This window comes from Lolium perenne, chromosome 7 (genome assembly GCF_019359855.2).
Source record: "Lolium perenne isolate Kyuss_39 chromosome 7, Kyuss_2.0, whole genome shotgun sequence".
In the NCBI taxonomy this organism is placed as follows: Eukaryota; Viridiplantae; Streptophyta; class Magnoliopsida; order Poales; family Poaceae; genus Lolium; species Lolium perenne.
In genome coordinates, this window is record NC_067250.2 from 220,899,243 (window position 1) to 220,971,331 (window position 72,089).

Here is a 72,089-nt window from a genome sequence, read left to right on the forward strand (position 1 = left end):
ATATGTTTGATACATCTCCTTCTAGTAACAATGATGGTAAGGTTTGAAACTTATATCTTCCTTCATGTTGCTTCAAAACCTTCTACTAAGAATCTATTGCTTTATGAGTTAACTCCTATGCAAGTCTTATTGACGCTTGTCTTGAAAGTACTATTCATGAAAAGTCTTTGCTATATGATTCAGTTGTTTAGTCATTATCTTTACCATTGCTTTGAATCACTTCATTCATATCATATGCTTTACAATAGTATGATCAAGATTATGTTAGTAGCATGTCACTTCAGAAATTATTCTTTTTATCGTTTACCTACTCGAGGGCGAGTAGGAACTAAGCTTGGGGATGCTTGATACGTCTCCAACGTATCTGTAATTTATGATGTTCCATGCTAGTTTTATGACAATACCTACATGTTTTGCTCACACTTTATAATGATTTTATGCATTTTCCGGAACTAACCTATTAACAAGATGCCGGAGTGCCAGTTCCTGTTTTCTGCTATTTTTGGTTCCAAAAGGCTGTTCGGGCAATATTCTCGGAATTCAACGAAACAAAAGCCAAACATCTTATTTCACCGAGACGGACCAGAACACCGAAGGGGAGACGGAGAGGAGGCCCAGGGCCCCCACACCACAGGGCGGCGCGGGTGGCCCCCTGGCCGCGCCAGCCTATGGGGAGGCCACCCCCTGGCTCCACCGACATCGCCTCTTCGCCTATAAAATCCCTCGCGACGTGAAAACCCTACACCGATTGAAGAAACTCCAGAAAGACTCCAGGGGCGCCGCCGCCATCGCGAAACTCCAATTCGGGGGACAGAAGTCTCTGTTCCGGCACGCCGCCGGGACGGGGAATTGCCCCCGGAGTCATCTCCATCGACATCACCGCCATCTTCATCGCCGTTGCTGTCTCCCATGATGAGGAGGGAGTAGTTCTCCCCCGAGGCTGAGGGCTCTACCGGTAGCTATGTGGTTCATCTCTCTCTCCCATGGTGTGATCTTTATGTGATCATGAGCTTTGTATCACTGTTAATCTATGTGCTACTCTAGTGATGTTATTAAAGTAGTCTATTCCTCCTCATGTTGACAGTGTGTGCATCATGTAGTACTTGGCGTAGGTTATGATTGTAATCTCTTGTAGATTATGAAGTTAACTATTACTATGATAGTATTGATGCGATTTATTCCCCCTTTCATAGCTATTGTTGACTGTGTGTATGCTATGTTAGTACTCGGTCTAAATTGCAACGGTCTATTATGCACTCTAGAGGTTACTCTAATATGAACTCCGGATGTTGTGGAGCTTTTTTACTCCGGCTTGATGTGTGCTTTTATAGCCCTACACAATGAATGTTGTTTGTTATCCAACAAGAGAGTGTGAGAAAGTAGCATTTATTTATTCAGTTATGTGATCAATGTTGAGAGTGTCCACTAGTGAAAATATGATCCCTAGGCCTTATTTCTAAGCATTGAAACACCGTTTCCAACAAGTTCTGTTACATGTTTGCTTGCTGCCATCTTTATTTCAGATTGCAATTACTACTTACAATCATCCATATTACTTGTATTTCACTATCTCTTCGCCGAACTAGTGCACCTATACATCTGACAAGTGTATTAGGTGTGTTGGGGACACAAGAGACTTTTTGTATCGTAATTGCAGGGTTGCTTGAGAGGGATATCTTTGACCTCTACCTCCCTGAGTTCGATAAACCTTGGGTGATTCACTTAAGGGAAACTTGTTGTTGTTCTACAAACCTCTGCTCTTGGAGGCCCAACACTATCTACAGGAATAGAAGCGTGCGTAGACATCAAGGCTCCGCCTTGAGATAGTGGGGTTGGTGGATGTGCTCGGCGGTGGATGGTAGGTAGCTGGTAGCGGTTTCGCCGCATCTTCTCCGTCTTCTCCCGGCAGTTTGGTCTCGTTTGTTGCGGTTGGTGCTGCGGGCGAAGGTGAAGTCTGTGGATGGCAGCGTGGCGAATCGATTGCACGGAGCCTTCTCCTCTGGCGGAAAGTGTACAAGCACATGCGTGCTCAGGGAGAGCTCTCTACCTTTTGATAGGTGCGGTGCCCTCCGATCCGGGGCGAGAAAACATGGAGCTTTCTTCAGAGGTGGAAACGGATGTCATTGTGGCTTGGGTTGGCCTCTAGAGGTTGGCGAGGGTGAATACCTCAAGGACGTCCTTCTTTGCCAACTCCGTGTCTTCTTCAGCTGGACGGCAAGGCGGGAGAATGGACTCGAAGCTCTAGCTGTTTTTCATTCATTTTCTTTCGTTTGCTGGTTGTTCTTCGGTTTCTGTTAGCTGATCTTCAACACTTTATATCTCTCTGCCGGCAACGGCCTTATTAATTTAAGGCAGTGCTACGGCCTTATGTTTTAAAGAATGTCATGTGTGAACCAAATTTGTTTACAGTAGGTTGATGACCCACAAGTATAGGGGGTGTATCGTAGTATTTTCGATAAGTAAGAATGTCGATCCCAACGAGGAGCAGAAGGTGTTGACAAGCAGTTTCGATGAAGGATTCACTGTAAATGCTCACAGACAAGTATTCAGGCGGTTTTGATGTAGCAGATGAATAAAGTACGAGTAAGTAAAATGCGAGAGTAACAATTGCAGCGAGTGGCCCAATCCTTTTTAGCACAAAGGACAAGCCGGTTTGTTTAATTATAATGACCAAACGTTCTTGAGGACACACAGGAATTTAGTCTAGTGCATTCGCTTCATACAGCTGATTAATCTTCATTGTTTTGATAAGTGTTGTGTTGGTGGAGCTATGCTAATGCACTGCCCTTCCTAGGACTAATACATACTTGTGATTATACCCCTTGCAAGCATCCGCAACTACAAGAAAGTAATTAAGATAAATCTAACCACAGCCTTAAACTCTGAGATCCTGCTATCCCTCCTGCATCGATATACCAACGGGGGTTCAGGTTTCTGTCACTCCGGCAACCCCGCAATTGGCAAACGAGTACAAGATGTATTCCCCTAGGCCCATAAAGGTGAAGTATCATGTAGTCGACGTACACACGACACCACTAGAAGAATAACACCACAACTTAAATATCATAACATTGAATATTACTCAACCATAATTCACTACTAACATTTAGACTTCACCCATGTCCTCAAGAACTAAACGAACTACTCACGAGACATCATATGGAACATGATCAGAGGTGATATGATGATGAATAACAATCTGAATATAAACCTTGGTTCAATGGTTTCACTCAATAGCATCAATAACAAGTAGAAATCAATACCGGGAGAGTTTCCCCTATCAAACAATCAAGATCCAACCCAAATTGTTACAGCGGTGACGAGGTGCAGCGGTGGAGACGGCGGTGATGATGATGGAGATGATGGTGATGATGATGGAGATGATGTCCAGCTCGATGACGGTGACGATGGCATCGATTTCCCCCTCCGGGAGGGAATTTCCCCGGCAGATTTCAGCCTGCCGGAGAGCTCTTTTCTCTCTAGTGTTCTCCGCCCCGCAGAGGCGGCTGTGACTCTTCGCGACTATCCTCTGGAGCTTAAGTTTTCGGGACGAAGATGTACGTGAAGGAGAGGAGGCCAGAGGGAGCTGTGGGCCCCCTCCCCACATGGCGGCGCGGCCAGGGCAGGGCCCGCGCCGGCCTATGAGGGGGGCCCATGGCGGCCCTCCTCGGCTCCTCCTTTTGGCTCCCTTCGTCTTCTGGAAAAATAGGATTTTTCATATAATTTCCGTCAATTGTTGATCTTCCGAAATATTGCATTCTGATGGCGCTTTTTCCAGCAGAATCCTGACTCCGGTGCGCGATCCTCCAATAATCATGAAACATGCAAAATAGATGAAATAACATAAGTATCACCTCTAAATATGAAATATATCAATGAATAACAGCAAATTATGATATAAAATGGTGATGCAAAATGGACGTATCAACTCCCCCCAAGCTTAGACTTCGCTTGTCCCCAAGCGAAACTGAACTCGGTAAACAGGACCACATGTTTATGGAGTGAAGAGTCGATAAATAAAATACGGACAAGAAGCATCATATTCATTCACACAAGACATTCTAGTGAACAACTTCCTCATATAATTCAACTTGAAACAAGTATAAGGTAATCACAATTAAAGGTGCATAAGAAATCATAATTGGTGATGGCAAACATCATTCTTGGTCAGAGAACAATTAACAGATTATGTTAAAGCTTATATGGCACAACTTGCATACTCAATCATAATAATCTCTCGTAATCCTTGATAACTTTCAAAGCTATATTCATTCAGATAAAACTTGTACTAAACAAGGAAGAGTAAAAGACATGATGAAGTAAATCACAATATAAATGGTTTGATCACAGCAACTCAAATGCTTGCTTAAGATGGAGGGAAATAGGTTTACTGACTCAACATAAAGTAAAAGACAGGCCCTTCGCAGAGGGAAGCAGGGATTAAATCATGTGCTAGAGCTTTTTCAGTTTTGAAATCATATAAAGAGCATAAAAGTAACATTTTGAGAGGTGTTTGTTGTTGTCAACGACTGGTAGCGGGTACTCTAACCCCCTTGCCAGACAAACTCTCGAAGAGCGGCTCCCATAAAGTTTTATTTTTAGTTGACACCCCTTCCAACCTTTGCTTTCACAAACCACGGCTAACCGAATCCTCGGGTGCCTTCCAATCATTCTCATACCATGAAGGAGTGTCTTTTTATTTTAGTTTTATTTAGGTGACACTCCTCCCCTCCTTTGCTTTCTCAAGCCATGGCTAACCGAATCCTCGGGTGCAGTCCAGCAATCACATACCATGGAGGAGTGTCTATTTGTAAAATTATGAAAATTAATTAATCGGGTCTGGGAACCCCATTGCCAGCTCTTTTTGCAAAATTATTGGATAAGCGGATGAAGCCACTAGTCCATTGGTGAAAGTTGCCCAACAAGATTGAAAGATAAAACACCACATACTTCCTCATGAGCTATAAAACATTGACACAAATAAGAGATAGTAAATTTTGAATTGTTTAAAGGTAGCACATGAAGTATTTACTTGGAATGGCAGGAAATACCATGTAGTAGGTAGTTATGGTGGACACAAATGGCATAGGTTTGGGTTAAGGTTTGGATGCACGAGAAGCATTCCCTCTCAGTACAGGTTTTTGGCTAGCAAGGTTGATTAGCAAGCATAAGATTGAGGAAAACAAACAAATATACATGTGATAGAAACAATCATGCATCTTCCTTGTAAGCACAAACAATTTTAAATTCAGAATAATAAGCTTAAGAGCTAACAAGAAAGAAAGACAATGAAACAACATATCTACATGTATTTCTCTTTTCTACTTAAACCTCAAAGTGTTGTTGCTATTGATCAATGCTAAGTTTGCCAAAACCAAATAGATTTACTCAATGCTCCCAAAGTGATACCAATACTAATAACAAGATCAATCATATAATAGAGATTGCAAACTAAAATAAGATGTGCAATATGTAAATGATAAGACTTCTCATTAATATTCCATAACGATAACTCACACCAAGGGATACATAGACAACCAACTAAGGAGAGATACTTCCATACTGCAACCCATCTTATATGATAACTTCCCTACTCATGATATGACACTACTTAATAGTAAAAAGTAAAAGATAGTGATGATGTGATACGCGGCACTCCCCCAAGCTTGGAACAAACCAAGGGGATGCCAATACCGATGATGAATTACTCCTTCGGCAGTGGTGATGATGAATTCTTGACAAGCTTCTCAACAAGCTCCTGAAGCTCATCAATCTTGTACATGAGGTTGCGAATAATCTCTGAATTGTGCTCGACACAGTTAAGAAGTATGTCCTATGGTGAGCCCCAACTCTTGGAGTTATTTCCCCACTCTTCAGCTTCAGGCTTCATCCTTCCTGCAGTGTTAGAACGATCTATATCCCAATTGCTAGGCAATGCTGCCTTGGGAGTCCTTTCAATTTGACTATTGTAAATTAGATTGCGGAAGGGATGGTAAGTGCCTGGAGAAGATGTCTTTGGAGCTAAGTAGTGACGTGGAACCCTTCCTCCGGTGCGAATTCATGCGCTCCTTTTGGCACTGAAAGGGTTTTCCACCACCTCGATGCTTGCGATGGCAGCACGCGGGTATGCACGCGAGTCTTCCTCCACTTCTTCTTCATCTTCTTCCTTGACGCTCTCGTCCACCTCTTTCCACTCGGGATCTTGACTATCTTCGTCCGAAAGCCCCTTGCCCTTGTTGTTGGAGACCATGGTGCTTCTAGATCAAAGACAGATCCTGGCAGAAAACAGCTCGAAACAAAACACGTCGAGAAAACGATATACGGACCTCCAGGGGTCCGGGGGATTATATAGCAGGAATTTTTACGACAAAAGGAAAGTACCAGGTCGAACCAGAGTCGGAGAGGGGCAACAAGGGACCCACCTCATAGGGCGGCGCGGCTAGGCTGGGGCCCGCGCCGGCCTATGGGGGCACGCCCTCGTGCGTCTCCTCCACTCTGTTTCGATCTCGTAATTTTTCATATTTTCCAAGAATAGCAAAAACATTGTTCGGAAAGTAAAACGCGAACTTTTTATTACCAGTACTGTTACCTATTCAAAGTCGAATTCTGCGGGACTGTCAATTTGTCCTTTGATGAAAGCTTCCGGGGTTTCCACTCGAATAACATCAACATCTTCATTATAAGAATCACCTGAGATATAATGCTTGAGTCTTTGTCCATTCACCACTTGTGTGGTATCACCTTGGAGAGAACTAATTTTAATTGTTCCCGAATGATACACCTCCTCAACGACATATGGTCCTTCCCATTTTGAGAGTAATTTCCCTGCAAAGAATCTGAGACGAGACCGATACAATAGGACTTTATCCCCAATATTAAATTCTCTTTTGATAATTCTTTTATCATGCCATTTCTTAACTTTCTCTTTAAAGAGTTTAGCATTTTCATAAGCTTCGCTTCTCCATTCATCTAGAGAACTCAATTGTAGCAATCTCTTCTTACCGGCAAGTTTAGGATCTTTATTTAGTTCTCTTACAGCCCAATAAGCTTTGTGCTCTAGTTCTAAAGGTAAATGACAAGCTTTCCCATAAACCATTTTATATGGTGACATACCCATGGGATTTTTATACGCAGTTCTATAAGCCCATAGTGCTTCCTTCAATTTACTAGCCCAATTCTTTCTAGATTTATTAACAGTCTTTTGCAAGATAGATTTAATCTCTCTATTTGATAGTTCTACTTGCCCACTAGTTTGAGGATGATAAGCGGAAGCAATTCTATGATTAATACCATATTTAGCAAGAGTTTTTCTAAAACCACCATGAATAAAATGAGAACCTCCATCAGTCATAATATATCTAGGAACTCCAAATCTAGGAAAAATAATATCTAAAAGCATTCTTAAAGAGGTCTCACCATCAGCACTTTTTGTGGGTATGGCTTCCACCCATTTAGTAACATAATCAACAGCAACAAGTATATGAGTGCTACCTTCTGAAGAGGGGAAAGGTCCCATGAAGTCAAATCCCCAACAATCAAATGGTTCAATAACAAGAGTATAATTCATAGGCATTTCATTGTGTCTGGAGATATTACCAACCCTTTGACATTCATCACAGGATAAAATAAACTTCCTTGCATCCTTGAAGAGAGTTGGCCAATAAAAACCTGATTGTAGAACCTTTTGCGCGGTTCTATCTCCGGCGTGATGTCCTCCATAAGCACTACCATGACATTTACTCAATATCTCTTGTTGTTCATATTCGGGAACACATCTTTGCAGAATACCATCCACTCCTTCTTTATATAAGTGTGGGTCATCCCAAAAATAATGCCTCAAGTCATAAAAGAATTTCCTCCTTTACTGAGCTGAAAAGGTTGGAGGCAAGTACTTGGAAACAATAAAGTTAGCATAATCAGCATACTAAGGGCTATCTCGTGAGCTCGCCTTTATTACAGCCAATTGTTCATTTGGAAAACTATCATTAACAGGAACAGGATCATAAGCAATATTTTCCAATCTAGACAAATTATCAGCAACAGGATTATCAGCACCTTTCCTATCTACAATATGCAAATCAAATTCTTGCAACAGAAGCACCCATCTAATAAGCCTTGGCTTAGCATCTTTCTTTTGCATAAGGTATCTATATGTAGCATGATCGGTATGAATTGTAACTTTTGAATCAACAATATAGGATCTAAACTTTTCACAAGCAAAGACTATAGCTAACAATTCTTTTCAGTAGTAGCATAATTTCTTTGAGCAGCATCAAGAGTTTTACTAGCATAATGAATAACATTCAATTTTTTATCTACTCGCTGTCCAAGAACAGCGCCTACAGCAAAATCACTAGCATCACACATAATTTCAAATGGTAAGTTCCAATCAGGAGGTTCAACTATAGGAGCAGTTGTTATGGCTTTCTTTAGAGTTTCAAAAGCTTCCTTACAATCATCATCAAAAACAAAAGGTACATCTTTTTGAAGAAGATTAGTAAGAGGTTTTGATATCTTGAAGAAATCTTTAATAAATCTCCTATAAAACCCAGCATGACCAAGAACACTACGAATACCTTTAACATCCCTAGGATAGGGCATCTTCTCAATTGCTTCAACTTTAGCTCTATCAACTTCAATACCTCTCTCAGAAATTTTATGTCCCAATACAATTCCTTCATTAACCATAAAGTGGCATTTCTCCCAATTAAGAACAAGGTTAGTTTCTTCACATCTCTGCAAAACTTTATCGAGGTTTCGCAAGCAATTACCAAATGAATTCCCATAGACGGAAAAATCATCCATGAATACCTCCACAATATTCTCACAAAAGCCATGAAAAATAGCAGACATGCATCTTTGAAAAGTAGCAGGAGCATTACATAAACCAAAAGGCATACGTCTATAAGCATAAGTTCCATAGGGACAAGTGAAAGTGGTTTTCTCTTGATCCTTAGTTTTAACAGCAATTTGTGAAAACCCAGAATAACCATCAAGAAAACAAAAATGAGTATTTTTAGATAACCTTTCTAACATTTGATCAATAAAAGGTAAAGGGTAATGATCTTTCTTTCTAACCTTATTAACTTTTCGATAATCAATGCACATTCTATACCCTACAACTACTCTTTGAGGTATGAGCTCATCATTATCATTAGGCACAACAGTCATTCCTCCTTTCTTAGGAACACAATGCACATGACTAACCCATCTACTATCAGCAATAGGATATATAATACCAGCTTCAAGAAGTTTTAATACCTCATTTCTTACCACATCCTTCATCTTAGGAATTAGGCAGCACTGATGTTCAACAACAGGCTTTGCATCATCTTCCATATTAATGGCATGTTGGCAAATAGAGGGAGAAATCCCCTTCAAGTCATCAAGAGTGTAGCCAATAGCTCCTCGGTGTTTCTTCAATATTTCCAATAACCTTTCTTCTTCAATCTCTGAAAGCTTAGAACTAATAATAACAGGATATATTTTCTTATCATCAATATGAGCATATTTAAGATTATCAGGCAATGGTTTTAAATCAAATACAGGATCTTCCTTTGGTGGTGGTGTTGTACCTAGATCTTCTACCGGTAAATCATGCTTAAGAATAGGTTGACGAAGGAAAATTTCATCAAGCTCATTTCTTTCTTCCCTAAAAACTTCACTCTCACTATTCTCCAAATGTTGCTGCAAAGGATTATTAGGAGCAAGAGCAATAGATGCACACTGTTCAACTCTAAAATCATTATTAGGAGAATCAGCTTTATAAGGAGTTTTGGCAAATTTGGAGAAATTAAACTCATAAGATTCACCAGCAAATTTAGTCAAAATTTTCTCTTTCTTGCAATCTATAACAGCTCCACAAGTATTTAGAAAAGGTCTACCAAAAATGAAAGGACAATACTTACTAGCAGCAGAACCAAGTACTAAAAAGTTAGCAGGATATTTAATCTTACCACATAGAACTTCCACATCTCGAACAATACCAATTGGAGAGATAGTTTCTCTATTAGCTAGCCGAATAACCACATCAATATATTTAAGTTCACAAGAACCAATTTCGTGCATAATCTCCGTGTAAAGCTCACAAGGAATAGCATTAATACTTGCACCAATATCACATAAACCATAATAGCAATGATCACCAATTCTAACAGATAGCATAGGAGCACTAGTTTTCCTAGACTTATTAGGATGTGAAACAATATTAGAAGCATCTTCACAGAAAATAATATGACCATCTTCCACATTTTCAGTCACAAGATCTTTAACTATTGCAATAGCAGGTTCAACTTTTATTTGCTCTTCAGGTTCTATAGGTTTCTTTTCACTTTTATTAACCACACTATTTATAACAGAGTACTCCTTCATTTTAGCAGGGAAAGGAGTTTTTTCAATATAAGCTTCAAGAATAACATGATCAACAGTTTCAATTACAACACATCTATTTATAGATGAATCAATTTTATCTTTATACGGTTCATGATACTTATCAAAGTTCTTCTTAGGCAATTCATAATGAGAGGCAAAAGCTTTATAAAGATTTGCAACGACTTGAGAATCAAGACCATAAGTAGCACTAATATTACGAAATTTATCAGTATCCATAAAAGCTTCAATGCATTTATAATCATATTTTATACCTTACTCTCTATCTTTGTCGTTCTCCCATCCTTCGGTATTATCCTGGATCCGATTAAGAAGGTCCCTTTTAAACTCTTCTTTGTTGCGTGTAAATGATCCAGAACAAGAAGTATCCAGCAAGGTCTTGTTCTGAAAAGAAATTCCTGCATAGAAATTATCAATGATAACATTACCAGGAAGCTCATGAATGGGGCATTTGAGCATTAAAGACTTCAATCTCCCCCACGCTTGGGCAATACTCTCTCCATCATGAGGCCGGAAATTATATATGCGGTTCCGATCCTTGTGAATTGATACGTCCAATTTGCATCACTATTTTATATCATAATTTGCTGTTATTCATTGCTATATTTAATATTTGGAGATGATACTTATGTTATTTCATCTATTTTGCATGATTCATGATTATTGGAGGATCGCGCACCTGAGTCAGGATTCTGCTGGAAAAAGCGCCGTCAGAATGCAATATTTCGGAAGATCAACAATTGACGAAAGTTATATGAAAAATCCTATTTTTCCAGAAGATGACGAGAGCCAGAAGGAGGAGCCGAGGAGGGCCACCATGGCCCCCCCTCACAGGCCAGCGCGGGCCCTGCCCTGGCCGCGCCGCCTTGTGGGGAGGGGGCCCACAGCCCCCTCTGGCCTCCTCTCCTTCGCGTATTTCTTCATCCCGAAAACCTATGCTCCAGGAGGAAAGTCGCGAAGAGTCACAGCCGCCTCTGCGGGGCGGAGAACACCAGAGAGAAAAGAGCTCTCCGGCAGGCTGAGATCCGCCGGGGAAATTCCCTCTCGGAGGGGGAAATCGACGCCATCGTCACCGCCATCGAGCTGGACATCATCTCCATCACCATCATCATCATCTCCATCATCATCACCGCCGTCTCCACCGCTGCACATCGTCACCGCTGTAACAATTTGGGTTTGTGTGGGGACCCCGGACTAGCTGTCCGAAATACCCTGTTATGTATACAGTTCACGTTCCCATGATCAGTGTGCCGTGAACACATAACCGAACTGATATCAAATTACATCATCCTTTACAAAACGGAATAAGAAAATTACAATAAAGTCACATGACCCATCTTTACAAGATAGCCTCGAAGGGCCAAATCTAATCATCAGAGTAGCAGAATCACTTCAGCAGCGTAGAGCCCAAGTCATCTGCCTTAACCCTACGAACAGCGGGCGGGAAGACGTTCCTAGCTCGCATAGACGTCGTCAACTCCTTCTTCATCTGTCGAAGTCCTCCAGGTCTGGCCAAGTAAATAGCCAGGGACAAAGCCGTGAGTACATTTGAATTGTACTCGCAAACCATCAAGAAGGTGATAACAATTCTAACTAAAGAAGACAAGAGAGGAAGAATAGTTTCTCTGGTGGATATAGCATGTGAAAGAGAATCAGTTTCTCTTGTGGATATAGCATCCCACATCACAGTTGAAGGGGACACTAAGAAAGTCCTATGACATCTCTATATCTTTGTTAAAGCAGAGTTCCTCTACATGAAACACTAGGAAGGGTCACCCTCTTTTGTTTCATTTTCCTCGACCATCTCCACATGGTCGGCACACCATCTTTCCCGTACCCTTCCGGTACTTCCAACACACATTTCCTTTGGAAATCATTTTCAAAACCAAAACTCAACACAGCTCTGTAACGGCCATCCCAACCGTCCATGACCGCGGACGCGGCTATTCGAATAGTTTTGACTCTGTAGAGTTTGCACACTTTCACCACAACTATCCGGATACCTATCGTGTGGGCATCATCCCCGCATAACGACATATGCCACGACGGATACCCGGACATAACCTTTCGCCCATTCGACTTAACATGAGGTCCTACCCTATGGAGTATGTACCTCCCCGGCACCGTGGCAGCTCACCTCCTCTAGAGCGTGGATCCACCGCCAAGCCAGGAGACCCATAGTGTCTTCCGGACGGGTCAGCCCCGAAGGCCTCCCGTTATACTATTGTCCCAACCATGACAACCCGGACTCGGGGGTAACCGTACCCTTGTATAGTTGTGCGGTGCCTCATGCTAAGAAGAACAAACGTCAAGTTAAGCCCCGTGCCCACGTTGGAGTAGCTATGGTTGCGCTGTTTAGTTGTTCCGGGCGAATACAAAGAACCATGTGTCGTTTTTCTCAAAAACCCAAGTCACACACACCTTCCTCTTTCCAACCATCTTTGTCAAGATCCTTTCCTTTCATAAACCATACGCTTGGGTAAGATTGCCTCACCCAAGGTTTTCATAAACATTTACAACAAGGTAAACCTTGAGGGGTTCCCAATCTAAAGTTTCATGAGTTGAACTAATACAACACTATGGCCGAGATGAGGGTCATCACGCCATTGAGGGTATGAAAAAGAGGTATTGGAGTGGATCATACTTGCTTGAGCTAAGCATGTATTATGACAACACAAGAGGAAATATACTTTCAGATTTGTGGTGCTATCTAACCCAATCAATAGATAGATAGGGATGAGAATTGACCAACACCAACACCATTAAGGGAAAACAGGCATACTCATCACAATTTGAGAATACACCAAAAACATGGTATTGATACATCTACACTAGAAGGGAGTGTAGTATGAATCTTGTCCCGAGGTGGAACATATTCAAGCTAAATATAGCAAGCAAGTTGGATAGCAATGGCCATGATACCATACACCCAACCAATTACCAAGACCTTGACAAGATAAAACTACTAGAGGTACCATGCTTGCATCCAAGCATAGATGACAACAATATGGAGATCATCACACATAGAACCAAGATGCTATTGATAGCACAAGATGACATCCAAAGAGACATCATATCAGAGATCAAAAGATGGCTTGCCTTGGCTTATTTGTCCCTGGACTTCTTCAACTTCATCAATATAAGAATCCCGTCAATATAAATAAAATCCTTGTCCGAACCACTTCTTCTTCTTCTCCGGAATCGTTCGCATCTATCGTCGGAAAATATAAAAGGAACACAATCAATCACATTGCACCAATCATAACAAGCATGCAACATTCAACAATCAACAAGCAGTAGCTAACCACCTTACTACGGGCTAACATACAAAGAACTTATAGATACTACAAAGCAACTAAAAGAGAACCCATTTTATTTACCTAGTAAAGGTATGAGAGTATCATAACTTAGCAATTGCCTCTCTCGGTATCACCATGGCACAACTAAGTATCCCCTGGTAGATAACATCATAAAGAGGACAAGTGCATTAGTTGGGCATTACAAACATTCATATTATTTTTTTGAAGCATTTTTGGAAAAGCGGGAAATCATTCTCTCTATTTTGTAAAGCTTACACAACACTACACAAGAATAGGAAGTAAATGATATGCCACACCATTTGAAGACTTAAGCCAAACAATAGAACTAAGGTTAAGTTGCAGAGGTTTTGTTTTGCAAGAATAAAACATTGGTTGACCAATTTTTAAATAAAAGAGTGGGCAAAGGTTTAAAAACAAACCAAAGAGTTTTGGTTCAACAATCCATGTCACACATACACATTAGTAACAGTAAGAAATATGCATGAACAGAGACTAACACTATTTTTCCTAGATGGCCAGCACTAATACAAGACTAACCCAGTTGGAATAACCCAAAAATATTAAACCTACAATTTTAGGAATTTCTTTGAATCTGACTGTACAGAAAACAAGATCTGTAAGCCATAAATCATAGAAAAATCCTAAAAATATGAGACCACTGGCATTTGAAAGATATTTAAACATAGATGCACACACAATTGGATTTGGGTTCAAATTATTTCTGAAACTCTCACAAATAGATTGACAAAATTACTGCATGTCTATACCATTTGCTTTACCTCTGGAGTTACACAACAGATAAATGTTTGAAACTTGTTTGAGAAGATTAAGAAAACATTCAGTAGTCCTACAGAACTGGAATCACTCAATTTGGTTCAAATATGGATTTTTGGTGATTTAAAAGCTAACAGCCATGTCTGCAGAACACATAGAACAAGTTTAATTCACCACAAATCGTACATCAATCACAAAAATATGAGGTCAGCTGCATCTGAAAGGTATTGAATAGGTGGTTCTTACCCAATTTGTTTCACTCAAAGGTTCGTTCCCAAGCTCCTGGTTTAATTCGACAAATTCAGATCTGACCAGATTTTGACCTGTGAACCATTTCAGTTTCAGGAGGTCAATCGAAGTGAAACCACCGCCAAAATGAAGGTATTGAAGAGGGCTTTCACCTACAGTTGAGTTTGCTCAAAAAGGTTTGGTAAAACGGAACAAATCTAACAAACAGTGAATCTGCATGTTTACAGAACTTTATTTACCACGGACAATCTGTAACGAATTTGAGGATGAGACCAACCCCAAGTTGTAGATCTTTTCCGTATCTATCTGCGGAACTTTGAATCACTCGATTTGGATCTGCGCGCGAGATTTGGTGGATTTTACAAGTTCGTACCAGAATCTGAAACAGCAAGATAGCAGAAATTACTGCAAGGATTTGGACGAACTTTGCTCAAGAACTTCAGATCTGAGGATAGCTCAAGCTTCTCCATGCTTGGACCAACATGCACCTGCATCAAGATCCAATCTTAGCAATGGAGGAAGAGGAAGAGGAGAGAAAACCATCTAGGGTTGGGGAGAAGAAGGAGAGGGAGGCTCTCATGGTAAGGAGGAGCTTGAGGGAGAGGGAGAGCTTCATCTTGGTGGCTTGCCATGGCCATGGCCGGCCATGGGAGCAAGGGGAGCACCATTTTCGTGGGGAAGTGGAGGAGGAGAGTGTGAGGGAGTGGAGGAAATAGTAGGGAGTGAAAAGAAATGAGGCAAAGGAGAGGAGGTATGGCCGGCCAAGCTCCTTATAAAGAGGGAGGATGGTGGCTGCCTCCTCATTGATTGGGTGGGTTGGGAGGCTGCTCATTTATTGATTGGGGTAGTTGGGAGGCAAGTCTTGTAGAGGAAGAAAAATAGAGAGGAATGGCTGGCCGAAATTGCCATGCATAGACAATGGCCGGCTCCATCCTTGCCAAACATAAGTGAACAAACAAAGAGATGCACAACATCCATGTGTGTAGGCCAAGGCATGATGTTGAGGAGATGACGTCAATGAGTGACTTTAATGATGATAAGAATATGAGTGGATTCATATAGATAAAAAGAAGTGTGAGGTGATATGTACTCTAAGGATAATTCCCACCACTTTGGTTGTGACAAACATAAGATGAAAATAGATCCAAAGGTATAGTTGAAGAATAAAACTTTTTATTTGAATTCAAAATTGAAAAGATTGGCATTGACCACATGCAACAATGCATGAGCATGCCAAGGTAGATGGGTAATGTTGATTTGATGAAGTAAGAATGAAAAGAGAGAGGTGTTAATAAACATTGGTGCCAATGTTGAGGAATGAAGCACTTTGATCAAGTGATCAACTTGGCCAAAAGATGATGGTGGTGATGGTGGTTTAGACAATTGTAGAGCAAGGCTAAGAGAGATGGTGAGTGAAATAACCATACTCACAAGGATGAATATGGTGGCATAAGCCATCAACATGAGGTCAAGATGATGATGGTAAAGCATACAAGAGTGAGATGTGATGAATGAATGGAAGTTGTTAATTAGATCTGGAACTTTACAGAGGTGGGTCTCCACCACTATGAGAGTTGATCAAAATGTTGGATAGGGTTTATATTGAACTTTCCTTTGAAAACATTTTGAAAGAGATCCAATGATTTTTAAAACAAAATGGGTCTACTTGCATAATAATGCCAAATAGATTTTTCCCTTGTGTTATCAAAAGGTGCAAGGATGGCACATGTACCAAAACCATGCACTTAAAAGAAGGAAGAAAATCAAATGCCTTTATAGAAAGTCTTTTTGGGTTGAAGGGAATGGGATGATACAAAATACCATCCACAATCTCTCTTGTTATTTGAAGAAAACATTTAAGGAGTTTTAATAACAAGGAGTGATTTTTTTGTGGCTAAAACCAGGGAAGAAAAACAATAGGGTTTTTGAGAAAGAAAACTAATTTAGGAAGGAGTGTTCTCAAGGGTAGATGGTGGCTACAAAATGTACCCATCATACCTACTCTTGGTTTTGTGGATATTAAAATTGGATTAAATAAACACAAGAGGTAAAAGAGGAAGAAGTGATCTGGTGCTGAAACATTGGATAGGATACCAGATCAAGTGATTATAAGAGTTGCAAGTGGAGGATGTGACATGTAAGATGTGGAAGTTGTAGAGGGTGTTGTATAGAAGAGATCCATGCACTGAGGTCACCAAAAACAGTTGTGGGTGCTAAGAGATCAACTGCCAAAGTTGGAATCTTATAAGTAGGCACACTCATGTTGCCATCAGGAGGGAGGTTTGATGTAGTAAAAAGAAAAACAATTCTTCCTAAGCCACACATGTGTTTTATTTAGTGAGTTGCTTGTTTAACCACTAGAGGTGTTGTTATTAAGGGTAGCTCAAAACAAAACTCAACAAGCAAATCAAGACAAATTTATCTACCAACAGATCAAGGCAATTCATCATAACAAACAGATCAAGGCAATTCATGTTAATTAGTCTATAAAAAAGTTTTTGTTCCCCCTAATTTTTGCACTTTGGATAATTAAACAAGCTTGCAAAAAGTTGGGGTGTTACAGATCTTCCACCCTTAAAATAATCTCGTCCCGAGATTACTAAGCATAGAACTAGAGGGGTTGTAAAGTTTAACTAAAGTTAGACTCCATTCTTTTGTAGATGTGCCATTTTTTTGAGAAGGTCGTTGCTTCATCTTCTGGGAGACATGATGGATTCCTGCCGATGGTGAGCTTCATGAAGAGGTTGAATACTCCAAGCAGGTGTTAGAGTCCACGATTCAAGGAGAGTTAGCGCACTCCAGCGATGCTTTAGCAGGGTTGAAAACTTTTTAGAGTTAACTTTAAATTTTAGTGGAAGACGAAGTCTTCCACCCTTAAAATTGTTCATAGGGGGGTTTAAAAACTCTAAGCTTCGGCCAAGGGTCTTGTCAGTGCTTTCAAAGAAGTGATCTTTCTCTCGTCTTGAGTTGAAGCATCTTCAGGGAGCGAGGTGCAGTCCACAGCTTCAAGGGAAGTTAGTGCATCCCAAATTCCCAACGGTGTTTTAGAAAGGTTTAAATTTTTAGGGTCAGCTCCGATTTTTGGTGGAAGACTTCTTCCACCCTTAGGATTTTTCATCGGGTTTCGGAAAAACTCAGAGCTTCTGCCTTGTAGTCCTGTCTGGGCTTCTGAAGAAGTCGTCGATCTTCCGTATTCAGTTGAAGAATCTTCAGGAGACGATGTGTAGTCCACGACTTCAAGAGGCACTCACGGTGTTTATTAGACCATATAACGTGCGGTAAGTTAGTAAGTCGATGAAACGCCTGGTTGGTCTCCATATGAAGCAGCAACGAAGGCCGTCAAAGACAATCTTCAGCTTGAGGGTCAGTGTTGACTTATACCACTTAAGAAGTGAGTAGGTAAAATACACCTAATCTTGAGTCTTGAGGTATCTTCATGAGCTTCACTTGATGAAGAACAGATGAACCATGTGATGTAACTTGGGTCTGACGCTATTGTTCTCTCAGTTTGTTAGACGGTGTGTTAGAGGGTGGTTTCAAAAAGATATCCTCGAGGTTAGCGCGATTATACTCCAAGGTTAGACAAAGTTAGTATGCATGTCTTCTTGCAGAGGTGCAGTCACTCTTGAAGGTAGGGTCTTCTGTCTTCTCGGCTTAGTAGAGATGCTTCAGCTGATCTTGAAAGTAGTTGGCGTAGATAGGGGTCTGGGTCAGTTTCTCTGACGGTTGAGAATCGATGGTTAACAGGGTTAACTTATCCATTTAGCTAGCAGTAAGCATTTTATCGGCGAGGTAGATGACTGTGAAAACATCTTAGAGGGGCTTCCTACGCTGGTTTATCACACCAAGAGTATTTTTTAGACCTAAAGACCAAGACAATCAAACACACAACAAACAAATAAAAACACTCAAGACAACACACTTAGGGAACTACAAGCAATCATCAAACCAGACATGGTAACACAAGTACCCATGGATGACTAATACTGTGAGGGTAGCTCAATCAAAGCGATTGAGTTTTGTCCTATCCATCCTATAGGTTTGGGCTGGTCACATATGTTGCAGTCTTCAGCTTGTTGACATCGTCTTCAACAAGGATTCTTGAAGCAGAGAGTGGTGATGCGGCCTGGTGTTGAGTCGTCGAGGTTGAGGTAGAGGCTAAAACTGTGTAGTCTTCTTGCTCAACATCCCGGGGACGTGGGGTCTTCGAAGGGGTAGTTGTGTAGGTACTCCCAAAGTCGGCATCTTCTGGTGGCTGGCCTAAAAATTACTAGTCAAAAACTGAGGACTTGATCCCTGACGACTGCAAAAAGTGCAAGTCCACGGAGGAACAAGGTCAGATCTTTGACATACTTTGGTGACAACCAAAGACATGATATTATCATTCTTTTATGTGCACACTAAGTCGGCCTCCAATCTTCAATAGCTGTCGTTGGAGATTCATGAGTCTTCCTGAGGGATTGATGTATCTTTGAGTTCGAGTCTCCGGTCTGAGTTGGGGACATCGTCCAATATGTAGGTTTGAAGTGGATGAGACAATAGAGTAAGAATTTTCAAACACTTCTATAAAGCGGAGAGATAAGAATTTAGAAGTTTTGAAGAAACAAGAGGAGTAGAAGCTATGCTTCCGACTAACGAAAGAATTTGTTTGGTAAATAGTTTTGCCCAAGTACTTGTTTCCTAACTAACGTCCATGCTAACTAAGGTCTCCTACAGTCAGGATGGCTCTGATACCAGCTCTGTGGGGACCCCGGACTAGCTGTCCGAAATACCCTGTTATGTATACAGTTCACGTTCCCATGATCAGTGTGCCGTGAACACATAATCGAACTGATATCAAATTACATCATCCTTTACAAAACGGAATAAGAAAATTACAATAAAGTCACATGACCCATCTTTACAAGATAGCCTCGAAGGGCCTAATCTAATCATCAGAGTAGCAGAATCACTTCAGCAGCGTAGAGCCCAAGTCATCTGCCTTAACCCTACAGGCAACTGACTGGGAAGATGTTCCTAGCTCGCATAGACGTCGTCAACTCCTTCTTCATCTGTCGAAGTCCTCCAGGTCTGGCCAAGTAAATAGCCAGGGACAAAGCCGTGAGTACATTTGAATTGTACTCGCAAACCATCAAGAAGGTGATAACAATTCTAACTAAAGAAGACAAGAGAGGAAGAATAGTTTCTCTGGTGGATATAGCATGTGAAAGAGAATCAGTTTCTCTTGTGGATATAGCATCCCACATCACAGTTGAAGGGGACACTAAGAAAGTCCTATGACATCTCTATATCTTTGTTAAAGCAGAGTTCCTCTACATGAAACACTAGGAAGGGTCACCCTCTTTTGTTTCATTTTCCTCGACCATCTCCACATGGTCGGCACACCATCTTTCCCGTACCCTTCCGGTACTTCCAACACACATTTCCTTTGGAAATCATTTTCAAAACCAAAACTCGACACAGCTCTGTAACGGCCATCCCAACCGTCCATGACCGCGGACGCGGCTATTCGAATAGTTTTGACTCTGCAGAGTTTGCACACTTTCACCACAACTATCCAGATACCTATCGTGTGGGCATCATCCCCGCATAACGACATATGCCACGACGGATACCCGGACATAACCTTTCGCCCATTCGACTTAACACGAGGTCCTACCCTATGGAGTATGTACCTCCCCGGCACCGTGGCAGCTCACCTCCTCTAGAGCGTGGCTTGATGGCGTGTAACTCACACGTTCGTTGGGAACCCCAAGAGGAAGGTATGATGCGCACAGCAGCAAGTTTTCCCTCAGAAAGAAACCAAGGTTTATCGAACCAGGAGGAGCCAAGAAGCACGTTGAAGGTTGATGGCGGCGGGATGTAGTGCGGCGCAACACCAGGGATTCCGGCGCCAACGTGGAACCTGCACAACACAACCAAAGTACTTTGCCCCAACGAAACAGTGAGGTTGTCAATCTCACCGGCTTGCTGTAACAAAGGATTAACCGTATTGTGTGGAAGATGATTGTTTGCAGAAAACAGTAGAACAATATTGCAGTAGATTGTATTTCAGTAAAGAGAATTGGACCGGGGTCCACAGTTCACTAGAGGTGTCTCTCCCATAAGACGAACAGCATGTTGGGTGAACAAATTACAGTTGGGCAATTGACAAATAAAGAGAGCATGACCATGCACATACATATCATGATGAGTATAGTGAGATTTAATTGGGCATTACGACAAAGTACATAGACCGTCATCCAACTGCATCTATGCCTAAAAAGTCCACCTTCAGGTTATCATCCGAACCCCCTCCAGTATTAAGTTGCTAACAACAGACAATTGCATTAAGTATGGTGCGTAATGTAACTAGTGACTACATCCTTGAACATAGCACTAATGTTTTATCCCTAGTGGCAACAGCACATCCGTAACCTTAGTGGTTCTTGTCACTCCTCCAGATTCACGGAGACATGAACCCACTATCGAGCATAAATACTCCCTCTTGGAGTTACTAGCATCAACTTGGCCAGAGCATCTACTAATAACGGAGAGCATGCAAGATCATAAACAACACATAGCATAACTTTGATAATCAACATAACAAGTATTCTCTATTCACCGGATCCCAACAAACGCAACATATAGAATTACAGATAGATGATCTTGATCATGTTAGGCAGCTCACAAGATCCGACAATGATAGCACAATGGGGAGAAGACAACCATCTAGCTACTGCTATGGACCCATAGTCCAGGGGTAGACTACTCACACATCACACCGGAGGCGACCATGGCGGCGTAGAGTCCTCCGGGAGATGATTCCCCTCTCCGGCGAGGGTGCGGAGGCAATCTCTGGATCCCCCGAGATGGGATCGGCGGCGGCGTCTCTGGAAGGTTTTCCGTATCGTGGTTCTCGGTACTGGGGGTTTCGTCACGGAGACTTTTTATAGGCGGAAGGGCAGGTCAAGAGGCGGCACGGGGGCCCCACACCACAGGCCGGCGCGGCCAAGGGGGGGGCCGCGCCGCCCTATGGTGTGGCCCCTCCGTGGCCCCTCTTCGTCTCTCCTTCGGACTTCTGGAAGCTTCGTGAGAAAATAGGCCCCTGGGCTTTGATTTCGTCCAATTCTTAGAATATTTCCTTACTAGGATTTCTGAAACCAAAAACAGCAGAAAACAGCAACTGGCACTTCGGCACCTTGTTAATAGGTTAGTTCCAGAAAATGCACGAATATGACATAAAGTGTGCATAAAACATGTAGATAACATCAATAATGTGGCATGGAACATAAGAAATTATCGATACGTCGGAGACGTATCAGCATCCCCAAGCTTAGTTCTGCTCGTCCCGAGCAGGTAAAACGATAACACAGATAATTTCTGGAGTGACATGCCATCATAATCTTGATCATACTATTTGTAAAGCATATGTAGTGAATGCAGCGATCGAAACAATGTATATGACATGAGTAAACAAGTGAATCATATAGCAAAGACTTTTCATGAATAGCACTTCAAGACAAGCATCAATAAGTCTTGCATAAGAGTTAACTCATAAAGCAATAATTCAAAGTAGAGATATTGAAGCAACACAAAAGAAGATTAAGTTTCAGCGGTTGCTTTCAACTTGTAACATGTATATCTCATGGATATTGTCAGCATAGAGTAATATAATAAGTGCAATAAGCAAGTATGTAGGAATCAATGCACAGTTCACACAAGTGTTTGCTTCTTGAGGTGGAGAGAGATAGGTGAACTGACTCAACATTGAAAGTAAAAGAATGGTCCTCCATAGAGGAAAAGCATCGATTGCTATATTTGTGCTAGAGCTTTGATTTTGAAAACATGAAACAATTTTGTCAACGGTAGTAATAAAGCATATGCATCATGTAAATTATATCTTATAAGTTGCAAGCCTCATGCATAGCGTACTAATAGTGCCCGCACCTTGTCCTAATTAGCTTGGACTACCGGGTCATCACAATGCATTGTTTTTACCAAGTGTCACAAAGGGGTACCTCTATGCCGCTTTGTACAAAAGGTCTAAGGAGAAAGCTCGCATTGGATTTCTCGCTATTGATTATTCTTCAACTTAGACATCCATACCGGGACAACATAGACAACAGATAATGGACTCCTCTTTTATGCATAAGCATATAACAACAATTAATAATTTTCTCATTTGAGATTTGAGGATTGTTGTCCAAAACTGAAACTTCCACCATGGATCATGGCTTTAGTTAGCGGCCCAATGTTCTTCTCTAACATATGCATGCTTAACCATATGGTGGTAGATCTCTCTTACTTCAGACAAGACGGACATGCATAGCAACTCACATGAAATTCAACAATGAATAGTTGATGGCGTCCCCGATGAACATGGTTATCGCACAACAAGCAACTTAATAAGAGATAAAGTGCATAATTACATATTCAATACCACAATAGTTTTTAAGCTATTTGTCCCATGAGCTATATATTGCAAAGGTGAATGATGGAATTTTAAAGGTAGCACTCAAGCAATTTACTTTGGAATGGCGGAAAAATACCATGTAGTATAGGTAGGTATGGTGGACACAAATGGCATAGTGGTTGGCTCAAGTATTTTGGATGCATGAGAAGTATTCCCTCTCGATACAAGGTTTAGGCTAGCAAGGCTTATTTGAAACAAACACAAGGATGAACCGGTGCAGCAAAACTCACATAAAAGACATATTGAAAACATTATAAGACTCTACACCGTCTTCCTTGTTGTTCAAACTCAATACTAGAAATTATCTAGACCTTAGAGAAACCAAATATGCAAACCAAATTTTAGCATGCTCTATGTATTTCTTCATTAATGGGTGCAAAGCATATGATGCAAGAGCTTAATCATGAGCACAACAATTTCCAAGTATCACATTACCCAAGACATTTATAGCAATTACTACATGTATCATTTTCCAATTCCAACCATATAACAATTTAACGAAGAAGAAACTTCGCCATGAATACTATGAGTAGAAACCAAGGACATACTTGTCCATATGCTACAGCGGAGCGTGTCTCTCTCCCATAAAGTGAATGCTAGGATCCATTTTATTCAAACAAAACAAAAAACAAAAACAAACCGACGCTCCAAGAAAAAGCACATAAGATGTGATGGAATAAAAATATAGTTTCAGGGGAGGAACCTGATAATGTTGTCGATGAAGAAGGGGATGCCTTGGGCATCCCCAAGCTTAGACGCTTGAGTCTTCTTGATATATGCAGGGGTGAACCACCGGGTGCATCCCCAAGCTTAGAGCTTTCACTCTCCTTGATCATGTTGCATCATACTCCTCTCTTGATCCTTGAAAACTTCCTCCACACCAAACTCGAAACAACTCATTAGAGGGTTAGTGCACAATATAAATTGACATATTCAGAGGTGACACAATCATTCTTAACACTTCTGGACATTGCATAATGCTACTGGACATTAATGGATCAAAGAAATTCATCCAACATAGCGAAAGAGGCAATGCGAAATAAAAGGCAGAATCTGTCAAAACAGAACAGTTCGTATTGACGAATTTTAAAATGGCACCAGACTTGCTCAAATGAAAATTCTCAAATTGAATGAAAGTTGCGTACATATCTGAGGATCATGCACGTAAATTGGCTTAATTTTCTGAGTTACCTACAGGGAGGTGGACCCAGATTCGTGACAGCAAAGAAATCTGGAACTGTGCAGTAATCCAAATCTAGTACTTACTTTTCTATCAACGGCTTAACTTGGCACAACAAAACACAAAACTAAGATAAGGAGAGGTTGCTACAGTAGTAAACAACTTCCAAGACACAAAATAAAAACAAAGTACTGTAGTAAAATAAACACATGGGTTATCTCCCAAGAAGTTCTTTCTTTATAGCCATTAAGATGGGCTTAGCAATTTTAATGATGCACTCGCAAGAAATAGTATTTGAAGCAAAAGAGAGCATCAAGAGGCAAATTCAAAACACATTTAAGTCTAACATGCTTCCTATGCATAGGAATCTTGTAAATAAACAAGTTCATGAAGAGCAAAGTGACAAGCATAGGAAGATAAAACAAGTGTAGCTTCAAAAATTTCAGCATATAGAGAGGCATTTTAGTAACATGAAAATTTCTACAACCATATTTTCCTCTCTCATAATAACTTTCAGTAGTATCATGAGCAAACTCAACAATATAACTATCACATAAAGCATTCTTATCATGAGTCTCATGCATAAAATTATTACTCTCCACATAAGCATAATCAATTTTATTAGTTGTAGTGGGAGCAAATTCAACAAAGTGGCTATCATCATATATAGGAGGCATATTGTAATCATAAAAGAAAATTTTCTCCTCAATGCTTGGGGGACTAAAAAGATCATGCTCATCAGAGCCAGCTTCCCCAAGCTTAGAATTTTCCATAGCATTAGCAACAATGGTGTTCAAAGCATTCATAGTAATAACATTCCCATTAGCATGCATATAAAGTTCCATGGGTTTTTTAATTCTCTCTTCAAACACATCATGTCCTAATTCAAGATAAAGTTCATAAAGATCTCTCATATTTTTGTTGTTTTCCATTATGCTTAACTAGTGAAATAAAAACATGCATGATATTAAGTAAAGTAAAACAAGTAACTAATTTTTTTGTGTTTTTAATATGGAGAACAAGATAGTAAATAAAGTAAAGCTAGCAACTAATTTTTTTGTATTTTGATTTAGTGCAGCAAACAAAGTAGTAAATAAAAGTAAGCAAGACAAAAACAAAGTAAAGAGATTGAGAAGTGGAGACTCCCCTTGCAGCGTGTCTTGATCTCCCCAGCAACGGCGCCAGAAAAAGAGCTTGATGGCGTGTAACTCACACGTTCGTTGGGAACCCCAAGAGGAAGGTATGATGCGCACAGCAGCAAGTTTTCCCTCAGAAAGAAACCAAGGTTTATCGAACCAGGAGGAGCCAAGAAGCACGTTGAAGGTTGATGGCGGCGGGATGTAGTGCGGCGCAACACCAGGGATTCCGGCGCCAACGTGGAACCTGCACAACACAACCAAAGTACTTTGCCCCAACGAAACAGTGAGGTTGTCAATCTCACCGGCTTGCTGTAACAAAGGATTAACCGTATTGTGTGGAAGATGATTGTTTGCAGAAAACAGTAGAACAATATTGCAGTAGATTGTATTTCAGTAAAGAGAATTGGACCGGGGTCCACAGTTCACTAGAGGTGTCTCTCCCATAAGACGAACAGCATGTTGGGTGAACAAATTACAGTTGGGCAATTGACACATAAAGAGAGCATGACCATGCACATACATATCATGATGAGTATAGTGAGATTTAATTGGGCATTACGACAAAGTACATAGACCGTCATCCAACTGCATCTATGCCTAAAAAGTCCACCTTCAGGTTATCATCCGAACCCCCTCCAGTATTAAGTTGCTAACAACAGACAATTGCATTAAGTATGGTGCGTAATGTAACTAGTGACTACATCCTTGAACATAGCACTAATGTTTTATCCCTAGTGGCAACAGCACATCCGTAACCTTAGTGGTTCTTGTCACTCCTCCAGATTCACGGAGACATGAACCCACTATCGAGCATAAATACTCCCTCTTGGAGTTACTAGCATCAACTTGGCCAGAGCATCTACTAATAACGGAGAGCATGCAAGATCATAAACAACACATAGCATAACTTTGATAATCAACATAACAAGTATTCTCTATTCATCGGATCCCAACAAACGCAACATATAGAATTACAGATAGATGATCTTGATCATGTTAGGCAGCTCACAAGATCCGACAATGATAGCACAATGGGGAGAAGACAACCATCTAGCTACTGCTATGGACCCATAGTCCAGGGGTAGACTACTCACACATCACACCGGAGGCGACCATGGCGGCGTAGAGTCCTCCGGGAGATGATTCCCCTCTCCGGCAGGGTGCGGAGGCAATCTCCTGGATCCCCCGAGATGGGATCGGCGGCGGCGGCGTCTCTGGAAGGTTTTCCGTATCGTGGTTCTCGGTACTGGGGGTTTCGTCACGGAGACTTTTTATAGGCGGAAGGGCAGGTCAAGAGGCGGCACGGGGGCCCCACACCACAGGCCGGCGCGGCCAAGGGGGGGGCCGCGCCGCCCTATGGTGTGGCCCCTCCGTGGCCCCTCTTCGTCTCTCCTTCGGACTTCTGGAAGCTTCGTGAGAAAATAGGCCCCTGGGCTTTGATTTCGTCAACTTCCGAGTATATTTCCTTACTAGGATTTCTGACACCAACAACCGCAGAAAACAAGAATCGGCACTTCGGCACCTTGTTAATAGGTTAGTTCCAGAAAATGCACGAATATGACATAAAGTGTGCATAAAACATGTAGATAACATCAATAATGTGGCATGGAACATAAGAAATTATCGATACGTCAGAGACGTATCATGGCTCCACCGCCAAGCCAGGAGACCCATAGTGTCTTCCGGACGGGTCAGCCCCGAAGGCCTCCCGTTATACTATTGTCCCAACCATGACAACCCGGACTCGGGGGTAACCGTACCCTTGTATAGTTGTGCGGTGCCTCATGCTAAGAAGAACAAACGTCAAGTTAAGCCCCGTGCCCACGTTGGAGTAGCTATGGTTGCGCTGTTTAGTTGTTCCGGGTGAATACAAAGAACCATGTGTCGTTTTTCTCAAAAACCCAAGTCACACACACCTTCCTCTTTCCAACCATCTTTGTCAAGATCCTTTCCTTTCATAAACCATACGCTTGGGTAAGATTGCCTCACCCAAGGTTTTCATAAACATTTACAACAAGGTAAACCTTGAGGGGTTCCCAATCTAAAGTTTCATGAGTTGAACAAATACAACACTATGGCCGAGATGAGGGTCATCACGCCATTGAGGGTATGAAAAAGAGGTATTGGAGTGGATCATACTTGCTTGAGCTAAGCATGTATTATGACAACACAAGAGGAAATATACTTTCAGATTTGTGGTGCTATCTAACCCAATCAATAGATAGATAGGGATGAGAATTGACCAACACCAACACCATTAAGGGAAAACAGGCATACTCATCACAATTTGAGAATACACCAAAAACATGGTATTGATACATCTACACTAGAAGGGGGTGTAGTATGAATCTTGCCCCGAGGTGGAACATATTCAAGCTAAATATAGCAAGCAAGTTGGATAGCAATGGCCATGATACCATACACCCAACCAATTACCAAGACCTTGACAAGATAAAACTACTAGAGGTACCATGCTTGCATCCAAGCATAGATGACAACAATATGGAGATCATCACACATAGAACCAAGATACTATTGATAGCACAAGATGACATCCAAAGAGACATCATATCAGAGATCAAAAGATGGCTTGCCTTGGCTTATTTGTCCCTGGACTTCTTCAACTTCATCAATATAAGAATCCCGTCAATATAAATAAAATCCTTGTCCGAACCACTTCTTCTTCTTCTCCGGAATCGTTCGCATCTATCGTCGGAAAATATAAAAGGAACACAATCAATCACATTGCACCAATCATAACAAGCATGCAACATTCAACAATCAACAAGCAATAGCTAACCACCTTAGTACGGGCTAACATACAGAGAACTTATAGATACTACAAAGCAACTAAAAGAGAACCCATTTTATTTACCTAGTAAAGGTATGAGAGTATCATAACTTAGCAATTGCCTCTCTCGGTATCACCATGGCACAACTAAGTATCCCCTGGTAGATAACATCATAAAGAGGACAAGTGCATTAGTTGGGCATTACAAACATTCATATTATTTTTTTGAAGCATTTTTGGAAAAGCGGGAAATCATTCTCTCTATTTTGTAAAGCTTACACAACACTACACAAGAATAGGAAGTAAATGATATGCCACACCATTTGAAGACTTAAGCCAAACAATAGAACTAAGGTTAAGTTGCAGAGGTTTTGTTTTGCAAGAATAAAACATTGGTTGACCAATTTTTAAATAAAAGAGTGGGCAAAGGTTTAAAAACAAACCAAAGAGTTTTGGTTCAACAATCCATGTCACACATACACATTAGTAATAGTAAGAAATATGCATGAACAGATAATAACACTATTTTTCCTAGATGGCCAGTACTAATACAAGACTAACCCAGTTGGAATCACCCAAAAATATTAAACCTACAATTTTAGGAATTTCTTTGAATCTGACTGTACAGAAAACAAGATCTGTAAGCCATAAATTGTAGAAAAATCCTAAAAATATGAGACCACTGGCATTTGAAAGATATTTAAACATAGATGCACACACAATTGGATTTGGGTTCAAATTATTTCTGAAACTCTCACAAATAGATTGACAAGATTACTGCATGTCTATACCATTTGCTTTACCTCTGGAGTTACAGAACAGATAAATGTTTGAAACTTGTTTGAGAAGATTAAGAAAACATTCAGTAGTCCTACAGAACTGGAATCACTCAATTTGGTTCAAATATGGATTTTTGGTGATTTAAAAGCTAACAGCCATGTCTGCAGAACACACAGAACAAGTTTAATTCACCACAAATCGTACATCAATCACAAAAATATGAGGTCAGCTGCATCTGAAAGGTATTGAATAGGTGGTTCTTACCCAATTTGTTTCACTCAAAGATTCGTTCCCAAGCTCCTGGTTTAATTCGACAAATTCAGATCTGACCAGATCTTGACCTGTGAACCATTTCAGTTTCAGGAGGTCAATCGAAGTGAAACCACCGCCAAAATGAAGGTATTGAAGAGGGCTTTCACTTACAGTTGAGTTTGCTCAAAAAGGTTTCGTAAAACGGAACAAATCTAACAAACAGTGAATCTGCATGTTTACAGAACTTTATTTACCGCGGACAATCCGTAACGAATTTGAGGATGAGACCAACGCCAAGTTGTAGATCTTTTCCGTATCTATCTGCGGAACTTTGAATCACTCGATTTGGATCTGCGTGCGAGATTTGGTGGATTTTACAAGTTCGTACCAGAATCTGAAACAGCAAGATAGCAGAAATTACTGCAAGGATTTGGACGAACTTTGCTCAAGAACTTCAGATCTGAGGATAGCTCAAGCTTCTCCATGCTTGGACCAACATGCACCTGCATCAAGATTCAATCTTAGCAATGGAGGAAGAGGAAGAGGAGAGAAAACCATCTAGGGTTGGGGAGAAGAAGGAGAGGGAGGCTCTCATGGTAAGGAGGAGCTTGAGGGAGAGGGAGAGCTTCATCTTGGTGGCTTGCCATGGCCATGGCCGGCCATGGGAGCAAGGGGAGCACCATTTTCGTGGGGAAGTGGAGGAGGAGAGTGTGAGGGAGTGGAGGAAATAGTAGGGAGTGAAAAGAAATGAGGCAAAGGAGAGGAGGTGTGGCCAGCCAAGCTCCTTATAAAGAGGGAGGATGGTGGCTGCCTCCTCATTGATTGGGTGGGTTGGGAGGCTGCTCATTTATTGATTGCGGTAGTTGGGAGGCAAGTCTTGTAGAGGAAGAAAAATAGAGAGGAATGGCTGGCCGAAATTGCCATGCATAGACAATGGCCGGCTCCATCCTTGCCAAACATAAGTGAACAAACAAAGAGATGCACAACATCCATGTGTGTAGGCCAAGGCATGATGTTGAGGAGATGACGTCAATGAGTGACTTTAATGATGATAAGAATATGAGTGGATTCATATAGATAAAAAGAAGTGTGAGGTGATATGTACTCTAAGGATAATTCCCACCACTTTGGTTGTGACAAACATAAGATGAAAATAGATCCAAAGGTATAGTTGAAGAATAAAACTTTTTATTTGAATTCAAAATTGAAAAGATTGGCATTGACCACATGCAACAATGCATGAGCATGCCAAGGTAGATGGGTAATGTTGATTTGATGAAGTAAGAATGAAAAGAGAGAGGTGTTAATAAACATTGGTGCCAATGTTGAGGAATGAAGCACTTTGATCAAGTGATCAACTTGGCCAAAAGATGATGGTGGTGATGGTGGTTTAGACAATTGTAGAGCAAGGCTAAGAGAGATGGTGAGTGAAATAACCATACTCACAAGGATGAATATGGTGGCATAAGCCATCAACATGAGGTCAAGATGATGTTGGTAAACCATACAAGAGTGAGATGTGATGAATGAATGGAAGTTGTTAATTAGATCTGGAACTTTACAGAGGTGGGTCTCCACCACTATGAGAGTTGATCAAAATGTTGGATAGGGTTTATATTGAACTTTCCTTTGAAAACATTTTGAAAGAGATCCAATGATTTTTAAAACAAAATGGGTCTACTTGCATAATAATGCCAAATAGATTTTTCCCTTGTGTTATCAAAAGGTGCAAGGATGGCACATGTACCAAAACCATGCACTTAAAAGAAGGAAGAAAATCAAATGCCTTTATAGAAAGTCTTTTTGGGTTGAAGGGAATGGGATGATACAAAATACCATCCACAATCTCTCTTGTTATTTGAAGAAAACATTTAAGGAGTTTTAATAACAAGGAGTGATTTTTTTGTGGCTAAAACCAGGGAAGAAAAACAATAGGGTTTTTGAGAAAGAAAACTAATTTAGGAAGGAGTGTTCTCAAGGGTAGATGGTGGCTACAAAATGTACCCATCATACCTACTCTTGGTTTTGTGGATATTAAAATTGGATTAAATAAACACAAGAGGTAAAAGAGGAAGAAGTGATCTGGTGCTGAAACATTGGATAGGATACCAGATCAAGTGATTATAAGAGTTGCAAGTGGAGGATGTGACATGTAAGATGTGGAAGTTGTAGAGGGTGTTGTATAGAAGAGATCCATGCACTGAGGTCACTAAAAACAGTTGTGGGTGCTAAGAGATCAACTGCCAAAGTTGGAATCTTATAAGTAGGCACACTCATGTTGCCATCAGGAGGGAGGTTTGATGTAGTAAAAAGAAAAACAATTCTTCCTAAGCCACACATGTGTTTTATTTAGTGAGTTGCTTGTTTAACCACTAGAGGTGTTGTTATTAAGGGTAGCTCAAAACAAAACTCAACAAGCAAATCAAGACAAATTTATCTACCAACAATTCAAGGCAATTCATCATAACAAACAGATCAAGGCAATTCATGTTAATTAGTCTATAGAAAAATTTTTTGTTCCCCCAAATTTTTGCACTTTGGATAATTAAACAAGCTTGCAAAAAGTTGGGGTGTTACAGTTTGATCTTGATTGTTTGATAGGGGAAACTCTCCCGGTGTTGATTTCTACTTGTTATTGATGCTATTGAGTGAAACCGTTGAACCAAGGTTTATGTTCAGATTGTTATTCATCATCATATCACCTCTGATCATGTTCCATATGATGTCTTGTGAGTACTTCGTTTAGTTGTTGAGGACATGGGTGAAGTCTAAATGTTAGTAGTGAAGTATGGTTGAGTAATATTCAATGTTATGATATTTAAGTTGTGGTGTTATTCTTCTAGTGGTGTCGTGTGAACATCGACTACACGACACTTCACCTTTATGGGCCTAGGGGAATGCATCTTGTACTCGTTTGCCAATTGCGGGGTTGCCGGAGTGACAGAAACCTGAACCCCCGTTGGTATATCGATGCAGGAGGGATAGCAGGATCTCAGAGTTTAAGGCTGTGGTTAGATTTATCTTAATTACTTTCTTGTAGTTGTGGATGCTTGCAAGGGGTATAATCACAAGTATGTATTAGTCCTAGGAAGGGCGGTACATTAGCATAGGTTCACCCACACAACACTTATCAAAACAATGAAGATTAATTAGCCGTATGTAGCGAAAGCACTAGACTAAAATCCCGTGTGTCCTCGAGAACGTTTGGTCATTATAAGTAAACAAACCGGCTTGTCCTTTGTGCTAAAAAGGATTGGGCCACTCGCTGCAATTATTACTCTCGCACTTTACTTACTCGTACTTTATTCATCTGCTACATCAAAACCCCCTGAATACTTGTCTGTGAGCATTTACAGTGAATCCTTCATCGAACCTGCTTGTCAACACCTTCTGCTCCTCGTTGGGATCGACATTCTTACTTATCGAAGATACTACGATAAACCCCCTATACTTGTGGGTCATCAAGACTATTTTCTGGCGCCGTTGCCGGGGAGTGAAGCGCTATTGGTAAGTGGAATTGGTAAGGGAAATTTCTACTGTTTGTGCTGATTTTATTTCTGCCTGCTGCCATAATTCATTATGGAGAGATCTTCTCTTGAGTTTTTATTTGGAATATCTACTACTACTGCAAAGGTAGTGGATGAGGCGCCAGGTGAGGAAGAAATACCATACAAAATACCTATGAAAATTATTGAACGTGTAGTGGATAACCGTTATACAGGGGATGGAACTGTCCACCCTGGAGATCATTTACTGTTCTTACATGAATTATGCGGTTTATTCAAGTGTGCAGGTATTGCTATGGATGAAGTGAGGAAGAAATTATTCTCTATATCGCTGTCTGGTAAAGCGGCGCATTGGTATAAATTACTGGATAATGGGGATTCTCTTGAATGGAATGATATTGTGCCCCAGTTTTATTCTAAGTTCTATCCTCCAAGTGAAATTCACAAAGATCGGAACCGCATATATAATTTTTGGCCTCATGATGGAGAGAGTATTGCCCAAGCATGGGGGAGATTGAAGTCTTTAATGCTCAAATGCCCCATTCATGAGCTTCCTGGTAATGTTATTATTGATAATTTCTATGCAAGACTTTCTTTTCAAGACAAGACCTTCTTTGGATACTTCTTGTTCTGGATCATTCACGCAACAAAGAAGAGTTTAAAAGGGACCTTCTTAATCGGATCCAGGAAAATCTTTGAAGGATGGGAGAACGACAAAGATAGAGAATCAGGTATAAATTATGATTATAAATGCATTGAAGCTTTTATGGATACTGATAAATTTCGTAATATGAGTGCTACTTATGGTCTTGATTCTCAAGTTGCTGCAAATCTTTATAAAGATTTTGCCTCTCATTATGAATTGCCTAAGAAGAACTTTGATAAGTATCATGAACCGTATAAAGATAAAATTGATTCATCTATAAATAAATGTGTTGTAGTTGAAACTGTTGATCATGTTATTCCTGAAGCTTATATTGAAAAAACTCCTTTCCCTGCTAAAATGAAGGAGTACTCTGTTATAAATAGTGCGGTTCATAAAAGTGAAAAGAAACCTATAGAACCTGAAGAACAAATAAAAGTTGAACCTGCTGTTGCAATAGTTAAAGATCTTGTGACTGAAAATGTGGAGGATGGTCATATTATTTTCTGTGAAGATGCCTCTAATATTGTTTCACATCCTAATAAGTCTAAGAAAGCTAGTGTTCCTATGTTATCTGTTAGAATTGGAGATCATTGTTATTATGGTTTATGTGATATTGGTGCAAGTATTAGTGCTATTCCTTATGAGCTTTACACGGAGATTATGCACGAAATTGGTTCTTGTGAACTTGAAGATATTGATGTGGTTATTCGGCTGGCTAATAGAGAGACTATCTCTCCAATTGGTATTGTTCGAGATGTGGAAGTTCTATGCGGTAAGATTAAATATCCTGCTGACTTTTTGGTACTTGGTTCTGCTGCTAGTAAATATTGTCCTATCATTTTTGGTAGACCTTTTCTAAATACTTGTGGAGCTGTTATAGATTGCAAGAAAGAGAAAATTTTGACTAAATTTGCTGGTGAATCTTATGAGTTTAACTTCTCTAAATTTGCCAAAACTCCTTATAAAGCTGATTCGCCTAATAATGATTTTAGAGTTGAACAGTGTGCATCTATTGCTCTTGCTCCTAATAATCCTTTGTAGCAGCATTTGGAGAATAGTGAGAGTGAAGTTTTTAGGGAAGAAAGAGATGAGCTTGATGAAATTTTCCTTCGTCAACCTATTCTTAAGCATGATTTATCGGTAGAAGATCTGGGTACAACACCGCCACCAAAGGAATATCTTGTCTTTGATTTAAAACCATTGCCTGATAATCTTAAATATGCTCATATTAATGATAAAAAAAAATATCCTGCTATTATTAGTTCTAAGCTTTCAGAGTTTGAAGAAGAAAGGTTATTGGAAATATTGAAGAAACACCGAGGTGCTATTGGCTACACTCTTGATGACTTGAAGGGGATTTCTCCCTCTATTTGCCAACATGCCATTAATATGGAAGATGATGCGAAGCCTGTTGTTGAACCTCAGCGTCGTCTAATTCCTAAGATGAAGGATGTGGTAAGAAATGAGGTATTAAGACTTCTTGAAGCTGGTATTATATATCCTATTGCTGATAGTAGATGGGTTAGTCCTGTGCATTGTGTTCCTAAGAAAGGAGGAATGACTGTTGTGCCTAATGATAATGATGAGCTCATACCTCAAAAGAGTAGTTGTAGGGTATAGAATGTGCATTGATTATCGAAAAGTTAATAAAGTTACTAAGAAAGATCATTACCCTTTACCTTTTATTGATCAAATGTTAGAAAGGTTGTCTAAGAATACTCATTTTTGCTTTCTTGATGGTTATTCTGGGTTTTCACAAATTGCTGTTAAAACTAAGGATCAAGAGAAAACCACTTTCACTTGTCCCTATGGAACTTATGCTTATAGACGTATGCCTTTTGGTTTATGTAATGCCCCTGCTACTTTTCAAAGATGCATGTCTGCTATTTTTCATGGCTTTTGCGAGAGTATTGTAGAGGTATTCATGGATGATTTTTCTGTCTATGGGAATTCTTTTGATGATTGCTTGCGGAACCTTGATAAAGTTTTGCAGAGATGTGAAGAAACTAACCTTGTTCTTAATTGGGAGAAATGCCACTTTATGGTTAATGAAGGAATTGTATTGGGACATAAAATTTCCGAGAGAGGTATTGAAGTTGATAGAGCTAAAGTTGAAGCAATTGAGAAGATGCCCTATCCTAGGGATGTTAAAGGTATTCGTAGTGTTCTTGGTCATGCTGGGTTTTATAGGAGGTTTATTAAAGATTTCTCCAAGATTTCAAAGCCTCTTACTAATCTTCTTCAAAAAGATGTACCTTTTGTTTTTGATGATGATTGTAAGGAAGCTTTTGAAACTCTAAAGAAAGCTTTGACAACTGCTCCTATAGTTGAACCTCCTGACTGGAACTTACCATTTGAAATTATGTGTGATGCTAGTGATTTTGCTGTAGGCGCTGTTCTTAATGACAGTAGATAAAAATTGAATGTTATTCATTATGCTAGTAAAACCCTTGATGCTGCTCAAAGAAATTATGCTACTACTGAAAAAGAATTGTTAGCTGTAGTCTTTGCTTGTGATAAGTTTAGATCTTATATTGTTGATTCAAAAGTTACTATACATACTGATCATGCTGCAATCAGATACCTAATGCAAAAGAAAGATGCTAATCCAAGGCTTATTAGATGGGTACTTCTGTTGCAAGAATTTGATTTACATATTGTAGATAGGAAAGGTGCTGATAATCCTATTGCTGATAATTTGACTAGATTGGAAAATATTGCTTATGATCCTGTTAATGATAGTTTTCCAAATGAATAATTGGCTGTAATAAAGGTGAGCTCGCGAGACATTCCTTGGTATGCTGATTATGCTAACTTTATTGTTTCCAACTACTTGCCTCCAACCTTTTCAGCTCAGCAAAGGAGGAAATTCTTTTATGACTTGAGGCATTATTTCTGGGATGACCCACACTTATATAAAGAAGGAGTGGATGGTATTCTACGAAGATGTGTTCCCGAATATGAACATCAAGAGATATTGAGTAAATGTCATGGTAGTGCTTATGGAGGACATCACGCCGGAGATAGAACCGCGCAAAAGGTTCTACAATCAGGTTTTTATTGGCCAACTCTCTTCAAAGATGCAAGGAAGTTTATTTTATCTTGTGATGAATGTCAAAGGGTTGGTAATATCTCCAGACGCAATGAAATGCCTATGAATTATACTCTTGTTATTGAACCGTTTGATTGTTCGGGATTTGACTTCATGGGACCTTTTCCCTCTTCAGAAGGTAACACTCATATACTTGTTGCTGTTGATTATGTTACTAAATGGGTGGAAGCCATACCTACAAAAAGTGCTGATGGTGAGACCTCTTTAACAATGCTTTTAGATATTATTTTTCCTAGATTTGGAGTTCCTAGATATATTATGACTGATGGAGGTTCTCATTTTATTCATGGTGGTTTTGGAAAAACTCTTGCTAAATATGGTATTAATCATAGAATTGCTTCCGCTTATCATCCTCAAACTAGTGGGCAAGTAGAACTATCAAATAGAGAAATTAAATCTATCTTGCAAAAGACTGTTAATAAAACTAGAAAGAATTGGGCTAGTAAATTGAAGGAAGCACTATGGGCTTATAGAACTGCTTATAAAAATCCCATGGGAATGTCGCCTTATAAAATGGTTTATGGAAAAGCTTGTCATTTACCTTTAGAACTAGAGCACAAAGCTTATTGGGCTGTTAGAGAACTAAATAAAGATCCTAAACTTGCCGGTAAGAAGAGGTTGCTGCAATTGAGTTCTCTAGATGAATGGAGAAGTGAAGCTTATGAAAATGCTAAACTCTTTAAAGAGAAAGTTAAAAAATGGCATGATAGAAGAATTATCAAAAGAGAATTTAATATTGGGGATAAAGTCCTATTGTATCGGTCTCGTCTCAGATTCTTTGCAGGGAAATTACTCTCGAAATGGGAAGGACCATATGTTGTTGAGGAGGTGTATCGTTCAGGAGCAATTAAAATTAGCTCTCTCCAAGGCAATGCCACACAAGTGGTGAATGGACAAAGACTCAAGCATTATATCTCAGGTGATTCTTACAATGTAGATGTTGATGTTATTCGAGTAGAAACACCGGAGGCTTTCATCAAAGGTCAAATTGACAGTCCGCCAGAACTCGACTTTGAATATGTAACTGGACGTGTAATAAAAAGTTCGCAATTTACTTTCCGAACAATGTTTTTGGTATTTTTGGAAAATATGAAAAATTACGAGATCAAAACGGAGTGGAGGAGACGCACGAGGGCGTGCCCTCATAGGCCGGCGCGGGCCCCAGCCTGGCCGCGCCGCCCTATGAGGTGGCCACCTCGTCGCCCCTCTCCGACTCTGGTTCGACCTGGTACTTTCCTTATGACATACAAATTCCTGCTATATAATCCCCCGGACCCCTGGAGGTCCGTATATCATTTTCTCGACGTGTTTTGTTTCGAGTTGTTTCTGCCAGGATTTGCTTCGGATCTAGAGCCATCATGTCTTCGTCGGAAACTCCGAAGGACAGCTCCTGCAAGGACGTTGACAACTTGTACATGAACGAGCTGAGGATGCACCCCAAGGAGTTGCTGCTCGTTGATGGAGAGATGCAGATCAAAGATGTCCAGGGTCCTAAAGGAGAAGGAAGCTTGGAAGACAGGATGGAGAAGCTAGAACAAGAGGTCTTCAACTACAAGAAGATGGCTGAGCGTGAGGTGGACATCTTCCACAAGATTCTGTCTGAACTTATCAATGCACACGAGAAGGAGACTGCAAAGCTATGGGGCGACATCCTCTCACTTCACGACACCACCAACAAACTCCAAGCTCAACTCTATGACGTTCAGAATCAGAACTGTGAGTATGAAAACAGGTTTAAACACATAAGCTATGCTGCTAGTTTCAGGATTCCCGAGACCAAGATGTCGTTTGTTGATGGAGAGCCTCTTCCTTGGAAATCTGATGATGGGAATTCATCACCACCATCGCCGAAGGAGTAATTCATCATCGGTATTGGCATCCCCTTGGTTTGTTCCATGCTTGGGGGAGTGCCGCGGTATCACATCATCACTACCTTTTTACCTTTTTACTATCAAGTAGTGTCATATCATGAGTAGGGAAGTTATCATATAAGATGGGTTGCAGTGTGGAAGTATCTCTCCTTTAGTTGGTTGTCTATGTATCCCTTGGTGTGAGTTATCGTTATGGAATATTAATGAGAAGTCTTATCATTTACATATTGCACATCTTATTTTAGTTTGCAATCCTTATTATATAATTGATCTTGTTATTAGTATTGGTATCACTTTGGGAGCATTGAATAAATCTATTTGGTTTTGGCAAACTTAGCATTGGTCAATAGCAATAACACTTTGAGGTTTAAGTAGAAAAGAGAAATACATGTAGATATGTTGCTTCATTATCTTCCTTTCTTGTTAGCTCATAGCTTATTATTCTGAAGGTAAAATTGTTTGTGCTTGCAAGGAAGATGCATGATTGTTTCTATCACATGTATATTTGTTTGCTTCCCTCGACTCTTATGCTTGCTAATTAACCTTGCTAGCCAAAAACCTGTACTGAGAGGGAATACTTCTCGTGCATCCAAACCTCAACCCAAACCTATGCCATTTGTGTCCACCATAACTACCTACTACATGGTATTTCCTGCCATTCCAAGTAAATACTTCGTGTGCTACCTTTAAATAATTCAAAATTTATTATCTCTTATTTGTGTCAATGTTTTATAGCTCATGAGGAAGTATGTGGTGTTTTATCTTTCAACCTTGTTGGGCAACTTTCACCAATGGACTAGTGGCTTCATCCGCTTATCCAATAATTTTGCAAAAAGAGCTGGCAATGGGATTCCCAGTCCCAAATTAATTAACCTAAATAGACACTCCTCCATGGTATGTGATTGTTGGACGGCACCCGAAGGATTCGGTTAGCCATGGCTTGAGAAAGCAAAGGTGGGGAGGAGTGTCATCATAATATAACTAAAATAAAAAGGCACTCCTTCATGGTATGAGATTGTTGGCAGGCACCCAAGGATTCGGTTAGCCATGGTTTGTGAAAGCAAAGGTTGGAAGGAGTGCCAACCAAAAATAAAAATAAAATGGGAGCCGCTCTTCGAGAGTTTGTCTGGCAAGGGGGTTAGAGTACCCGCTACCAGTCGTTGACAACAACAAACACCTCTCAAAATGTTACTTTTATTCTCTTTATATGATTTCAAAACTGAAAAAGCTCTAGCACATGATTTAATCCCTGCTTCCCTCTGCGAAGGGCCTATCTTTTACGTTATGTTGAGTCAGTAAACCTATTTCCCTCCATCTTAAGCAAGCATTTGAGTTGTTGTGATCAAACCATTATATTGTGATTTGCTTCATCATGTCTTTTACTCTTCCTTGTTTAGTATAAGTTTTATCTGAATGAATATAGCTTTGAAAGTTATTGATGCGTGTGGTTGGCACGTCCGTTGGGAACCCCAAGAGGAAGGTGTGATGCGCACAGCGGCAAGTTTCCCTCAGTAAGAAACCAAGGTTTAATCGGACCAGTAGGAGTCAAGAAGCACGTTGAAGGTTGATGGCGGCGAGATGTAGTGCGGCGCAACACCAGTGATTCCGGCGCCAACGTGGAACCTGCACAACACAACCAAAGTACTTTGCCCCAACGAAACAGTGAGGTTGTCAATCTCACCGGCTTGCTGTAACAAAGAGTTAACCGTATTGTGTGGAAGATGATTGTTTGCAGAAAACAGTAGAACAAGTATTGCAGTAGATTGTATTTCAGTAAAGAGAATTGGACCGGGGTCCACAGTTCACTAGAGGTGTCTCTCCCATAAGACGAACAGCATGTTGGGTGAACAAATTACAGTTGGGCAATTGACAAATAAAGAGAGCATGACCATGCACATACATATCATGATGAGTATAGTGAGATTTAATTGGGCATTACGACAAAGTACATAGACCGTCATCCAACTGCATCTATGCCTAAAAAGTCCACCTTCAGGTTATCATCCGAACCCCTTCCAGTATTAAGTTGCAAACAACAGACAATTGCATTAAGTATGGTGCGTAATGTAACTAGTGACTACATCCTTGAACATAGCACTAATGTTTTATCCCTAGTGGCAACAGCACAACACAACCTTAGAACTTTCATCACTTTGTCCCAGTGTCAATGCGAGCATGAACCCACTATCGAGCATAAATACTCCCTCTTGGAGTTAATAGCAAAAACTTGGCCAGAGTATCTACTAGTAACGGAGAGCATGCAAGATCATAAACAACACATAGATATAACTTTGATAATCAACATAACAAGTATTCTCTATTCATCGGATCCCAACAAACGCAACATATAGAATTACAGATAGATGATCTTGATTATGTTAGGCAGCTCACAAGATCCGACAATGATAGCACAATGGGGAGAAGACAACCATCTAGCTACTGCTATGGACCCATAGTCCAGGGGTAGACTACTCACACATCACACCGGAGGCGACCATGGCGGCGTAGAGTCCTCCGGGAGATGATTCCCCTCTCCGGCAGGTGCCGGAGGCGATCTCTGGATCCCCGAGATGGGATCGGCGTTGGCGGCGTCTCTGGAAGGTTTTCCGTATCGTGGCTCTCGATGCGGGGGTTTCGTCACGGAGACTTTTTATAGGCGGAAGGGCAGGGCAAGAGGCGGCTCGGGGGCCCCACACCACAGGGCCGCGCGGCCAAGGGGGCCGCGCCGCCTAGGGTGTGGCCCCTCCGTGGCCCCTCTTCGTCTCTCCTTCGGACTTCTGGAAGCTTCGTGAGAAAATAGGCCCCTGGGCTTTGATTTCGTCCAATTCCGAGAATATTTCCTTACTAGGATTTCTGAAACCAAAAACAGCAGAAAACAGCAACTGGCACTTCGGCATCTTGTTAATAGGTTAGTTCCGAGAAAATGCACGAATATGACATAAAGTGTGCATAAAACATGTAGATAACATCAATAATGTGGCATGGAACATAAGAAATTATCGATACGTCGGAGACGTATCAGCATCCCCAAGCTTAGTTCTGCTCGTCCCGAGCAGGTAAAAGCGATAACACGGATAATTTACGGAGTGACATGCCATCATAATCTTGATCATACTATTTGTAAAGCATATGTAGTGAATGCAGCGATCAAAACAATGTATATGACATGAGTAAACAAGTGAATCATATAGCAAAGACTTTTCATGAATAGCACTTCAAGACAAGCATCAATAAGTCTTGCATAAGAGTTAACTCATAAAGCAATAATTCAAAGTAAAGGCATTGAAGCAACACAAAAGAAGATTAAGTTTCAGCGGTTGCTTTCAACTTGTAACATGTATATCTCATGGATATTGTCAACATAGAGTAATATAATAAGTGCAATAAGCAAGTATGTAGGAATCAATGCACAGTTCACACAAGTGTTTGCTTCTTGAGGTGGAGAGAAATAGGTGAACTGACTCAACATTGAAAGTAAAAGAATGGTCCTCCATAGAGGAAAAGCATCGATTGCTATATTTGTGCTAGAGCTTTGATTTTGAAAACATGAAACAATTTTGTCAACGGTAGTAATAAAGCATATGCATCATGTAAATTATATCTTATAAGTTGCAAGCCTCATGCATAGTGTACTAATAGTGCCCGCACCTTGTCCTAATTAGCTTGGACTACCGGATCATCACAATGCATTGTTTTTGCCAAGTGTCACAAAGGGGTACCTCTATGCCGCCTGTACAAAGGTCTAAGGAGAAAGCTCGCATTGGATTTCTCGCTATTGATTATTCTTCAACTTAGACATCCATACCGGGACAACATAGACAACAGATAATGGACTCCTCTTTTATGCATAAGCATATAACAACAATTAATAATTTTCTCATTTGAGATTTGAGGATTGTTGTCCAAAACTGAAACTTCCACCATGGAGCATGGCTTTAGTTAGCGGCCCAATGTTCTTCTCTAACATATGCATGCTTAACCATATGGTGGTAGATCTCTCTTACTTCAGACAAGACGGACATGCATAGCAACTCACATGAAATTCAACAATGAATAGTTGATGGCGTCCCCAGTGAACATGGTTATCGCACAACAAGCAACTTAATAAGAGATAAAGTGCATAATTACATATTCAATACCACAATAGTTTTTAAGCTATTTGTCCCATGAGCTATATATTGCAAAAGTGGATGATGGAATTTTAAAGGTAGCACTCAAGCAATTTACTTTGGAATGGCGGAAAATACCATGTAGTAGGTAGGTATGGTGGACACAAATGGCATAGTGGTTGGCTCAAGTATTTGGATGCATGAGAAGTATTCCCTCTCGATACAAGGTTTAGGCTAGCAAGGCTTATTTGAAACAAACACAAGGATGAACCGGTGCAGCAAAACTCACATAAAAGACATATTGAAAATATTATAAGACTCTACACCGTCTTCCTTGTTGTTCAAACTCAATACTAGAAATTATCTAGACCTTAGAGAAACCAAATATGCAAACCAAATTTTAGCATGCTCTATGTATTTCTTCATTAATGGGTGCAAAGCATATGATGCAAGAGCTTAAACATGAGCACAACAATTGCCAAGTATCACATTACCCAAGACATTTATAGCAATTACTACATGTATCATTTTCCAATTCCAACCATATAACAATTTAACGAAGGAGAAACTTCGCCATGAATACTATGAGTAGAAACCAAGGACATACTTGTCCATATGCTACAGCGGAGCGTGTCTCTCTCCCATAAAATGAATGCTAGGATCCATTTTATTCAAACAAAACAAAAAACAAAAACAAACCGACGCTCCAAGCAAAAGCACATAAGATGTGATGGAATAAAAATATAGTTTCAGGGGAGGAACCTGATAATGTTGTCGATGAAGAAGGGGATGCCTTGGGCATCCCCAAGCTTAGACGCTTGAGTCTTCTTGATATATGCAGGGGTGAACCACCGGGTGCATCCCCAAGCTTAGAGCTTTCACTCTCCTTGATCATGTTGCATCATACTCCTCTCTTGATCCTTGAAAACTTCCTCCACACCAAACTCGAAACAACTCATTAGAGGGTTAGTGCACAATATAAATTGACATATTCAGAGGTGACACAATCATTCTTAACACTTCTGGACATTGCATAATGCTACTGGACATTAATGGATCAAAGAAATTCATCCAACATAGCGAAAGAGGCAATGCGAAATAAAAGGCAGAATCTGTCAAAACAGAACAGTTCGTATTGACGAATTTTAAAATGGCACCAGACTTGCTCAAATGAAAATGCTCAAATTGAATGAAAGTTGCGTACATATCTGAGGATCATGCACGTAAATTGGCTTAATTTTCTGAGCTACCTACAGGGAGGTGGACTCAGATTCGTGACAGCAAAGAAATCTGGAACTGTGCAGTAATCCAAATCTAGTACTTACTTTTCTATCAACGGCTTAACTTGGCACAACAAAACACAAAACTAAGATAAGGAGAGGTTGATACAGTAGTAAACAACTTCCAAGACACAAAATAAAAACAAAGTACTGTAGGTAAAAACATGGGTTGTCTCCCATAAGCGCTTTCTTTAACGCCTTTCAGCTAGGCGCAGAAAGTGTGTATCAAGTATTATCAAGAGACGAAGTGTCAACATCATAATTTGTTCTCATAATGGAATCAAAAGGTACCTTCATTCTCTTTCTAGGGAAGTGTTCCATACCTTTCTTGAGAGGAAATTGATATTTTATATTACCTTCCTTCATATCAATAATAGCACCAACAGTTCGAAGAAAAGGTCTTCCCAATATAATGGGACAAGATGCATTGCATTCAATATCCAAGACAACAAAATCAACGGGAACAAGGTTATTGTTAACGGTAATGCGAACATTATCAACTTTACCCAAAGGTTTCTTTGTAGAATGATCAGCAAGATTAACATCCAAATAACAATTTTTCAGCGGTGGCAAGTCAAGCATATTATAAATTTTCTTAGGCATAACAGAAATACTTGCACCAAGATCACATAAAGCATTACAATCAAAATCTTTAACCTTCATCTTAATGATGGGCTCCCAACCATCCTCTAGCTTTTTAGGAATAGAGGCTTCGCGCTCTAGTTTCTCTTCTCTAGCTTTTATAAGAGCATTTGTAATATGATGTGTAAAAGCCAAATTTATAGCACTAGCATTAGGACTTTTAGCAAGTTTTTGCAAGAACTTTATAACTTCAGAGATGTGGCAATCATCAAAATTCAAATCATTATAATCTAAAGCAATGGGATCATCATCCCCAATGTTGGAAAAAATTTCGGCAGCTTTATCAAAGGCAGTTTTGATTTTAGCTTTCAGTGCAGTTTTTGGCTTTGCATTAGAAGTGGAAACATTGCTAACACCAATTCTTTTATTAGTATGAGTAGGAGGTGCAGCAACATGTGTAGCATTAGCATTACTAGTGGTGGTAATAGTCCAAACTTTAGCTATATTCTTTTCTTTAGCTAGTTTTTCATTTTCTTCTCTATCCCACCTAGCACGCAGTTCAGCCATTAATCTTATATTCTCATTAATTCTAACTTGAATGGCATTTGCTGTAGTAGTAATTTTATTATGATGATTCTCATTAGGCAAAACTTTTGATTTCAAAAGATCAACATCAGCAGCAAGACTATCGATTTTAGAAGCAAGTATATCAATTTTCCCAAGCTTTTCTTCAACAGATTTGTTAAAAGCAGTTTGTGTACTAATAAATTCTTTAAGCATGGCTTCAAGTCCAGGGGGTGAACTCCTATTATTGTTGTAAGAATTCCCATAAGAATTACCATAGCCGTTGCCATTATTATAAGGACATGGTCTATAGTTGTTATTAGAATTGTTCCGGTAAGCGTTGTTGTTGAAATTATTATTTTTAATGAAGTTTACATCAACATGTTCTTCTTGTGCAACCAATGAAGCTAACGGAACATTATTAGGATCAATATTAGTCCTATCATTCACAAGCATAGACATAATAGCATCAATCTTATCACTCAAGGAAGAGGTTTCTTCGGCCTGCATTTACCTTCTTACCTTGTGGAGCTCTTTCCGTGTGCCATTCAGAGTAGTTGATCATCATATTATCAAGAAGCTTTGTTGCTTCACCAAGAGTGATGGACATAAAGGTACCTCCAGCAGCTGAATCCAATAAATTCCGCGAAGAAAAATTTAGTCCTGCATAGAAGGTTTGGATGATCATCCAAGTAGTCAGTCCATGGGTTGGGCAATTTTTAACCAAAGATTTCATTCTTTCCCAAGCTTGAGCAACATGTTCAGTATCTAATTGTTTAAAATTCATTATGCTACTCCTCAAAGATATAATTTTAGCAGGGGGATAATATCTACCAATAAAAGCATCCTTGCATTTAGTCCATGAATCAATACTATTCTTAGGCAGAGATAGCAACCAATCTTTAGCTCTTCCTCTTAATGAGAAAGGGAACAATTTTAGTTTAATAATATCACCATCTACATCTTTATATTTTTGCATTTCACATAATTCAACAAAATTATTAAGATGGGCAGCAGCATCATCGAGAACTAACACCCGGAAAATTGCTCTCGCATAACAAGATTCAAGAAAGCAGGTTTAATTTCAAAGAATTCTGCTGTAGTAGCAGGTGGAGCAATAGGTGTGCATAAGAAATCATTATTATTTGTGGTTGTGAAGTCACACAACTTAGTGTTTTCAGCGTTTGCCATTTTAGCAACAGTAAATAAAACAAACTAGATAAAGTAAATGCAAGTAAACTAATTTTTGTGTTTTCGATATAGCAAACAAGATAGCAAATAAAGTAAAACTAGCAACTAATTTTTTTGTATTTTGATTTAGTGCAGCAAACAAAGTAGTAAATAAAACTAAGCAAGACAAAAAACAAAGTAAAGAGATTGAGAAGTGGAGACTCCCCTTGCAGCGTGTCTTGATCTCCCGACAGCGGCGCCAGAAATTTGCTTGATGCGTGTGGTTGGCACGTCCGTTGGGAACCCCAAGAGGAAGGTGTGATGCGCACAGCGGCAAGTTTCCCTCAGTAAGAAACCAAGGTTTAATCGGACCAGTAGGAGTCAAGAAGCACGTTGAAGGTTGATGGCGGCGAGATGTAGTGCGGCGCAACACCAGTGATTCCGGCGCCAACGTGGAACCTGCACAACACAACCAAAGTACTTTGCCCCAACGAAACAGTGAGGTTGTCAATCTCACCGGCTTGCTGTAACAAAGAGTTAACCGTATTGTGTGGAAGATGATTGTTTGCAGAAAATAGTAGAACAAGTATTGCAGTAGATTGTATTTCAAGAAAGAGAATTGGACCGGGGTCCACAGTTCACTAGAGGTGTCTCTCCCATAAGACGAACAGCATGTTGGGTGAACAAATTACAGTTGGGCAATTGACAAATAAAGAGAGCATGACCATGCACATACATATCATGATGAGTATAGTGAGATTTAATTGGGCATTACGACAAAGTACATAGACCGTCATCCAACCGCATCTATGCCTAAAGTCCACTTTCAGGTTATCATCCGAACCCCTTCCGGTATTAAGTTGTAAACAACAGACAATTGCATTAAGTATGGTGCGTAATGTAACTAGTGACTACATCCTTGAACATAGCACTAATGTTTTATCCCTAGTGGCAACAGCACAACACAACCTTAGAACTTTCTGTCACTGTCCCAGGTGTCAATGCAGGCATGAACCCACTATCGAGCATAAATACTCCCTCTTGGAGTTAATAGCAAAAACTTGGCCAGAGTATCTACTAGTAACGGAGAGCATGCAAGATCATAAACAACACATAGATATAACTTTGATAATCAACATAACAAGTATTCTCTATTCATCGGATCCCAACAAACGCAACATATAGAATTACAGATAGATGATCTTGATCATGTTAGGCAGCTCACAAGATCCGACAATGATAGCACAATGGGGAGAAGACAACCATCTAGCTACTGCTATGGACCCATAGTCCAGGGGTAGACTACTCACACATCATACCGGAGGCGACCATGGCGGCGTAGAGTCCTCCGGGAGATGATTCCCCTCTCCGGCAGGGTGCCGGAGGCGATCTCCTGGATCCCCCGAGATGGGATCGGCGTTGGCGGCGTCTCTGGAAGGTTTTCCGTATCGTGGCTCTCGGTACTGGGGGTTTCGTCACGGAGACTTTTTATAGGCGGAAGGGCAGGTCAAGAGGCGGCACGGGGGCCCCACACCACAGGGCCGCGCGGCCAAGGGGGGGGCCGCGCCGCCCTAGGGTGTGGCCCCTCCGTGGCCCCTCTTCGTCTCTCCTTCGGACTTCTGGAAGCTTCGTGAGAAAATAGGCCCCTGGGCTTTGATTTCGTCCAATTCCGAGAATATTTCCTTACTAGGATTTCTGAAACCAAAAACAGCAGAATACAGCAACTGGCACTTCGGCATCTTGTTAATAGGTTAGTTCCAGAAAATGCACGAATATGACATAAAGTGTGCATAAAACATGTAGATAACATCAATAATGTGGCATGGAACATAAGAAATTATCGATACGTCGGAGACGTATCAGTTATCAATGATCATGAGGAAACTATTATGATTGAGTATGCAAGTTGTGCCATATAAACTTTAACATGAGAGCGTTGCTCGATAGATAAATATAACCTGTTAATTGTTCTCTGACCAAGAACAAAGTTCGCCATCACCAACTATGATTTCTTATGCACCTTTATTTGTGATTACCTTATACTTGTTTCAAGTTCGATTATATGAGGAAGTTGTTTACTAGAATGTGTGTGAATGAATATGATGCTTCTTGTCCGTATTTTATTTATCGACTCTTCACTCCATAAACATGTGGTCCTGTTTACCGAGTTCAGTTTCGCTTGGGGACAAGCGAAGTCTAAGCTTGGGGGGGTTGATACGTCCAATTTGCATCACTATTTTATATCATAATTTGCTGTTATTCATTGATATATTTCATATTTGGAGATGATACTTATGTTATTTCATCTATTTTGCATGATTCATGATTATTGGAGGATCGCGCACCGGAGTCGATTCTCTTTGGAAAAAGCGCCGTCGTAATGCAATATTTCGGAAGATCAACAATTGACGAAAGTTATATGAAAAATCCTATTTTTCCAGAAGATGACGAGAGCCAGAAGGAGGAGCCGAGGAGGGCCACCATGGGCCCCCCTCACAGGCCGGCGCGGGCCCTGCCCTGGACGCGCCGCCTTGTGGGGAGGGGGCCCACAGCCCCCTCTGGCCTCCTCTCCTTCGCGTATTTCTTCGTCCCGAAAACCTAAGCTCCAGGAGGAAAGTCGCGAAGAGTCACAGCCGCCTCTGCGGGGTGGAGAACACCAGAGAGAAAAGAGCTCTCCGGCAGGCAGAGATCCGCCAGGGAAATTCCCTCCCGGAGGGGGAAATCGACGCCATCGTCACCGCCATCGAGCTGGACATCATCTCCATCACCATCATCATCATCTCCATCATCATCACCGCCGTCTCCACCGCTGCACATCGTCACCGCTGTAACAATTTGGGTTTGATCTTGATTGTTTGATAGGGGAAACTCTCCCGGTGTTGATTCCTACTTGTTATTGATGCTATTGAGTGAAACCGTTGAACCAAGGTTTATGTTCAGATTGTTATTCATCATCATATCACCTCTGATCATGTTCCATATGATGTCTCGTGAGTAGTTCGTTTAGTTCTTGAGGACATGGGTGAAGTCTAAATGTTAGTAGTGAAGTATGGTTGAGTAATATTCAATGTTATGATATTTAAGTTCTGGTATTATTCTTCTAGTGGTGTCGTGTGAACGTCGACTACACGACACTTCACCTTTATGGGCCTAGGGGAATGCATCTTGTACTCGTTTGCCAATTGCGGGGTTGCCGGAGTGACAGGAATCTGAACCCCCGTTGGTATATCGATGCAGGAGGGATAGCAGGATCTCAGAGTTTAAGGCTGTGGTTAGATTTATCTTAATTACTTTCTTGTAGTTGCGGATGCTTGCAAGGGGTATAATCACAAGTATGTATTAGTCCTAGGAAGGGCGGTACATTAGCATAGGTTCACCCACACAACACTTATCAAAACAATGAAGATTAATTAGCCGTATGTAGCGAAAGCACTAGACTAAAATCCCGTGTGTCCTCGAGAACGTTTGGTCATTATAAGTAAACAAACCGGCTTGTCCTTTGTGCTAAAAAGGATTGGGCCACTCGCTGCAATTATTACTCTCGCACTTTACTTACTCATACTTTATTCATCTGCTACATCAAAACCCCCTGAATACTTGTCTGTGAGCATTTACAGTGAATCCTTCATCGAAACTTGCTTGTCAACACCTTCTGCTCCTCATTGGGATCGACATTCTTACTTATCGAAGATACTACGATAAACCCCCTATACTTGTGGGTCATCATGAATTTCACTTGGAGGATAGAATTTAGAATTAAATCGGGGCACAATATCACTCCATTCGAGAGAATCCCCATTATTCAGTAATTTATACCAATGCGCCGCTTTACCAGACAGCGATAGAGAACAGCTTCTTCCTCACTTCATCCATAGCAATACCTGCACACTTGAATAAACCGCATAATTCATATAAGAACAGTAAATGATCTCCAGGATGGACAGTTCCATCCCCTGTATAACGGTTATCCACAACACGTTCAATAATTTTCATAGGTATTTTGTATGGAACTTCTTCCTCACCTGGCGCCTCATCCACTACCTTTGCAGTAGTAGTAGATTTTCCAAATAAAAATTCAAGAGAAGATCTCTCCATAATGAATTATGGCAGCAGGCAGAAATAAAATCTGCACAAACAGTAAAAGTTTCCCTTACCAATTCCACTTACCAATAGCGCTTCACTCCCCGGCAACGGCGCCAGAAAATAGTCTTGATGACCCACAAGTATAGGGGGTGTATCGTAATATTTTTGATAAGTAAGAATGTCGATCCCAATGAGGAGCAGAAGGTGTTGACAAGCAGTTTCGATGAAGGATTCACTGTAAATGCTCACAGACAAGTATTCAGGGGGTTTCGATGTAGCAGATGAATAAAGTACGAGTAAGTAAAATGCGAGAGTAACAATTGCAGCGAGTGGCCCAATCCTTTTTAGCACAAAGGACAAGCCGGTTTGTTTACATATAATGACCAAACGTTCTTGAGGACACACATGAATTTAGTCTAGTGCTTTCGCTTCATACAGCTGATTAATCTTCATTGTTTTGATAAGTGTTGTGTGGGTGAACCTATGCTAATGCACCGCCCTTCCTAGGACTAATACATACTTGTGATTATACCCCTTGCAAGCATCCGCAACTACAATAAAGTAAATAAGATAAATCTAACCACAGCCTTAAACTCTGAGATCCTGCTATCCCTCCTGCATCGATATAGCAATGGGGGTTCAGGTTTCTGTCACTCCGGCAACCCCGCAATTGGCAAACGAGTACAAGATGTATTCCCCTAGGCCCATAAAGGTGAAGTATCATGTAGTAGACGTTCACATGACACCACTAGAAGAATAACACCACAACTTAAATATCATAACATTGAATATTACTCAACCATAATTCACTACTAACATTTAGACTTCACCCATGTCCTCAAGAACTAAATGAACTACTCACGAGACATCATATGGAACATGATCAGAGGTGATATGATGATGAATAACAATCTGAATATAAACCTTGGTTCAATGGTTTCACTCAATAGCATCAATAACAAGTAGAAATCAATACCGGGAGAGTTTCCCATATCAAACAATCAAGATCCAACCCAAATTGTTACAGCGGTGACGAGGTGCAGCGGTGGAGACGGCGGTGATGATGATGGAGATGATGGTGATGATGATGGAGATGATGTCCAGCTCGATGACGGTGACGATGGCGTCGATTTCCCCCTCCGGGACGGAATTTCCCCGGCAGATTTCAGCCTGCCGGAGAGCTCTTTTCTCTCTGGTGTTTTCCGCCCCGCAGAGGCGGCTGTGACTCTTCGCGACTATCCTCTGGAGCTTAGGTTTTCGGGACGAAGATGTACGCGAAGGAGAGGAGGCCAGAGGGGGCTATGGGCCCCCTCCCCACATGGCGGCGCGGCCAGGGCAGGGACCGCGCCGGCCTATGAGGGGGGCCCATGGCGGCCCTCCTCGGCTCCTCCTTTTGGCTCCCTTCGTCTTCTGGAAAAATAGGATTTTTCATATAATTTCCTTCAATTTTTGATCTTCCGAAATATTGCATTCTGACGGCGCTTTTTTCAGCAGAATCCTGCCTCCGGTGCGCGATCCTCCAATAATCACGAAACATGCAAAATAGATGAAATAACATAAGTATCACCTCTAAATATGAAATATATCAATGCATAATAGCAAATTATGATATAAATAGTGATGCAAAATGGACGTATCATAGGTATTAGCTTGACTTGATTATTTTCTACTAATCACTCTTCTATGATGGTTTGGTCAAATTTGTAGGCAGTGATGACGCGTCAAGCACACGCCCGTTGGGAACCCCAAGAGGAAGGTGTGATGCGTACAGCAGCAAGTTTTCCCTCAGTAAGAAACCAAGGTTATCGAAGCAGTAGGAGTCAAGGAACACGTGAAGGTTGTTGGTGGCGGAGTGTAGTGCAGCGTAACACCAGGGATTCCGGCGCCAACGTGGAACCTGCACAACACAATCAAAATACTTTGCCCCAACTTAACAGTGAGGTTGTCAATCTCACCGGCTTGCTGTAAACAAAGGATTAAATGTATGGTGTGGAAAATGATGTTTGTTTGCGAAGAACAGTAGAGAACAATGATTGCAGTAGATTGTATTCAGATGTAAAAGAATGGACCAGGGACCACAGTTCACTAGTGGTGTCTCTCCAATAAGAAATAGCATGTTGGGTGAACAAATTACAGTTGGGCATTTGACAAATAGAGAGGGCATAACAATGCACATACATATCATGATGACTACTATGAGATTTAATCGGGCATTACGACAAAGTACATAGACCGCTATCCAGCATGCATCTATGCCTAAAAAGTCCACCTTCGGGTTAGCATCCGCACCCCTTCCAGTATTAAGTTGCAAACAACAAACAATTGCATTAAGTATGGTGCGTAATGTAATCAACACAAATATCCTTAGACAAAGCATTGATGTTTTATCCCTAGTGGCAACAGCACATCCACAACCTTAGAACTTTCTGTCACTGTCCCAGATTCAATGGAGGCATGAACCCACTATCGAGCATAAATAGTCCCTCTTGGAGTCACAAGTATCAACTTGGCCAGAGCCTGTGGGACCCCGGACTAGCTGTCAGAAACACCCGTTATGCATACACATTCACGATCCCATGATCAGTGTGTCGTGAAGGCATAACCGAACTGGTATCAAATACATCATCCATTACAGTACCAAATAAAAAGATTACAACGGGTCACTTGACCAATAATTACATAAGAGCCGCAATGGCAGGAGATCAACAATCACACAGCGGAAACTTCGGACGAAAGCATTCGCATGGCCCAAGTCATGCCATAACCCTACAAGCAACTGACTGGGAAGACGTGCCTAGCTCGCATAGACGTCGTCAACTCCTTCTTCATCTGTCGAACTCCACCAAGTCTGGCCAAGTAAATAGCCAGGGACAAAGCCATGAGTACATTATGAATTGTACTTGCAAACCACCTTAGAGAGAAGTAAAGGATATGAAATTTGGCAGTAGCAAGGAACATGCACTAACTAGGGCGACAAGGAGCGAGAGGTAGTTTCTCTCGAGAATATGACATCTCTATATCTTTGTTGAAAAACTTTTTGAAAACAACTTTGTATTTGCAGACTAATAGGTAAGGATGACCCATTTTCCTTTCCGACCATCTCATATGGCCAAAACAACTTTTCCAACTTTCCACCGTACCTCCCAGGTACATTTCCACCAGTCCCACTGGTACCCCTTTCCCAAAACATTTTTGAGAAAACACTTTTATAAACCAAAACCTTCCTTTAATGCCATGTACCGCCATTCCCATGTCCATAACCGCGGACACGGCTATTCGAATAGATTTACACTCTGCAGAGGTTGTACACTTTCCCCACAAGATCCGATAAATCCGCCGGGATCATCCCTGGTTCGCCAAGCGTCAAAACGCGAGGCTCGGATAACCGATCGTAGTTTTTCGCTTGCTCGCCTTAGCCTAAGACATGCCGAATGAGTTGTACCTCCCAACACCAGAGTCCGGGATGCCGTTTACCCAGGAGTTGCAAAGTCCCCGACACCCGACCCTCCGGAATGCCATCCAACCACTTAGGCATCTTTCAATGGGAGCTCATAAGTTGTACCCCGCGTACCTAAACAGGCAAATGGGTTGCGTCCCTTCTCATGGGAAGAACCCCGATCGAAGCGTCCATGGTCGGACTGCCACTACACTTGCAGGACCCAAACTAAGGCGAGACAAACTACTACGCTACGCCCCATCCCACTAAAGGGTAATGTGGTTGTACTGGCTAGGTCCGGTTTCGTACTATGGTCACCAAGGTTTTTTTTCTAAAACAACTTTTCATCTCCCTTTGCCTCCAGCAATATCTTTCATAAACCTTTCTGTATTTCGTAAAACCACACTTGGGCAGGGCTACCCCATTCCAAGGTTTTCGAAGAATTTCCTTTCTTGAAAACTTTTTCACAAACCTTTTTTTTAAAGGGCTCCCGACCTATAGTCCCATTTCTCTTTTGAAAAGAGGCGACAAGGGTGATAAGGTGGTAAGCACCATATCACTAATAGAGGTGTGATCAGTAGGTACCAACGAGGGCTGCACCCTAAGGGTGGATTAATAAAAGTCCAGGTGGTACTAACCACCGACATAATAAATAAAAGACATGCACTTTATAAAACCTGTCATAATGCAAGAGCAAGAATATATATAGGATCAGAGATGCATCAAGAGGTGGCTTGCCTTGGTTGGCTATTTATCCCTGGACTTGTTCTTCACGAACCTCTGCTTTTCCTTCCTCTTCGAGATCCTCACCGAGATCCTCTCATTCTTCTCCGATAGTGATCGCATTCTAACGTCGCAAAAGAAAAGGCGAACGATCAACATATAGCCATAGCATCAAACACATACACACAACTAGTAGCAAACCACTCAATCAGAGGCACTAATCACATCAAACAAACAACACCTATGGCAAGATGGTCATTTTATTTATAAAATGACTAGCTTTACCGTTACTAGAAAAGGCCTTAATATAACACCTATTAACTAAAAAGGTTCTGCCTCGCAACAAATCATAACCTTCCCAAACAAAGGTGGCTAATGACCTTTGGAAACCACCAGTAGGGTCTGGTGCCAAGGTTCATTAAAAAGCATTTTAAACAAAAAAAAACAACACAATTTCCCTATGGGTAAAATAAGCACTAGCATCAATTTAACAAGACACTTTAGAATAATGCACATAAAAATTTGGTAAAATCACAGACAATAAAGCTTGACTTTATAAAGCTACAGAAATTGGATTCACTCAATTTGGGTTTTTAAAACAGTAGTTAAGATTTTTATAACACTAGAAATGACTTAGGGACCAAATAATTGGTCTAAATCTTTCTGTGAGTCACAAAAATGCATGTAGCATACCTACTGGAAGCTATCAACATATAGAACACACTTGCACTGGAATAACACACAAATAAACTTTTAATTATTTTTAGACAATTTAACAATGCAGAAACTAGAGCAATCCACTTTCAAGGAACACAGGTATCAGAGCATATAAAACCAGAAATAATCAGACCACTGGATAGGTACTTCAAAATGTGACCCACCAAAATCGGTTTGGCATTTTTCTAAGCTATAAAATAATTACCACAATTTTTATACTAAAACGGTACCCTGTTTTGGTTATAAATTTCCCAGAAATAAAATATAGTTCAAAAAAATATTTCCTCTGACACACTGATAGACCAATGTGATACCAATCACTGGGACTTGGTTTGGGTGTAAAAACATTTATATTTTTCAAACTAAAAATCAAGAAAGATCCTTCTGGCCAGATATACATTTCTAAACTATGCAATTTCCAGGAAGCACCTGCATGTCTATCCTATGCCAAAATAAAGATACTGAGGAGTAGTTTATAACAAAATTTGCCTCACTGCAAAAGGGTAATCATAACTCCCACAATTAATTAAACATCTCACCAGCAACATTTCAGAAGGATAAAAACTAGTGAATATCCATAACAGTAAAGCACATGCATGCAACTGGAGGTGGTCAGGGTTTTGCTTAGCAACCTATAGCAATTTGAATCACTCCATTTGGCAACCAGATGAATATTTAGTGAATTAAAAACTACAGCATTCAATCAGACAGGAAATGTAAGGAAAATAACAGGAAAAAGAAAAGGGCCGAAATCAACGGGGTCCGGCCAACGCAGTGCTGGGCCGGCCCAGATGCCACGGCGAACGCGCGGGAGGCCGCGGCAGTTCGAAAAGGTCCTGGCGGTCCCTGCCGCCACGCAGGCATGCAGGGGCGGCCGCATGCGGTTGCAGGATCTGCATCCGACGGTCGGGGTCGCACCCTTTGGCGTCGACGCAAGAACTGCGGCGCTGCCGCGTTCCTGGCGACGGAGGGAGGTCGAGGAGCTCACCGAGGGTTTTCCGGGGCGTCGGGAGGGGTCGTGGCGGTTGCGAAGGCTCGACGCGGTGCAGCAACGGCTCAGGCTCCGGCGGATATGCTCCCAGACGACGGCGGTGACGAACGTGAAAGGGACGGCGAGAGGCTGCGACGTCCAGTGTGCTCACCGGGGCTGCTCGGTTTGACGGAGGCTCGACGAGGACGCAGAGGAGGACTGCGCCGGCTCGGCTACACGTGCACGAGTTCGAACGGCCTCAGAGACGTTCGTGAGGTCGAGGGTCAGCTCCGCCACCATGGTCACTCCCGGCGGTGACGACGACGGTGCTTCGCAGGGAACGATCCGGGGAGGCTGCTACGACACGGGGCTTGCAGAAGCACGCGCCGTGCTAGAGACGAGCTCACGAAGCTCACGGTCGGAGGCGAGGACGACGAGTAGCTCCACGCCGGCGCGAGCAGACTCCGGCATCAACGACGCTCCGACACGGTCTCCTGGACAAACGTGGCGGCGAGTTAGACTAGCATGGAGAGGGGACTCCAGGGTTGCAGATAAGTAGCAGAAAAAGAGAGAGCGGAGAGGGGAAGCAGCCGTCGTCTGCGACGAATGGCGGACGGACGAGTTTCCGGCCAACACGGCGAGGAAGGAGGGCGACAAGGGCGTGGCACTTTGTTGTTGTTCTGGAGGACAATGGATACCTGGGGGAGTGGTATGGAGCGGTGCGAGAAGAAAGGAGACTCGAGCTCGCGTTTTCAAGGGCGAGGCCGGGCGCTGCTGCTACGTGGAGCTTGAGGCTTGGCTGCCGTGGGCGGCGAGCGTGTCCAGGGGGGGTAGTGACAAGGAGAGGAGCAGGGTAATGCACCGGGGAGTGCAGGGGAGCGGGACGGGGCCTGAGGTGAGGGGACATGCCGGGGGAGGCCTGGCCTGCTCAGAGGGAGGTCATCAACTTCACGCCCTCCAGGTGTTCGATGAAAGTCTGTCCACTGAAGCACGCTCGAGTGAACCAAAAGAATGAGGACAAGGGCAAATGAGTGTGACAGAAAGAGAGAGGATAGAGAGGGGAGGCTAGTGGCGCGGTAGTCTTGGCTGAGGCGCTCGATACGAATGTGGTGCATGCCCTTGGTGACCTCGGGCAGCAAGAGAGAGAGGGGGCTAGCTAGGGTTAGCTCGGGTGCGTCCAAGAGAGGTCAGAGGATGCATGTGGGTGCTGGTTCTATGCTGGTTGAGGTTTGATGGATGAGGGAAGGCTGCAGCAAAAGGATCTCCAAAATCTTGTCCATGTCCACCCGTGTGCGCCTCCCCTTCCTCCATTCCTTTCGAGCACTAACGGACAAAGGAGCAATGTAGCTCTGCTGGTGAGGTCGATCAGAGAGAGGGGTGGATAGTAGAGAGGTCACGGAAGGTTTGATGATGATTCAAAGCAAAAGAAACGAATGAGAGAGGGAGGTGATGGTGCAAGGGTGACTCGTGTTATGTTTTGGTGATGATCCCAATTAGTTCAGATAGGGGGTGGAGTTAGGGATGAATGATGATGCATGTGATGGTTAAATAGATGTTTTGGCTTTTGATGGATTTTTCTCCAAGTCTTCACATGTGATGGGGAGCCAGCGAGGTGGGGATAGTTTGCCTCCAAGATGGTTGAAATGTTAATGGAGAAGATTAGAGATGGATAGAATATTTGGCACGCTGCCATGCACAAGACATGCATGGCCGACCTTTCCTCAAAGCCAAACAAAAGTGGAACATAGTAATTGTCCCATGGACAATGTAGAATGTAAGAGGGTGCGGATAAAGATGGTTAGTTCGAGGATGAAATTTAGATTGGACTTTACTTCACTTTTTTTTTCACTCTCTATGCCTAAGGCCAAATATAAATGAAATTTATTTGAAATAATTTTTGAAGATTTTGAGAAAAGCAAGATGGTATTTTAAAATAAGATAGGCCTACTTGCAAGCAATGCCTAGTAAAATTTTCTCAAAACTATTTGGTAGTAAGAAAAAAATGCAAGAAATGGTGTATGTACCATTACCATGCATTAAAATAAATTTTAAAATAATTTATTTTCAAAAGGAAGAGGTACAAGTTCTAGAACCATGTATTTTTGTTTACAACAGAATGAAGAAGGAAAAACATTTTTAGAGAAACTCTTTTTAGTGTGGAAATGAGATGGTGCAAAATACCAGTCACACCCCCTATTTTATTTGAGAAAATAAAATGAAAAGCTTTGATAAAACTAGAAATAGTTTTGTGGTCAAAAATAAAGGAGAAGTAAATTAGGGTCTTGGAAATTTTGGAAAAGAATTAGAAATAATTTGCTTTGTGAAAATAATAATTTTGGGAAAGTATTTTCTCAAGGGTAGATGATTAATACATAATGTAGCATCATTCCCACTCTTGGTTTTGTAAAGATAAAACTTGGAGTAAAGAAAAACAAGAGAATAAAGTGGGAGAAGAGATCTTGAGCTGAACATTGGATAGGGTACAAGAGCAAGTGAAAATTATGGTTTGCAAGGATAGCGTGGGACATGCAATACGTGGAAGTTGTGGAGGGAGTTGAATAGATGAGATCCCTGCCTGGAGTTCACCTATAACAGTTGTGGGTGTTCAGAGATCAACTGCCGAAGTTTGAATCTTTTAACACTGCCAAAAGTAGATTATTGACTTGTCCTCAAAACCATCAAGGATAAATGGGTATATGTGTGCCCTGATCCAAGAGAGAGGTATAGTTGGGAAGTGCCCATGACAAGGCGGGTCTAGGACCAAGTGCATTGCCTTAGATGGCAAGGGGTAGCTTAATCCAGAGGATTCAAAATGGAACCTGATAACAGACTTAGGACTTAGCCAAATTTTCTAAGGTCTTAGGATTTTTGACTAGGGTATAAGAGAGGGGTGTATTAAGGTGTAGATAATCCCAAGCTTCGAATCAGGGACAAGGTGAGTTAGAATATATCAAAAGGAAGATTCCAAGGTAGGTGCATTGACATTGCAACAGGTGGAGGTATTTAAGTCAGAGGTGTAAAGGTTGGACTATATCACAATTGTGGATCAGTCAAGACTTGGTTGAGAAGAAGTGATCTTGAAGTGTTGAGGTGTTCAAGAAAAACTAAACCAGCATATCAAGGCAAATCATCTACAAGCAAACCAAAGCAATTCAGGTCAACAAGCACATCAAGGCGATTCATCTGCAAGCAGATCTAGACAATTCATCTTAATTAGTATTTAGAAAAAGTTTTTGTTCCCCCTGATTTTTGCACTTCGGACACACAAACAAGGTTGCAAAAGTTGGGGCGTTACAGAGCCTCTACTAGCAACGGAGAGCATGCAAGATCATAAACAACACATATATGATAGATTGATAATCAACTTGACATAGTATTCCATATTCATCGGATCCCAACAAACACAACATGTAGCATTACAAATAGATGATCTTGATCATGATAGGCAGCTCACAAGATCTAACATGATAGCACAATGAGGAGAAGACAACCATCTAGCTAGTGCTATGGACCCATAGTCCAGGGTGAACTACTCACACATCAGTCCGGAGGCGATCATGGTGATGTATAGTCCTCCGGGAGATGATTCCCCTCTCCGGCAGGGTGCCGGAGGCGATCTCCTGAATCCCCCGAGATGGGATTGGCGGCGGCGGCGTCTCTGGAAGGTTTTCCGTATCGTGGCTCTCGGTATTAGGGTTTTCGCGACGGAGAGTTTAAGTAGGCGGAAGGGCAGAGTTAGAGGCGGCGCAGGGGCCCCACACCATAGGCCGGCGCGGGCACCATGCAGGTCGCGCCCCCCTATGGTTACGGCCCCTCGTGGCCCCACTTCGTATGCTCTTCGGTCTTCTGGAAGCTCCGTGGAAAAATAAGACCCTGGGCGTTGATTTCGTCCAATTCCGAGAATATTTCCTTTGTGGGATTTCTGAAACCAAAAACAGCAGAAAACAACAACTGGCTCTTCGGCATCTTGTCAATAGGTTAGTGCCGGAAAATGCGTAATAATGACATAAAGTGTGTATAAAGCATGTGAGTATCATCATAAAAGTAGCATGGAACATAAGAAATTATAGATACGTTTGAGACGTATCAAGCATCCCCAAGCTTAGTTCCTACTCGCCCTCGAGTAGGTAAACGATAACAATGATAATTTCTGAAGTGACATGCTATCATAATCTTGATCAATACTATTGTAAAGCATATGAGATGAATGAAGTGATTCGAAGCAATGGTAAAGACAATGAATAAACAACTGAATCATATAGCAAAGACTTTTCATGAATAGTACTTTCAAGACAAGCATCAATAAGACTTGCATAGGAGTTAACTCATAAAGCAATAGATTCTTAGTAGAAAGTTTTGAAGCAACACAAAGGAAGATATAAGTTTCAGCAGTTGCTTTCAACTTCAACATGTTTATCTCATGGATAATTGTCAACACAAAGTAATATGATGAATGCAAATAAGCAAGTATGTAGGAATCAATGCACACAGTTGACACAAGTGTTTGCTTCTAAGATAGAAAGAAGTAGGTAAACTGACTCAACATAAAGTAAAAGAAAGGCCCTTCGCAGAGGGAAGCAGGGATAAAATCATGTGCTAGAGCTTTTCAAGTTTTGAAATCATATAGAGAGCATAAAAGTAAAGTTTTGAGAGGTGTTTGTTGTTGTCAACGAATGGTAGTGGGCACTCTAACCCCCTCATCAAACAGACTTTAAAAGAGCGGCTCCCATGAAGGACGTTATCTCTACCAGCAAGGTAGATCATCCCTCTTCTCTTTTGTTTACACATGTACTTTAGTTTTTTTATTTATTTATGGATGACACTCCTCCCAACCTTTTATTTCACAAGCCATGGCTAACCGAATCCTCGGGTGCCTTCCAACAATCTCATTCCATGAAGGAGTGTCTATTTGCAAAATTAAGTTGCTTACTGATGAATCAGGGCAAAACATGTGAAGAGAATTATTAATGAAAGTTAATTAATTGGGGGCTGGGAACCCCGCTGCCAGCTCTTTTTGCAAAATTATTGGATAAGCGGATGAAGCCACTAGTCCATTGGTGAAAGTCTGCCCAACAAGATTGAAAGATAAAACACCACATACTTCCTCATGAGCTATAAAACATTGACACAAATAAGAGATAATAACTTTTGAATTGTTTAAAGGTAGCACATGAAGTATTTACTTGGAATGGCAGAAAAATACCATGTAGTAGGTAGGTATGGTGGACACAAATGGCATAGGTTTTGGCTCAAGGATTTGGATGCACGAGAAGTATTCCCTCTCAATACAAGGCTTTGGCTAGCAAGGTAGTTTGAAGCAAACACAAGTATGAACCGGTACAGCAAAACTTACATAAGAACATATTGCAAGCATTATAAGACTCTACACTGTCTTCCTTGTTGTTCAAACTCCTCACCAGAAAATATCTAGACTTTAGAGAGACCAATCATGCAAACCAAATGTCAACAAGCTCTATGGTATTTCTTCATTAATAGGTGCAAAGTACATGATGCAAGAGCTTAAACATGATTTATTTGAGCACAACAATTGCCAAGTATCAAATTATTCAAGACATTATACCAATTACCACATGAAGCATTTTCTGTTTCCAACCATATAACAATGAATGAAGCAGTTTCAACCTTCGCCATGAACATTAAAAGTAAAGCTAAGAACACCAGTGTTCATATGAAACAGCGGAGCGTGTCTCTCTCCCAAACAAAAAATGCTAGGATCCGATTTTATTCAAAAAAAAACAAAAATAAAAACATACAGACGCTCCAAGTAAAGCACATAAGATGTGACGGAATAAAAATATAGTTTCACTAGAGGTGACCTGATAAGTTGTCGATGAAGAAGGGGATGCCTTGGGCATCCCCAAGCTTAGATGCTTGAGTCTTCTTGAAATATGCAGGGATGAACCACGGGGGCATCCCCAAGCTTAGAGTTTTCACTCTTCTTGATCATATTGTATCATCCTCCTCTCTTGATCCTTGAAAACTTCCTCCACACCAAACTCAAAACAAACTCATTAGAGGGTTAGTGCATAATCAAAAATTCACATATTCAGAGGTGACATAATCATTCTTAACACTTTTGGACATTGCACAAAGCTACTGAAGGTTAATGGAATAAAGAAATCCATCAAACATAACAAAACAGGCAATGCGAAATAAAAGGCAGAATCTGTCAAAATAGAACAGTCCGTAAAGACGATTTTTTCTGGGGCACTTAACTTGCTCAGATGAAAAAGCTCAAATTTAATGAAAGTTGCGTACATATCTGAGGATCACGCACGTAAATTGGCAGATTTTTATGAGTTACCTACAGAGGGGGCTACTCAATTTCGTGACAGCAAGAAATCTGTTTCTGCGCAGTAATCCAATTCTAGTATCAACCTTACTATCAAAGACTTTACTTGGCACAACAATGCAATAAAATAAAGATAAGGAGAGGTTGCTACAGTATTAACAACTTCCAAGACTCAAATATAAAACAAAAGTGCAAAAGTAAAATAATGGGTTGTCTCCCATAAGCGTTTTTCTTTAACGCCTTTCAGCTAGGCGCAGAAAGTGTGTATCAAGTAACATCAAGAGATGAAGCATCAACATCATAATTTGCTCTAATAATAAAATCAAAAGGTAACTTCATTCTATTTCTAGGGAAGTGTTCCATACCTTTCTTGAGAGAAAATTGATACTTAATATTCCCTTCCTTCATATCAATAATAGCACCAACAGTTCGAAGAAAAGGTCTTCCCAAAATAATGGGACAAGATGCATTGCATTCAATATCCAAGACAACAAAATCAACGGCGACAAGGTTATTGTTAACCGTAATGCGAACATTATCAATCCTCCCCAAAGGTTTCTTTATAGAATTATCAGCAAGATTAACATCCAAATAACAATTTTTCAATGGTGGCAAGTCAAGCATATTATATATTTTCTTAGGCATAACAGAAATACTTGCATCAAGATCACATAAAGCATTACAATCAAAATCATTGACCTTCATCTTAATGATGGGCTCCCAACCATCTTCCAACTTCCTAGGAATAGAAGTTTCAAGTTTTAATTTCTCTTTTCTAGCTTTATGCTGCTTGTGACGGTAAAGTACTCGTCCGTTGGGAACCCCAAGAGGAAGGTGTGATGCTTACATCGGCAAGTTTTCCCTCAGTAAGAAACCAAGGTTATCGAACCAGTAGGAGCCAAGAAGCACGTTGAAGGTTGATGGCGGCGGAGTGTAGTGCGGTGCAACACCAGGGATTCCGGCACCAACGTGGAACCTGCACAACACAAACAAAATACTTTTCCCCAACTTAACAGTGAGGTTGTCAATCTCACCGGCTTGTTGTAACAAAGGATTAGATGTATAGTGTGGATGATGATGTTTGCAGAAAACAGTAGAACGAGTATTGCAGTAGATTGTATTCGATGTAAAAGAATGGACCGGGGTCCACAGTTCACTAGTGGTGTCTCTCCCATAAGAAATAGCATGTTGGGTGAACAAATTACAGTTGGGCAATTGACAAATAAAGATGGCATGACAATGCACATACATGTTATGATGAGTAGTGTAAAATTTAATTGGGCATTACGACAAAGTACATAGACCGCTATCCAGCATGCATCTATGCCTAAAAAGTCCACCTTCTGGTTATCATCCAAACCCCTTCCAGTATTAAGTAGCAAACAACAAACAATTGCATTAAGTATGGTGCATAATGTAATCAACAAATACATCCTTAGACATAGCATTGATGTTTTATCCCTAGTGGCAACAGCACATCCACAACCTTAGAACTTTTTGTCACTGTCCCAGATTTAATGGAGGCATGAACCCACTATCGAGCATAAATACTCCCTCTTGGAGTTACAAGTAACGACTTGGCCAGAGCCTCTACTAATAACGGAGAGCATGCAAGATCTTAAACAACACATAGATGATAGATTGATAATCAACATAACATAGCATTCAATATTCATCGGATCCCAACAAACGCAACATGTAGCATTATAAATAGATGATCTTGATCATGTTAGGCAGCTCACAAGATCCGACAATGATAGCACAATGAGGAGAAGACAACCATCTAGCTACTGCTATGGACCCATAGTCCAGGGGTGAACTACTCACACATCACTCCGGAGGCGACCATGGCGGTGAAGAGTCCTCCGGGAGATGATTACCCTCTCCGGCAGGGTGCCGGAGGCGATCTCCTGAATCCCCCGAGATGGGATTGGCGGCGGCGGCGTCTCTGGAAGGTTTTCCGTATCGTGGCTCTCGGTACTGGAGTTATTATCGATGAAGGCTTAAGTAGGCGGAAGGGTAGGTTTAGGGGCGACGCGAGGGGCCCACACAACAGGGCCGCGCGGCCCAAGCCTTGGCCGCGCCGCCCTACTGTGGCGTCGCCTCGTCGCCCCACTTAGTTTCCCTTTCAGACTTCTGGAAGCTTCGTGGAAAAATAAGATCCTGGGCGTTGATTTCGTCCAATTCCGAGAATATTTCCTTACTAGGATTTCTGAAACCAAAAACAGCAGAAAACAGCAACTGGCTCTTCGGCATCTTGTTAATAGGTTAGTTCCGGAAAATGCATAAATATGACATAAAGTATGTATAAAACATGTAGGTATTCTCATAAAACAAGCATGGAACATAAGAAATTATCGATACGTTGGAGACGTATCACTTTAATGAGAGCATTTGTAATATGTTTTGTAAAGGCCAAATTTATAGCACTAGCATTAGGACTTCTAGCAAGTTTTTGCAAGAACTTTATAACTTCAGAGATATGACAATCATCAAAATCTAAACCATTATGATCTACAGCAATGGGATCATTGTCCCCAGTATTCTGAAAAATTTCAGCAGTTTTATCACAAGCGATTTCGGCGATTTTAAGCGATTTCAGGCAGTTTTGCACGCTTTGCATTAGGAGTAGAAACATTGCCAACACCAATTATTTTTCCATTGATAGTAGGAGGTGTAGCAACATGTGAAGCATCAACATTACTAGTGGTGGTAATAGTCCAAACTTTGGCTACATTATTCTCTTTTGCAAATTTTTCTTCTCTTTCCCACCTAGCATGCAATTCAGCCATCAATCTAATATTTTCATTAATTCGAAATTGGATAGCGTTTGTTGTAGCAAATGACTTAATATCTTTAGTTTCATTAGGCATAACTTTCAATTTTAAAATATCAACTTCAGCGGCAAGACTATCAACTTTAGAAACAAGAACATCAATTTTACCAAGCTTTTCTTCAACAGATGTGTTAAAAGCAGTTTGTGTACTAATAAATTCTTTAAACATGGCTTCAAGACCAGGGGGTACACTCCTATTGTTGTTGTAAGAATTACCATAATTAGAAGGATATGGCCTATAGTTGTTACCAGAATTATTCCTATAAGCATTGTTGTTGAAATTGTTATTTTTAATGAAGTTCACATCAACATGCTCTTCTTGAGCAACCAATGAAGCTAAAGGAACATTATTAGGATCAACATTAGATCTACCATTCACAAGCATAGACATAATAGCATCAATCTTATCACTCAAGGAGGAGGTTTCTTCAACAGAATTTACCTTCTTACCTTGTGGAGCCCTTTCCGTGTGCCATTCAGAGTAGTTGATCATCATATTATCAAGAAGCTTTGTTGCGGTGCCTAAGGTAATGGACATAAAAGTACCTCCAGTAGCTGAATCCAATAGGTTCCGCGAAGAAAAATTCAGTCCTGCATAAAAGGTTTGGATGATCATCCAAGTAGTCAGTCCATGGGTAGGGCAATTCTTGACCAAAGATTTCATTCTTTCCCATGCTTGGGCAACATGTTCATTATCCAATTGCTTAAAATTCATTATGCTACTTCTCAAAGATATAATTTTAGCGGGAGGATAATATCTACCAATGAAAGCATCCTTACATTTAGTCCATGAATCAATACTATTCTTAGGCAAAGATAGCAACCAATCTTTAGATCTTCCTCTTAAGGAGAAAGGAAACAATTTCAATTTTATAATGTCACCATCTACATCCTTATACTTTTGCATTTCACAAAGTTCAACAAAATTATTAAGATGGGCAGTATCATCATCAGAACTAACACCAGAAAATTGCTCTCTCATAACAAGATTCAGTAAAGCAGGTTTAATTTCATAAAATTCTGCAGTAGCAGCAGGTGGAGCAATAGGTGTGCATAGGAAATCATTATTATTTGTGCTTGTGAAGTCACACAACTTTTTGTATTCTCAGGAGTACCCATTTTAGCAGTAGTAAATAAAGCAAACTAAATAAAGTAAATGCAAGTAACTAATTTTTTTGTGTTTTTAATATAGAGAACGCAAACAAGACAGTAAATAAAGTAAAGTAATTAACTATTTTTTTGTATTTTTGATATAGAGAAAGCAAACTAAGCAGTAAATAAAGTAAAGTAAAGCAAGACAAAAACAAAGTAAAGAGATTGGATGTGGGAGACTCCCCTTGCAGCGTGTCTTGATCTCCCCGGCAACGGCGCCAGAAAACAGTCTTGATGACGCGTCAAGCACACGCCCGTTGGGAACCCCAAGAGGAAGGTGTGATGCGTACAGCAGCAAGTTTTCCCTCGAAGAAAACCAAGGTTATCGAACCAGTAGGAGTCAAGGAACACGTGAAGGTTGTTGGTGGCGGAGTGTAGTGCGGCGCAACACCAGGGGTTCCGGCGCCAACGTGGAACCTGCACAACACAATCAAAATACTTTGCCCCAACTTAACAGCGAGGTTGTCAATCTCACCGGCTTGCTGTAAACAAAGGATTAAATGTATGGTGTGGAAAATGATGTTTGCTTGCGAAGAACAGTAGAGAACAATGATTGCAGTAGATTGTATTCAGATGTAAAAGAATGGACCGGGGTCCACAGTTCACTAGTGGTGTCTCTCCAATAAGAAATAACATGTTGGGTGAACAAATTGCAGTTGGGCAATTGACAAATAGAGAGGACATAACAATGCACATACATATCATGATGACTACTATGAGATTTAATCGGGCATTACGACAAAGTACATAGACTGCTATCCAGCATGCATCTATGCCTAAAAAGTCCACCTTCGGGTTAGCATCCGCACCCCTTCCAGTATTAAGTTGCAAACAACAGACAATTGCATTAAGTATGGTGTGTAATGTAATCAACACAAATATATTTAGACAAAGCATTGATGTTTTATCCCTAGTGGCAACAACACATCCACAACCTTAGAACTTTCTGTCACTGTCCCAGATTCAATGGAGGCATGAACCCACTATCGAGCATAAATACTCCCTCTTGGAGTCACAAGTATCAACTTGGCCAGAGCCTCTACTAGTAACGGAGAGCATGCAAGATCATAAACAACACATATATGATAGATTGATAATCAACTTGACATAGTATTCCATATTCATCGGATCCCAACAAAACACAACATGTAGCATTACAAATAGATGATCTTGATCATGATAGGCAGCTCACAAGATCTAACATGATAGCACAATGAGGAGAAGACAACCATCTAGCTACTGCTATGGACCCATAGTCCAGGGGTGAACTACTCACACATCAGTTCGGAGGCGATCATGTTGATGTAGAGTCCTCCGGGAGATGATTCCCCTCTCCGGCAGGGTGCCGGAGGCGATCTCCTCAATCCCCCGAGATGGGATTGGCGGCGGCGGCGTCTCTGGAAGGTTTTCCGTATCGTGGCTCTCGGTAATAGGGTTTTCGCGATGAAGAGTTTAAGTAGGCGGAAGGGCAGAGTTGGAGGCGACGTAGGGGCCCCACACCATAGGCCGTCGTGGGCCCCATGCAGGCCGTGCCGCCCTATGGTTACGGCCCCTCGTGGCCCCACTTCGTATGCTCTTCGGTCTTCTGGAAGCTCCGTGGAAAAATAAGACCCTGGGCATTGATTTCGTCCAATTCCGAGAATATTTCCTTTGTAGGATTTCTGAAACCAAAAACAGCAGAAAACAACAACTGGCTCTTCGGCATCTTGTCAATAGGTTAGTGCCGGAAAATGCGTAATAATGACATAAAGTGTGTATAAAACATGCGAGTATCATCATAAAAGTAGCATGAAACATAAGAAATTATAGATACGTTTGAGACGTATCAGGGCAGCATACTCCCTCCGTTTTTAAAAGAGTGTACTTCTGGATTTTTCAAGACATATTAAGAATTTTGTGTTGGAAAATGTCAACCACCATCTCTCACCTCTTTAATTTCTCCATATTCAATAAGCTAAGTGCATATAGAAAACAATGGGATCATGTGGTAGATGTTATTGGTCTTGATTCCCGATGAGAGAGAAACATTTTTTTCCTACTTTAAAGTGCATTGAAAAAAGAGAAGTACATTCTTTTAGACAAGTTTTGAATCTAGATGTCTATTTATTTGAGGACGTCTATTTATTTGAGGACGGAGGGGAGTACCTACCACCATTAAACTGGCATGTGTCCTACTGTCAGTTTCAGCGCCAATTTGACATCAATTTGTTTTACTGCACATTGCAAAAAAAAAAATCTGCACTAAAAATCTAGCGTAAATTGAAATGTATATGAAAAAGTGATAGTTTTATGCATGGAAATGTACGTTCCAAATATTTTCACGCAATGGCGAACGGGCGCCGCAGGAAATGCTGCATATCCTCGCTGATGTCGGAGCAAGGGGCAATCATGGACAAAAAGCTCATCCAACAGCATATTTATGAGTTCTATCGGCATCTGCTTGGGACGAAAGAAGCTAGGGTGTGTGGGCTACACCCCAATGCTTGGAGCGCGGAGGCTAGGGTCTCTCAGGAGGAGAATGACAATCTGATGCGTACCTTCTCGGAGAAGGAATTGGAAGAGATCGTCATGGACATGAAATCTGACTCGGCCCCAGGCCCGGATGGGTTCCCGGTCTTCTTCTTTAAGAAATTCTGGGGCTTAGTCAAACTTGGGATCCTCCATATCCTCAATGATTTCATCCTCGGGAGGATTGATATTGCGAGACTCAACTTCGGGGTTCTCTCGCTTATCCCAAAAATCCCTGGGGCAGACAGGATCACTCAGTTCCAGCCGATCGCTTTGATCAATGTGGTTTTCAAGATTGTTTCCAAAGCCTTGGAACCAAAAGTTGACCCCATCGCGAACCACATTATCAGCCCCAATCAAACTGCGTTTATCAAGGGCAGATTCATTCTCGATGAGGTCCTTGCCCTTCATGAGATCGCTCATGAGTTAAAAGTAAGGAAGCAAGGGTGCCTCCAGTTAAAATTGGACTTCGAGAAAGCGTACGATCGCGTCAACTGGAATTTCCTGCAAGAGGTGCTCCGGGCAAAGGGCTTTGACGCTGGCGTGGTTCATCGCATTTCACAGCTGGTCATGGGAGGTCAAACGGCGATTTCTATCAACGGAGAAGTGGGCCCCTTCTTAGAAAAAAAGAGGTGGTGAGACAAGGGGATTCCCTCTCACCTTTGCTTTTTTAGCTTCATGGATGAGGCGCTGTCAGCTATTCTCACCTCAGCTGCTGTGGCGGGGCACATAGCTGGGGTGGTGCCACACTTGATTCCGGGTGGGATCACCCACCTTCAGTACGTGGATGACACCTTGATCATGATTCAAGATGATGATACTCAGATTGCCAACCTAAAGTTCTTGCTGATGTTCTTTGAGGATATGTCAGGCTTGAAAATCAATTACCATAAATCTGAAGTCGTGGTCATGGGAACCACAACTCTTCGTAAGCAGCAAGTGGCTGATCGGCCGAACTGCAAACTAGGAAGTTTCCCCTTCATCTACTTGGGCCTCCCCATTTCAGATAGGAAGCTCACCATGGACCAATGGCTTTTCCCTGTCCGTAAGCTGGTAGGCAGGGTAGAACCGTGGTGGGGTAAGTTCATGTCTTCGGGAGGACGGCTTATCCTATCCAACTCTTGTTTGTACAGCCTTCCCCAGTTTGCTATGGGTCTGTTCTTGCTGCAAGATGGGATTCACGCAAAATTTGACTCTCACCGGGCCAGATTCTACTGGGAAGGCACTGGCCCTAAGAGACGCTACCATCTGGTCAACTGCCGGCAGTGTGCAGGCCAAAGGAATGTGGAGGGCTGGGGCTCCTTAATTCCAAGAAAATGAACATTGCTCTCATGCTGAAGTGGGTTTGCAAGTTATACCAACCCAAAAACCCGATTTGGGCGCAGATCATTCGAGCAAAGTACGTCTTAGCGAACAACATCTTCGCAGGATCGGGACAAGCGGGTTCCCAATTTTGGCGTAGTTTACATAAGATCAAACACTTGTTCAAGCTGGGGGCTAGACACTTCATCCAAGATGGTAATCGCACACAGTTCTGGATGGACAAATGGACTGGCGAGATGGCTCTCAAGGACAGATTCCCAGCGTTATTCAACATCTCCACCTCGCAGATGAGCTCCATGGCGCAGGTTTGCAAGGGTGGGGGCGTCCTGACCTTACGCAGAGCGCTTGACCAGCTGGGCATCGCTGATTGGCACCTTCTGAGAACCATCATCGAACAAACTAATCTTGTTCCGGGCCAGGATAGGGTGTCCTGGTCGTTGGAACCTTCAGGCTGTTTCTCAGTTAGGTCCATGTACTTGAAATTGGCACAAGAAGCATCCATCGCTCACTTTCGGGATGTTTGGGCGGCCCGGATCCCTCTCAAGAACAAGATCTTCTCTTGGCATTTGTGCTGGACAAGCTCCCCACGAGCCTCAACATCGCGTCTCGACAGGGGCCAGGAAACGGTTGTTGCAAGCTGTGTGGTATGCGGGAGGATGCCGCGCATATCTTCTTCACCTGTTCCACGGCGATCTTCGCTTGGAGCGTGAGCCGTCAGCTGCTGGGGTGCAGCTGGTGCCCCGCTAATTTTGCGCAGTTGTTCGCTATCATCTCTAGTCTCTCGGGTAGATTTAGAAGATGCGTTTGGCTCCTTTTTATTGCACAATGTTGGGCACTGTGGCTTTTTAGAAACAAGATGACCATTGAGTCAAAGTTTATGAAATACCCCGCTAACATTATCTTTAAAATGGTGCTTTTTCTTCAGCTGTGGAAGCCCCTGGCAAAGCCTCTGGATCGGCCGTGGATAGAACACGCAATCGCCGAGCTCAAACTTCTTCACGACGCAGCGGCCCCAAGAAGGAATGAGCAAGCCACATGAGTTGCATCTGTGCCCCTGATGTTGTTGCTTCTTTACCTAGTTCGTTTATTTGGCGAAGCTGTATGCCGCAGCATGTAATGTTTAAACCTTGTCTGTGTTGAATCTGAGGGCTTTATTAATTTAAAATCGGGCAGTCCATGCCTTTTATCTAAAAAAAAATCCGACATCATCAGATCAAACTCGAGCGAGCGATTACAGTATAAAATCATGCATATCGATTTCTCTTTTCTATCATGCACTCCATTTTCGTGGAAATTTGCTCATATATGTATGTTTGTTTGTTCACAAAAAATAGTCAAAATGTACGATATATGTTAGTTTCTTCACAAAATCCATTTCCCGTATGCAATATCTTTTCCACACCGCGTATCTAATCTATACCTAATAATAAAGGGAGAAGCGTTTCCTCGGTTTGGTCCGTATGATCTAAGGTTTCTGCCAAAAAGTTTCGTCAACGCTTTTTCTTTAGACCGTTTTACCCTCCCACCAAAACGCATATTACGCACTTTTACCATCGTACCGGTTCGTTCGTTATGTTTTTTCTTCTCCCATCGAACGAACGAACCCGCGAAAAAGAAACGGATCGAGTTTATTCGTTAGCAGCGCATGTCCATGGCCACGTACAGCGTGCTACCTGTAATGGGCTGGCAAATTCAATGGCCCATATAGGTGTCACGTGGAATCAGCATTTATCTCTATAATAACATGGAATCAACGTTAAGACCTGGTATGAATTTAGTCCCACACCGCTTCCTTAGGCTGAACCAGACCAATTCATATACGTGGCAAGTTCGCAAAGTATCAGCAAGCAGCAGTTCAA

General features: G+C 41.3%; 3 long non-coding RNA genes across 3 annotated transcripts; all 3 read right to left on the reverse strand.

The window, feature by feature from the left end:
* Positions 1-11,830: 11,830 nt before the first annotated feature.
* On the reverse strand, positions 11,831-13,874 carry LOC139833396 (uncharacterized). Its single transcript, XR_011749070.1, has 3 exons — positions 13,770-13,874; positions 13,489-13,600; positions 11,831-11,897 (listed from the first exon to the last, which is right to left on the reverse strand). It is a non-coding gene; the product is annotated as an uncharacterized lncRNA (long non-coding RNA).
* An 896-nt stretch (positions 13,875-14,770) lies between these two features.
* On the reverse strand, positions 14,771-15,478 carry LOC127313603 (uncharacterized). The gene is made up of 3 exons (XR_007859125.2): positions 15,158-15,478; positions 14,972-15,068; positions 14,771-14,884 (listed from the first exon to the last, which is right to left on the reverse strand). It is a non-coding gene; the product is annotated as an uncharacterized lncRNA (long non-coding RNA).
* A 3,313-nt stretch (positions 15,479-18,791) lies between these two features.
* On the reverse strand, positions 18,792-30,090 carry LOC127313602 (uncharacterized). The gene is made up of 6 exons (XR_007859122.2): positions 29,770-30,090; positions 29,584-29,680; positions 29,342-29,418; positions 28,382-28,455; positions 28,101-28,212; positions 18,792-19,802 (listed from the first exon to the last, which is right to left on the reverse strand). It is a non-coding gene; the product is annotated as an uncharacterized lncRNA (long non-coding RNA).
* Between the last annotated feature and the right edge of the window lie 41,999 nt (positions 30,091-72,089).